General features: G+C 40.8%; 3 protein-coding genes across 3 annotated transcripts; 1 reads left to right on the top strand and 2 right to left on the bottom strand.

The window, feature by feature from the left end:
- Positions 1–35,550: 35,550 nt before the first annotated feature.
- Positions 35,551–36,246, bottom strand: LOC114289345 (uncharacterized). The gene has a single exon (XM_028233052.2). The coding sequence runs from the start codon at positions 36,244–36,246 to the stop codon at positions 35,551–35,553; it is 696 nt and encodes a 231-aa protein (XP_028088853.2).
- A 3,425-nt stretch (positions 36,247–39,671) lies between these two features.
- Positions 39,672–41,564, top strand: LOC114289349 (uncharacterized). Its single transcript, XM_028233055.2, has 2 exons — positions 39,672–40,333; positions 41,009–41,564. Exons 1-2 carry the CDS (start codon positions 39,778–39,780, stop codon positions 41,380–41,382), a joined length of 930 nt encoding a protein of 309 aa, XP_028088856.1. The 5' UTR covers positions 39,672–39,777; the 3' UTR covers positions 41,383–41,564.
- Positions 41,565–41,791: 227 nt separating this feature from the next.
- Positions 41,792–58,595, bottom strand: LOC114289348 (uncharacterized). The gene is made up of 2 exons (XM_028233054.2): positions 58,259–58,595; positions 41,792–41,865 (listed from the first exon to the last, which is right to left on the bottom strand). Exons 1-2 carry the CDS (start codon positions 58,593–58,595, stop codon positions 41,792–41,794), a joined length of 411 nt encoding a protein of 136 aa, XP_028088855.2.
- Between the last annotated feature and the right edge of the window lie 13,494 nt (positions 58,596–72,089).

Below are 72,089 nucleotides of genomic sequence, written 5' to 3'. Positions count from 1 at the left end.
TGTTATGAATGTCAAGGTTTTGGACATATTGCTCTTGAATGTCCATCGAAAAGGAATTGGAAGAAAGTCAATACAGTGACTTGGGACGATGAAAGCGGGTCAGAGCAAGAACCCGAAGAAACTGAATCCGGTGAAGATGGGGATAGTGCTTTCATGGCATTCTAGTCCACTTTCACTTAACCTCCTCTGAAGCCAGTGGAATTTTCTCGTGGTCAGAATCTGCACCGTGCTCCTACCTTTGATAGGAGTAATTACTTGTACTGGAAGATCAGAATGAGGGTGTTTCTGAGAGCTTTCGACCCTGAAGGCTGGCAAGTTATTGAAGAGGATGTTGAAAGTACTGACAATCCAAGCAATTAGAGAGTTCTGATTACTATTCGTGAAACAATTTCTGATGAAGAACGACAATAGGTTGCTCACTGTACAAAAGCCAAAGATGCATGGGACATTCTGAGTCAATTTCATGAAATAGGAGAGTCATCTTCACCACCACCTATCACATTTCCTGCCTTAGTTGCTCGACTGGATGAGGTCCAGGAGAAAGAGGAGCAAAAAGAAAATGATGAAACATCAGAAGACAATGATGAGATTGATGGTGATGATCTACAACAAGCTTACGAATAGCTTTACGATAAATCTCTGAATTTGTCCAAGATCAATGACAAACTCACTCTCAAGCTCAAAACATATGAAAGCGAGAATGTCAAGCTAAAAGGAGAAATTGCAACAGCAAAGCAAAATGTCATCAAGATCTCTAATGACAAGCAAGACCTATGTGGGAAACTTCTATCTTGTGAGACCAAAAGGAATGAACTTCTGAAAATATATGCCACATATGAAGAGAAGATTGAAAGCCTTGAGATGTCACAAGTTACATTGGAAGAGATGATTTTTCATAAAGATGAAGAACTCTGAATTGCTAAAGCCACAATTTCCATGTGGAACAAAGGTTCCAAGTCATTAGAAGACATCCTTGGGTCTCAACAAATGGGTTGTGGCAAAAGTGGGCTAGGCTATGGTAATGTTATAGCTCACAAGGGACAGGCCTCTATATCTCATAACCTAAAGACTCAAGCAAAGGGAAAGCTGAAGGTGCCCCAGGGTGATCCCTCTCTTAATCTGCTTAACGGGGGTAAGATCAACAAAAGAGAGGTAAAACCTATTTTTGTTTGTCATCATTGTGGTAGGTATGGCCACATTTGTCCTTATTACTTTGAATTGTTTAGTAAGGTGTCTCAAAAGGGTAGAAATTCTAATACTTTTTAGGTTAGGAGACAACCTTACATGTCTGGGCAGAACACCAAGATACATGAGGGTGTTCACTACACTAAGACATTTACCAAGACCGCCAGTCCTAATTTTGTTAAGACCAAAAAGATATGGGTAAAAAAAGATGACTTGACTTGTTTAGTCATTCACACTGCTCTAAAAGCATGTGACTCACACATGTGGTACCTCGATAGTGGGTGCTCTCGTCACATGTCAGGTGACAAATCCTATTTCAAAAAATAAATGTGAAATTTTAGATAAAAAGGGAAATACTGTCATGCATGGGGTTCACACATCTGATAACTGCTACGAGATTGTTACCACTAATGATCTCACTTGCCACTTAGCCATCATAAGTAACATTGATCTGTGGCATCAAAGATTAGGTCACATGAATTTCAAAGACCTAACTAAGATAGCCAACAAAGAGCTTGTGAGAGGAGTACCTAAACTGGGTAAGAATCCGAACCATGTGTGTAGACCAAGTCAACTTGGAAAGCAAACCAGTGCCCCTTATAAAAAGGTGAACATCTTTATAATCAAACGTTCTCTTGAATTGGTTCATATGGATCGAATGGGACCTACTCGCGCTGAAAGCATTGGAGGTTAAAGATACATTTTTTTAACCGTTGATGATTTTACTCGTTTTTCATGGGTAAATTTTTTAAGAGAAAAATCTAATACGTTTGATGCTTTCCAGGCCTTAGTTTTTAAAATCCAAAGTGAACAGGGTGTTTCTATTGGGCGTATCATAAGAATCTGAACTGATCGTGGTCGTGAGTTTGAAAACAGTTCATTTTTAGATTTTTGTGATATGTATGGAATTAAGCATAAATTTTCAGCACCTATTACTCAACAAAATGGAGCTGTTGTGAGGAAGAACAGAGTTGTTCAAGAGATGGCTAGGGTCATGCTCCTAAGTAAGAAAGTTCCTCCAAAGTTTTGGGCTGAAGCCCTAAATACTACTGTTTATGTCATAAATTGTGTGTATTTAAGGCCTGGCACTTTACAAACTCCGTATGAATTGTGGAAGGGATTAAAACCTAATGTAAAATACTTCAAAACTTTTAGGTATAAGTGTTACATTTTCAAAGATAGAGAGCCTTTGGGCAAATTTGACTCCCGAAGTGATGAAGGTATTTTTTTAGGGTATTCAACCACTAGTAGAGCTTTTCGTGTCTATAACCTACGAACTTCATCTTTAATGGAATCGATCAATGTGGTTATAGATGACACAGGTTCTCCAACTTCAGCGATAAATGAGGAAGAAAATGGTGAGTCTCCAATCCCGGACACTGAACCACAAAGTTAAAGAGAAGCTGAGGTCCAAACACAAGAAGTTGAGACGGCACCAACATCTCAGGTCAGTCAGAGTCCAAAGAGTGCACAGAGAGACACCACTTCTGATGCTTCTGTCACCACAAGTCCCGAGTTTAAACCATCAGCAAGGGTGAAACTAAATCATCCATCTCCACAGGTGATTGGAAGTGTCTCGGATCGAATGAAAACCCGAAGACAAATTCGAGATGAGGTATCTCATATGTGTTATGTTTCATTAATTGAACCTAAGAATACAAAAGAGGCCTTACTAGATGATAGTTGGGTCAATGTTATGTATGAAGAATTAGGTCAATTTGAGTGTAACAATGTTTGGACTCTTGTTCCCAGACCTAGAGACATGAATGTGATAGGTACCAAGTGGATCTTTAAGAATAAATCTGATGAGAATGGTATTGTGGTTAGAAATAAAGTTAGGTTGGTTGCTCAAGGCTACACACAGGTAGAGGGTGTTGACTATGATGAGACGTTTGCCCCAGTTGCACGTCTCGAATCTATTCGTATTTTGCTTGGTGTTGTATGCTTTCTTGGCTTCAAACTGTTTCAAAGGGATGCGAAAAGTGTCTTTCTGAATGGCTACTTGAAAGAAGAGGCTTATGTTGAGCAACCAAAAGGGTTTGAGGACCCTAAATGTCCAAACCATATCTACAAGTTAGACAAGGCTTTGTATGGGTTGAAACAAGCCCCTCGGGCTTGGTATGATAGACTCACTACCTTTCTTCTTGATAATGATTTTCAAAGGGGTAGTGTGGACAAGACTTTATTTGTGAAACATACTAAGTCTCATATTCTTATTGCTCAGATTTATGTTGATGATATTTTGTTTGGATCCACTGTTGATCATCTTGTTAAATACTTTTCGGATTGCATGACACATGAGTTTGAGATGAGGATGATGGAAGAGTTGTCTTATTTCTTAGGTCTTCAAATTAAACAGTCTCCTTCGGGTATGTTTGTTTCTCAGACTAAGTATGCCAAAAACCTTGTCTCAAAGTTTGATCTTGAGTCGACCAAACATACACGCACTCCCATGAGCACCAGTCTTCAGCTTTCCAAAGATTTCTCTGGTATTGATGTTGATCCTACCCTTTATAGGAGTATGATAGGGAGTCTCTTGTACCTCACAGCTAGTCGTCCTGACATTGCATTTAGTGTAGGTGTTTGTGCCCGTTACCAAGCCTGTCCTAAAGAGTCTCATCTGATTTCTATCAAACGCATCGTTAAGTATGTAAATGGGACATTGGGTTATGGGATTTGGTTCTCGACCTACACTATAGCTGAAATCACTGGTTTTTCTGATGCCGACTGGGCAGGGTGTGCTAATGATCGCAAGAGCACATCTGGGGGTTGTTTTTACCTTGGGAATAATTTGGTGGCTTGGCATAGCAAAAAGAAAAATGCCATTTCTCTTTCGATCGCCGAGGCTGGGTACATTACTGCAGGAAGTTGTTGTGCACAAATGTTGTGGATGAAGCAAATACTTCGTGATTATGGAATTGACCAGAACACTCTCACTCTTTTTTGTGATAACACAAGTGCCATTAATATTTCTAAAAATCCTGTCCAACACTCTCGCACCAAACACATTGACATTCGTCATCATTTTATTTCGAGAGTTAGTTGAAGAAGGCCTTGTTGTTCTTGAACAGTCCCACTGAGCATCAAAAAGCTGATATTTTTACAAAACCCCTTGATCTTCTTAGGTTAGAGTTCCTTAGAAAGACCTTGGGTGTAGTGCTCAGTTACTAGGGTGTTACCTGGTCTTGAGGGGGTGTGAGTGATTGCTTTTATGTGTACTTGGATGCTTTAATCTCGTTCTCATTGATTCCTGTCATCCCTGCATTTAGACTCATATGAACACCTCTCATGTTGCTTGCAAGATTTCATTCTTCTTTGTTCATAGCTCATTCAGAATGCCCATGCTCATTGACTTCATGAACTCATTATGTACACGTTCTTGAGATAAACTGTTGTAGGGGTTTCCGCACAAGTGATCAAAGTTCTCTATGGACCACTAACAGTGTATCTTTTACATTATTGGAGAAATTGACCTATACTGGCATATCATGGGTGATGTTGAGTCTCTTAACCATCTACCATCGTTTTTCACTTCCACTGTTCCTCCCTCAATTCATTGAAGTCCGGGCATTAGGAAAAGGCTACCTCAGAGGCACCAACCAAGCCATCCTTTATGATTTCATGCTTCTTTGGTTTGGTCTCCATACTCTTGAGTGTGCAAGCCACCAGTGAGTGCCCATAGAAAAGAAAAGTTTAAAAATTAAAAATTTTAAAAAAAAGGGGACTCTTTGATTGAGAGGGAGCCTCCGCATTTACTCAACAAATACCCATTGATTCCTAGTAGTTTGACTTTTCTCTGTGATGCTTAGTTACTCTTGTTAAAGGTCCAGCCATCTGATCACTACGAGGATTAGCTCTAGCTCTGTGGCCTCTCAAGGATTGCACACACACACACACTTTCATAATGTGAGCTCTTATGTTAGTTTTTGAGTTGTGCATTCTCATGTTTCTTATGCTCATTGATCAATTTTTTTTTCCAGATTTGCTCATGATTTTGTGGATCATAATGTCAAAATTTGCGAGTTTGTAGGGTTCATGGTCTATAGGTTATCTCATTTTAGAGTCACATTAATGCTACTGTGCTCGCTCTTTTTTGTTTCAAGTTTCACTTACTAGTGTGAGTGTTTTGTTTTTGCTCAGAAAGATGTTTTGTAGTGTTTTTGTTTTTTTTTTCTCTTTACTCGAGCGAGGTTTCTCTCAACCCAATATTTTTGCAAATGGACCAAGATTCTGGGAGCATGTCTTTCTGGCTCGAGCGACAAGTTCTTGGCTCGAGTGACCTCGTGTGCGTAAGTGACTTCGCTCGAGCGAGAGAGTCTTCGCTCGAGCGACCTGTTGTGGTTTAAATACTAATGATGTGTCTCTTCACTTCATTTTTTCCCCTTTGCTTTGCGATCTCTCTCTCTCTCACCTAGGGTTTTTACGCCCCCATTCCTGGTTCTTCCTTGCTCTTACCTCGATTCTGAAGGCGTCTCTCATCCTTCCATCTTGCATCGTCTTCGTTAGTAAGTTTTTTTTTTATTTTTTTATTTTATTTTTTCGTTTTCATTATGTATGTGTGTTTGCTATACTTCGTCTATGAGTGTATAGGGTTCTTCATTGTTGGTTTTGCTAATTAGATTATGGATTACTGTCTCTAGATTGATTTTTGGTTTTGTAATCTGGTATTTTTTTTGCTAGGGTTTTACTAGGGGTCTTTGTGAGGATTTTGTTCTTAGGTCTTTACTTTCTTCTTACCCTTGTTTTGCCATGCGATTTACTTGCTAATTTGTGTTATTCTCTGTTAATTGCTTTGCTTATCTGTGATGTTCTCAGTGATCTTATGTCCTTAGCTTTGCTCTTCCTATCATTCTTATACTGCTGTGATTTTGACAATTTTGATGGTTTTAACTCTATTGGACTACTTATGTTTGTTGTGATCTTTTGTTTGGTTTTGGGGGTTCTAATGGGTTTTTGGGTACCTTGTGTTGTGTCTTGGTGGGTGGTATCTATGGTTTGTCTTGTCTCTTGTTTGGTCAGTCATGGCTAAGCCTTCGAAACGTGGTAAATCCACTGTGTCTCGCCAAAATTACAATACTGAAAAATTTGAATCCAAGGAAAAATCTAATTTGTTTCGAGATTTCTATATCTCTAGGAAAGTTCACCTAGAACGGAATGTCCATCCTAGTGCTTTTGAGTCGATTCCCATCCATTCCTTGTTTGATTCTCTAAGGGGTTATCAAGTCTTGTTTTTTTCTGGGCCTCAAAATCTCTGTTTGGTTCGCGAATTTTATTATAATATGCACTCAATAAACAAGGAAATAGCTCCCTCTTTTCGTACCTGGGTCAGGAACGAAGCTTTGGTCATCAATGACGAAACTTTTAGGCTGTTTCTTGGTCTTCTGGACGTCTGAAATTGTCATTATCCTTTCACTACCCGCAGTGGTGTTGATTTTGATCGAGTAGCCACTGAGCTTTGTGGCACTCCCCGAACTTGGATTGCCAACGCGCTTATTCAACAAAATGAGCTTTTTCCTCATTTTCGTCTTCTTAACATCATTGTTTGTGCCAACATCCATGTTACTACCCATTCCTCTCATATTACCCAAGATCAAGGGTATGTGTTATATTGTATTGACCATCGCCTTCCCATTGACCTGCCCGAGATGATTATCACGAAAATGATCACTGTCATTAAGGGTCGAAAGTCCTTGGGTCTTCCATATGGTTGTTTCCTTACTAGATTTCTCACTTCCCTTGGTGTCCCCATTTTTAAGGATGACGAATTTGCCTCTCCTATTAAACCTATCACCAAGTTGACGGTGTCTCAGAGTCAAGCTGATGTTCGAGGGGGTCCGTCAGGGTTTCTGATGCAGGTGATGATCCCCTAGCCGAGGAGGCTGAGATTGATGCAGCCGCTACCGGTGCACCTGAGATGCGCCCTTGTTCATTTTATAGCCAACTACAGCAGTTCAAGCAGTCTGTCACTCAACGCCTTGATTAGCTCGATGCCAGGCTTGATACTCTTGATGGCCATCTCGATTAGTAGACTATTCTGTTGACTCATATTCTGTCTTTCTTACAGATGCCGTCACCTCCACCAGACTCATAGTTCTGTTTATTCTTGGATAGTTTTTTGGACAGTTTTTTTTTTTGTTGGTCTGTATATACTGTTTCTTTTGTCTCTCCCGAACAAAAAAGGAGAGTATTGATTTTATTGGTTTGGGGGTTTTGGGGGTATATTGCATGATGATGGTTAGGGTAGTTGGGATATATACTTTTTTGCATTGCATGATGATGGTTGGGGTAGTTGGGATATATACTTTTTGCATACTCAATGTGGTTTTTTGCAGGCTGGACATACTATTTTTGCAGATGATATAGTTTCATACTATTTTCGCATGATAATATAGATTTGGTTTGTTATGTCTTGATATGATTTTTTTGATTTTGAATAACTACTCTATCTATTCCCATGGTGTTGGTTTTCTATTTTTGCAGATATTTGGTCCAAGTTGTTTTGTTAGCTGAGTTGGTTATGTTGCGTAGGTTGATTGTTTTTGTTAGCGCGTGTGTTTTCTAGGAAACTGTTAGAGTGTTTTGTCCAGGAATTGACAAAGGGGGAGATTGTTAGGTCCCTTAGTCTTGTCAATCCCATGAACAAACATGTTTATCAAGTTGTAATTTTCCTAAGAATTTTGTCTTGATCGCTCGAGCGATGGAGACCTCGCTCGAGCGAAGATGTTCTGCTCCCAGAAGTTGTTCTGTTTGCAAAAGTTCTGAGAAGGAGGATTGTACGCTCGAGCGGCACTTAAGGAAAACATGCGTTTTTGGTTCCTAGCTCGAGCAAGAAAGTCTTCACTCGAGCGACCGTCGCAGACTCTGTTTTCTATAAATATTTGTTTAAGCTTGTTCTGGGGTTACGTTTTCTAGAAATTCTTTAAGGGTTCTAGGGTTTTCTTTTGCGGATATTTTTCAAGTTTTCCTTGATGTTTGATTGAGTTTGAACTCATGTTCTTATAAGCACACATCAAGGAGTTTGTTTGTTCTTCTTTGAGAGTATTCTTCTTCGGTGGAATCCGAAGATTCAAGTACAGAGTAATCAAAGGAGTTTGATGCTGTGTGCAGTTATTGATTCGACAATAGATGTTGTGAATTCAACATCAATCTAATCAATTCCGAGATGAAGGTTGCAGTGAAAGATATATAAAAGATTTGAAGACAAATTGGAAGGAAGCGTTTGGGTAATTTGTTTGGTATCTTTGTAATCTTTCTTTCTTCAGTAGTGGATTGATTTGTGACGTTTTGCCTGGGATTTTTTTTATCACAATATAAGGTTCTTCAATTGTGGTTTTTCCACGTAAAAATCGTTTGTGTCAATTTATTGTTTTCTGAAACAATAATCTAAATCACTTTCGTACGTGCTTGATGATTTACATTGTGAGTTTTAATTGGTTGGGAATTGGAATAATTAAAACTTGATCTAATCACGAATCACTTAAGTTTATCAAGTTACAAGCAGGGCTAGTAGTTTCTCCGAATCATGAATGCTTCCCTAGATGGATTTTTCAGATGGATTGTTGGGATAGTGGAGCTCGTCCGAATCCAAGCATTTTCCCTTTCTAATTTCACCATCACCCTTCTCATCACTTTTAGTAAAATCAAGTCCACTTTGAAGACATTCACAAACTATTCTGTCGTAGTTTTCGCCAGATAATCCCAATTTAGGTTTAATAGTACATACCAACAGGGGATGACTATACTTGTCCAATATATCCTTTTCAACTTGGATGCCATGAGGTGGTGCTCGGAAAGTTCTAGCATACACAGGAGAGATTTGAAGATCTTCCAAACGTAGAGTGTGCAAGGCTTTGAACCCAGCTACATTACCCAAAATGGAAGTAAACATGATAGTAAAATAATCTTCTCCAAAAAAAGGTCTAAAGCATGTATTACGAAAGCAATATATTGATAAGAGCAATGAGGAAGTAGTCCCTCTGTAATAATAGTAGCAGATGGGAATGCTATGGTGCAATGTTTAGGCTGGCTATGATTTTTTTTTTTTTTTTTAACAGGTGCAAGAGTGAGTCCAGTGATATCTCTTCTAGCCCAAATCTTTATTTATAGGTGAATGTGGATTGCTGGGATGGACTTACATTATTATTATTATTATTTTCTTTTTTTCTTTCTTTTTTTTTTTAATTTTTTCCTCATACAATAAAACACACTGTCATTTTCTAGGAAGCTACTTAGATAAAATATCACATGTTATACATCAATTAATTTTTTTTTTCTTACAACCAACTACAACCAAAATAAATAAATGAATTTCACAAATCATTGCAAAATAACTTTTTTCATCTCATAAAATAGTTAAAAAGTCAACTAAAATAACAAAATTCCCAAACAAGACCTTAATATATAATTAAAGTCTCGTTTAGGAACAATATATTAAGTAAAAAAAAAAAAACTAATATGTTTGAGATGATTTTTTAACTTTTTACAAAAATAAAAAATTAATAAAGAGAAAATGAAATATTTATATATATATATGATTTGTTGATTTTGTGACCTGTTTAATAACTTTGGACGGTTAGACTGAAAAATGGAGTTACCAAACCATGGAAGCCTAAAATTTTAAAGTACTATAGAGTCCCATCTTCAAGTATGATACTTGTCCGATTCACATTATCTCGGCTTTAATTCATGATAAAGTTAACCGGGCTGCTAATGTCTTCTGAAATGATACATGGCTAACGGCAGCTAATGTAAACCTAAGTCAATTTTTATTGATGAGGAAAGCCTATGGTATATATTTTTCAAAGAGTGTGTATTATATATATATATATATATATTATAATTAAAAAAATGATATAATTTTATATTTTTTGAGTTATAACTAAAATAAAAAAAATAAAATAAAATCATAACCAATCGTTGAATGAGGCATAACCAAACATATCAAAAAAAATATCATAACTAATGAAGAAAATGACATAATTAAGAGTGCATATGGTAAGAAGTGTATTGCAGAATTCTTGAAAATTATATTTAGTGCCCTTAGAATAAATACATTTAGATATTGTTTGGTTCATTAGAATGAAATGGAATGAAATGATCATTTCATTAAAATATTCATTCTCATATTTAGTTGACTAAAAAAATAATGATAAAATACATTATAAATGGAATGATTATTTACAATTTTAAGGGAACGGTCATTCTATTCCATTCCAACTCATTCTAATAAACCTAATAGAACATAAATGTCTCAATTTGATTTCACTAATTAAAATAATAAGAGTCATTACTTTCAAATTAATTTTCATTAGATATTTTATCTAGTGATAATGTAAAACAACTCATTTCATCAACTATCAAAATTGATTTTTATTAGACAAATTGACTTTTATTTACTAATGTGAAAGCCATTTCATTTTATTTCTTTCAACAACCATAGAGTACTTTTTTATTGCCCTCATTTACTATCTAACGGTTAGTTTGGGAAGTGGGTTGGCTTTTTGGTTTTCTAGCTTTTTTGGCTAGTTTAGCTTGGGCTAAAAAACATGGTTTGGGAAGGATTTTTTGACTTTTTGACTTTTTTGACTTTTTTTGTGAGAGAAGAGTGTAATGATTATGGGTTGAATGTGATATTTTGTTTGTTGTGACTAAAATAGCCTATTTTGTTTTTTGTGGCTATTTTAGCCCCAAACCAAGTTCTCACACAATGCCAACAAACATTTTGGCTGGCAAAAAAAAAAAAAAAACATTTTGGCTGGCAAAGTGGGAACAAGATTTGAGCAATACCAAGAGGAGCTTAGGTTTAGAGCATCATCAACCGTGCACTTTTTTTTCACCAAATATAAGTAAAAAATAGGTTATTTTCTCAATTTGATACTTCTTCTTCCAACGGTGAGCATCAAAGTAGAATTGAGGAAGTATTCGACCGGTTGGTCGACCGGCCGGTTGATCGGTCAGTCGACCGGTAAGGGCAATTTTTGTTTTTTCTTTTTTTTTTTTTTTTTTTTTTTTTTACCCGTTTGAACATTTTTTGAACGATTTGAACGTACCTATTTGAAAAGAAACCGGTCGACCGGTTGGTCAACCGGGAACCGGCAGGTTGACCGGTTTACCTACTCCAACGGTCACGCACAGTAATTTGGTCAAATCTGTAGCTTGTTCTCAGTTTGATGATTTTTTTGTTGAATTCTCATTTTGATACCAATTTGGTGAAACCGTTGGAGTACAAAAAAGTAACTCTTTCACCAAAATTTAAATCTGATGCCATGTTTGGTTCACCGTTAGAGATAGTCTTACTTGGTAAACATGTGAACATGCATCTATCTCACTTGGTCATTATTCAATTACTTAGGTTTACTAGGTAGGTACTAGGGATTTGGATAGTCAGCGTAATGTCAAAATTGTTGTGATTGTTGAAAGTGTGAGAAAAACAGAATGTAATCAAAAGAAGAATGTTGTTGAACTTCTCAATTTTATTCATTGACTGAAAGCAACCTTCAATAGAATATACAAAACAAACTTAGCAAATAATATGGAACTAATCTTGATCCATAACTAACAGACTTTCAAGATAATAGAATACTCCTAAAACTTAGGACACTACAACTGACTCCCAATAGAACAGGACAACATAGACTTATTCAAAGAAATAACAATAATTAAAATAAACTCTTAACACCCTCCCTTAAACTGAGTATCTTTTAGACATCAGTTTAGAGAAAAATAAGCTCCAGCTTCTGCATAACGGTGGTCTCCTCTTCCCTCAAACAACATCCTTCAACGAACAAATACCCAACATTTGCCTCAACTTCACAAACACAGGTAGCTTGAGAGGCTTGGTGAAAATATCTGCAGCTTGATCTTCACTTCTACAGAAAATTAAATCAATGATACCATCCTTACAGAGATCACACAAGAAATGATATCTCACATCTATATGCTTGCTCCTCCCATTTAAAACTGGATTTTTTGAAAGCTTGATTGCAGAAACATTATCACAATAAATCAATGTTGGACCTTGCTACTGGTAGTGGAGTGCTTCAATTAACCTTCTTAGCCAAATAGCTTGACATGAACATGACGTTGCTGCAACAAATTCAGCTTCAGTTGTTGATAGAGTCACAATTTGCTATTTTTTGGATGACCACGAAACAGCCCCTGTCCCCATCATAAATACGTGACCTGAAGTGCTTCTTCTATCATCAGGATCCCCCGCATAATCACTATCAGTGTAACCAAATAGATCAGATTGTGCTCCCTTTTTATAGAAAATACCAAAATCCTTTGTACCTTGCAAGTAACGAAATATTCTTTTTGCTGCTAAAAGATGAAACTCTGTTGGATTCTCCATATAGCGACTGATTAGGCTGACAGCATGCATTTATATCAGGCCTGGTTGAAGTCAAATACATTAGACTTCCCATAATTTGCTTATAAAGAGTGGCATTTACCTTATTTCCATCTGACTTCTTTTCTAGCTTCAAATCAGGTGCTGTTGGAGTTCCAACTGAATTGCAATTCTTCATATGAAACCTGTTCAAGACTTCTTGGACATATTTCTTCTGAGAAACAAAAATCCCAGCTGATGACTGTACTACTTTGATGCCAAGAAAGTAGTGCATCAACCCCAAATCTGTCATATCAAACTCAATCATCATAGATTGTTTAAAACTATCAAACATGGCATTTATCATTACCTGTGTAAATCAGGTCATCCACATATAAGCATACAATAAGAATTTTTCCACCTTCTCCAAGCTTTGTAAAAATTGTATGCTCATATGGACATTTATGAAAGCCTTCTCTAGCAAAATAAGCATCTATACGACTGTACCAAGCTCTGGGTGCTTGTTTCAGTCCATATAATGCCTTCTTTAACTTATAAACTTTTTGCTCATTTCCTTGCTTCACATACCCGGGAGGTTGATTCACATACACTTCTTCTTGTAATTCGCCATGTAGAAAAGCTGACTTCACGTCTAACTGTAAGATAGGCCATGAATTTTGTGCACCAATGGAAAGCACCAACCTGATAGTGTCTAATCTCGCAACTGGAGCAAACACCTCTGTGTAATCCACCCCAAACTCTTGCTTATACCCTTTTGCCACTAAACATGCTTTGTGCTTGTCCACTTCTCCCTTCTCATTTAACTTAGTTTTGTAAACCCACTTGAAATCTATTGTCTTCTTCCCTTTTGGAAGATCTATCAACTCCCATGTGTCATTCTTCTCTATGGCATTGATTTCCACATCCATGGCTTTTTGCCACTTTGTTTCTTTGATAGCATCTTGAAAATTTACAGGATCACAATCTGTAAATAGAGCAAAGTGCGTGAGTGGATCAATTGTTTGATCAAGTCCACTTACCTCGTAATCTTGCATCCATGTTGGCCTCCTTTTAGTGCGTTGAGATCGCGATCCGGTTGGAGCATCAGGATGTTCTCCTACTGAATTTGATGGGAGCATATCACCAAATATTGCTGTTTCTGGATTTTGTGGATTGGTGGGGATGGAGTCTGATTGCTGTTGCCTATGATCATCTGAAGGCTAATTACTTTCTTCATTATTTCCATCAAAGTTTTTTGGAATCTGCTGCTGCTCTGAGTCATCAACAACCCACGTCCATAACCTTTCTTCGTTAAACACTACATCCTGGCTAACAATAATCTTCTTGGTGATGGGATTATACAACTTATAGGCCTTTGAATGTTCACTAACACCAAGAAAAATACATTTTTTTGCTTTGTCATCAAGCTTCTTCCTCTTTTCATCAGGAATGTGAGCATATGCTATACATCCGAAAATTCTGAAATGATCAACGAATGGTCTGCGCCCAGCCCATGCTTCTTCGGGTGTCATGTTTCGGACAGCTAGTGTGGGACTTCTATTCAATATGTGAACTCCCCAATTGACTGCTTCAGGCCAAAAACTCTTTGGAACGCTTCTCCTTGCCAACATACTTTGTACCATGTTTAAGATTGTATGATTTTTCCTCTCGGACACACCATTTTGCTGTGGTGTATAGGCTGCTGTAAGTTGCCTTTTGATTCCATGTTCCTCCTAAAAATTTGCAAATTCTCGTGAATTGTATTCTCCACCACGATCGGTTCGAAGAATTTGAATAGCTCTCCCAACTTCTTTGTCAACCAGGGCCTTGTAACTTTTAAATGCTAAGAAAGCTTCAGATTTTTGCTGCAAAAAATATACCCATGTTTTTCGACTATAATCGTCAATGAATGTAATAAAATACCTCTTATTACCATTGGATGTCGGATTTATGGGCCGACAAATATCAGAATAGACCAGCTCCAGCGTTTTTGTAGCTCTCCATGCATTCCATTTTGGAAAGTGATCACAATGCTGCTTACTAACAACACACTCTTCACAAATTTGCTTAGGAGGATCAATTTTTGGAAGGCCTATTACCATCTCTTTCTCATATAGGGTCTTTAACCCATTAAAATTCAGATGACCATAGCGAAGATGCCATAGCCATGTTGAGTCTTTTACGTTGGCAGAGAAGCAGGACTGAGTATCATACTTGATATGTAATGGAAACATTCGATTTGCAGTCGTCTTGACATGAGCAATTGCACCTCTTTTGGGATCATTAATTAAACAGACACCATATTTGATTGTGATTGTGTAACCCTTCTCTTGAAGTTGACCCACACTAAGCAAGTTGCTTCTTAATTCTGGTACATAAAAAACACTAGAAATAATCTGAGTAGAATTATCTCTAGTTTGAATGTGAATATCACCTTTTCCCATAACCGAAATTATAAAATTGTCACCAAACTTTACAGAGGTTCGAAAAGATTCATCCAAGTTTGTAAAAATTGACTTACTTCCACACATATGATTACTGCAACCTGTGTCTAGATACCATAAATTCTACTGATTCCCTTCCATGGTATGACACGCCATTAGAAGAGTGGCTTCTTCTTCTCTCTCTACAAAATTGGACTTTTCCCCTTTTTCTTTGTGTAAATTAGTACGACATTTAGACTTATAATGTCCATACTTATGGCAGTAGTAGCACTCAATATTTGATTTGTCCCATTTTGCTTCATGATTAGTTGACTGCTGATTGTAACGCTCCCTACCTTTGCTTCTTGAATATGGAATGTGGTTGTTGTAGACGCGCCCGCGTGAAGCCTTCGTGCTACAGTTCGGACTCAATTTGTGTCACGGTTCTTAATCTGAACCAAAGAGTCCAAATCCGGCAAATCGTTTTGAGAAACAGATTTTTTTGAAAAAGAAATGCCAAACATGGACTGCTTTGCCAGATACAGAGTCGCCACCTAAATATTTTATTTTGGAAAATTTAGGAAACCCTGACTCGATGCCAAAGGCCACGTGTCCGTCATCACCAAAGTTTCCTCGGCTCGGGGGCTTGGGTACGATTGGGGAAGGTCAGCTATGAGCACCCCCTCTCACCCGATCCGAAGATTGGCCTCTACCAACCGTGATATCCGTTTTTGAAAACGTTATGTGTTCTTATTCCATTTATTAGCCTAGAATTACTATGTTATGCGCGTAGCAAACAAGTATAGACCAAATCGCCTAAATTGGAACAAAACATTGCATGTTCGTTTTGAAGATGGTTTGCTACTCGCAAGTAGGCTAAAATGCAGGTTTTGCCACTCTCGAGTGGGCTTTTAGAAAATATGGTTTTGCCACTATCTAGTGGGCTAAACCTCACAGTTTTAATGCATTATTCCAATTTAGGTAATTCAACCTCCACCCACAGGCACTTAAGCAGTTATATCACATAAGCAGCTAGCCTCATGGTAATCATGCTGTTATGGCAACACTCACACGCATGCGGTATGCTAAAGCATAAATGCTTACCTAGTACTCCGAGCCAAAACAAAAGCTAGTTAGTAATCAATGCATGATCCTAGCTCATGTTAAGATGGCTAATGCAACACATACAAGATGCAACTACAATAGGCTCGGCTATTCTAAGATGGTATGTGATGATGCTACAACTAACATGTATTCAACTTTGTGATTGAAATACAAATGCAGTTGGTATGATGCGCCGAGCCCAGTGCATGTAAGACAAATGTATGAATGGACGCATGCATAGCATAAGGTATGCTAATTTAAATATGCCCTAGTCTACCATCATAAGCGGGTAAATAAAAGGGAAGAAAGACGTGGGATTGGAAGACATACACACACTCACGCACACTTATTACACAATTGCCCTCACTCGGAGGGTCCAAATAAATATTACAGTCCGAATAAAGAATACTAAATTAATTATTACAGAATTTCTAATTAATTAACAAATTAAATGCAGAATTCAAGTGGCCACAGCCCCCGCCTCGAAATGCGTGGATGATGCATGCTTGACTCGTCTTGCCCGAAAATCAGTACCATGCCACTGTTGCCTCTGTTTACACTACCTTGCCCCTCTGAGGACTGCCAAAGTCCAAGGGCATGCTCTATGAATGTTGGGGAATGCCACCGACCAAGTAGGAACATCACCGGCCGAAGAGTGTGGTCACCGACTACCTTGTTGTCTATCGGCCATAGGTGATTAGCCGGCCGGCACTGTATTTAGCCGATCGGCTAAAACTTCCCGCAGAACCTGTAGTGGACAGCAGCAGAGGGCAGGCAGTGTATGGCATGGAATTTCAAGCAAATGTAAGCATGGTCACACTCCCTATCATGCCATGGACTCAAGTGGGGGCATCACCCTCGGCCCTCGGGCCATCAATTAGGTATGATGGCCTAAGAAGTCAAGCTTGCCATTCAATGAAAATGCATGCAACACACAAATGAATACCAAGACCCCATCATGTTAGAGTCAAGGGCCTCGGCGACCGAGGGTTGAGAGCTGTTGCATCACTTGAAGTATAAACACTTCTCACCCCTCAAGTTTGGCTTGACACCCCAAGCTAAACAATGCAATGCAAGTATACAAACATGGCTCAAGCATGCAAATGAAGCTAAGGCACAAATCATGCCAAATGTGCAACAAGTATATGAGATAGCTCAACATTAAGCAAACATGCAAGTAGGATACAATGCAAGCATGCTTCTAATGTAATGTAACATGCTCATGCAAAGGCGGGTTTAGGCCACAAAGAGGGAGACCTTAGCCCACCCCAAGAACAGTGGCCAAAGGTGCCAAGATAATGGTGCCAATCATGTAAGACAAACATGCCAATCAACGAGCCCAAGACTAAGGTACAAAAGCCAACTCAAGCATGCCTAAAGGAAGACAAACATGGACATTAGACCAACAAAAATCAGTGCCATAGCATGTGAGAATGAGCCTCAAAACCCACACACATGGCATCCCAAAGCCTCAAACACATGGCCACGCACCATGACCTATCCCGAGACATGGAAGGCCAACATTTCAAGGCATGAAAGAGCTGATAAATGTAGACATGTAAGCATGGTATAGGGACTGAAATGGCATGTTAAATGATTCCAAATCGTTAAAATAGCCTAACCAATGCATGCTAGGGACTCACACCCTTAAGGCTCACAAATCAAAATGCAAAGCAACTATATCAAACATGTCAAACATGACCAAATCAGTGGTCAACAGACCTTAAGTATGATGAAATATGGCCAAGAACTTTACAAAGTAAAACCAAAATATGAAAGCATGGTGGTCAAATGTCATGATGCATTTCTAGGTAAAAATAAGGGAATACAAAGTAAGTATATTAAGCATGTAAGAGACCACTAATTCAACCAAAAACAGAGGCTTATTATGACCTAACAACATACAAAAACCTCTGAAATGGAACCAAAAACACCTAATCATGCATGCTACCCTTATGAGCCAAGAATATGCAAAAATGAGAGACCAAGGGAGAGGGGTGCCCCTCCCTTATGCAAGACCTTAGAACCCCTTCCTCACCACTAAAAATCCATTGGATTTCAGTGGTGAGAAGGCCAACACACCAAGGTAAACAAAGCTTGCTGAAAGAGCACAAAAAGAGGCCAAAAGAGGCCTAAGAGGGGGAGGTCGACCCCAAACACCTAAACAACCTCAATGAAGAATCTTAATCATGAAAATACAAGAATTTTTTCAGTTATACACAAAGCTTAAATCAACATGAAAGACAGGTCAAAAGCCAATGCAAGATTGGGGAAACTAAAGTGAAGTAGTTACCCTTGAAGAACCCTTGATGAACAGCAAATGCAGCCCTCTTCTTTTGATCAAAATCAACCCAAAAGCTCATGAACAAACCCTCCAAGCCCCTCAAGGTCGGAGTAAGGTGTGATGGTGTGTGTGTTAGTGCAAAACTAAGGTAAAAATACACTTTTAGGCCACAAAGCACACACAAGGGAGGAGAGAGAGGGAAATATATATAGAGAGAGAGGATATATATATTAGAATATATGTATAAGCTCTGTGTCTTTTTTTGTTTTTTTCTAAACCCCAACAATGGAAGAGGAGAGGTCGTTATATAGGCAAAGGAAGTGGTTCTAAGCTTCTCACAGAAGCTAAGTAAAAAGGGGCAAAGGGGGCAAGGAGGTCAAGGCTTCTTGAGTAAGCTAGGACAGCTGGCTAAGCTTCTTGAGGAAGTTTTGACAAAGGGTCAAGCTTCCTCAAGAAGCTTTGACCAAAAGGGGCAAAAAGGGCAAAACAGCCACATGTATGCCTCGGGGCAGGTTTAGTGCATTCCAGCTGGCACAGCTGGTATGCACCATGCCTGAAAAAGGTAAAAAAGTGCTACCGGCCAGAAAAGGAGGTCATCGGCCAAACAGATGGCCAGCCGGTCAAACTAAGTGCCAACCGGCCAGTGGTATAATTCACCAATGGCCGGTAGCCTCAAAACATGGCTAGTGGCCTCAAACCAAGGCCGGTGGGTGTCAGGGGTAGCTAAAAAGCTACTTTCTACCCTCAGAAGCAAAAACACAAGTGTTTGGTGCAAAACCAAACACAGAACAGTCGAGTTGAGAGATCCTGAGGCAAGGCGCATAGCCGAGACCTCCGGGAACTCAAAACGAAACCCAAACATGAGTAATCACCGAGTGTTCGAGTGGTGACGTCCAAGTCTTGAGGACGGTCAAAAATGGGGTGTCTACTGTTGCCCCTCTTTGACAGAACTCGAAAGTCATAACAATGACGGGAGTGAATGTCAAAGCCCAGAGACGACCCATTTTTGACGAGGCCGAAGACTTAGACAAACATGATAGACAGACAAGACATGCGCCCGAAGGCAGGGGCAAAATACAAGACAATGCACAAAGCTGAACATAACTTATGATCATGCAAAGAAAGCTGTAACGAAGCATAACATGCGACAGTTTTAAGCTAGCATACACCAAACTACACTACAATGCAGAAAGGATGTAAGAGAATTATGTAATTCTCGATACGTCTCACTCGGAGAATACAATACTTGCGCGGTTTGTCTGGTTGCTCCAGCTTCAAATGAACCGTACATACAATATCATGCCTGAAAGAAAGAAAACTTAACAGGTACAGATATCGTTAGCAATATGCATAACAAGCAATCGAAAGTGCGTGACAACGCAAGTTGAGTGGGACGCATAACAATGTTGTGAAGGCACAAACACATGTAAGTAAAGAATGCGTGACAATATGCACAATGTGTATGAAGAAATTTGAACACATGTAAGCAAAGCATAACGCAACAACGCATGCAATGTGTATAAAAGGAACTTGAACACATGTAAGTAAAGCATGCAGTCTACACAGGCAATGTGTATAAAAAGGAACTTGAAATTGAGCACATGTAAGTAAAGCATGCGGTCTATGCAAGCAATGTGTATAAAAAGGAACTTGAACACATGTAAGTAAAGCATGCGGTCTACGCAAGCAATGTGTATAAAAAGGAACTTGAACACATGTAAGTAAAGCATGCGGTCTACGCAAGCAATGTGTATAAAAAGGAACTTGAAATTGAGCACATGTAAGTAACGCATGCGGTCTACGCAAGCAATGTGTATAAAAAGGAACTTGAAATTGGTAAGGACCAGTTATTCATGATGTCGAAATGCCAAGCACTGTAACATGGTATAATTGAAGTGATTCGAGGGATTCACAAGATACGAAAAGGATACGGGAAAGGACATTCCTTGTGTGTACCGAGCATCGCTCACAGAAGACACGGTTTGAGGTCAACTCGAAGGCCTACTAATGTTCCGAAAGTGTACTTTCTTGCACTGTCTCGAGTAATGAAGGCGCCAAACCACATAGTTGACCCGAACAAGGGCGCGGGAGGTGCGTTGACCACAAGGGGAGGTTACCAGTATCAATTCCGATACTTTGCTGCCCCGCTCTTCTTTTGCTTTATTTTCCTTTTTACTAGTAGTTTGAACACATTGCACTGGCTTAAGCAGGTTTTACCTTTTCAAAAATGTGCATTTTGAAAAACACATGAGGGGAATGAAACAACCATTTTAATCAAAATGATGTTACATTTGTGCTTTCCTAAGAATCGCATCGCATGGTACCACATAACAATGTGAATGAAATTGAACTCAGTTTGAAAATTTAGCATTCGCATCGTAATAATCAGGTAGTGAACTGACTTACAACTCGACAAGCAAAGCAAGGAAACTTAATAAGCTAGCCACGTGCGAGTACAGCTCGACAAGCAACGAAGACTTGAAAAGAGTGAAATACAACTCGATAAGCAAATTTACAACAACTCGATAAGCAAATGGGCGTGACGCCGCAAAATCCATCATCGGAGGGCCTTGGAAGTGGTGGCATTTCCCAAATTCTCAGCATAAACAGTTCATAGAACAAGGAGGAAGACCACTGGCCAGGGGTGGAGGCTATCGGCCATGATGACTTGTCACCGGCCAAAAGTTGTGGTCGGTCGGCACTATATTTGGCCGGCCGGCCGTGGATGAAAGAATCACCAGAATGTTGACACCTGTCCTCCACTCAATCTTATCCCCTACAAAAGGCCTCAGCTTCGTAGTTCTACTCAATTCAGCACTGATTTGCTCGAAATGGAGGGATTTCTTGCCCAGAATCTCTCGTCCTGGATTAACAACTTGGATGGCTCGGAAAAGCTGAATTTCCGAGGTTTCGGCATAAATGCACTATTCACTCTGAGTCGCTCTCCACTGCACTTTCCATTTCTTCATGCCGCAGCAAGGTTTTGGAACCCGGTGACTCATGTCTTTAGCTTTAGCGAGCAAGAGGTATGCCCTACTTTCGAAGATTTTCAAGCTTTAATGGAATCTGAGCATGACGAGGAGATCTTACCCCAGCTTAACTTTGGTCATGTTCAGAGCATAGGGCGAATGTGTGGACTCACTATGTATGACACTCGATCTCTGATTTGTGACGGAATGCTAGATATTCCGAGTTTGATTCATCAGTTTTTGGATACTGGTGACCGCGGCGACCATCATTGGCAAGGCTTCCGGCGACATGCCCTCTGTTTGTGCATTCTATCTCATTTTCTGTTTTCCTCAGGCTCCGGGGGATCTAGTGTCCAATTGATCGAGGTTGTCCTAGGCTTAAAGGAGGGCAAAAGCTGCATTGCCATGACTCTGGCAGAGACGTTGATGGGCTTAGACGCCTTTTATCATCGAGAGACGACCAGATTTGCGGGGAGTCCACTACTGCTGCAGGTAATGTTTCCCTCCCAATCTTACATATGTATTACTCACATCACTCGACCCTCAAGCTCTATTTTTTCTCACAAAATCCCTTTTCTCACTTTTCTCTCATCGTACTTCTCTCTATTCTTTATTCTCTCATTTTTCATCCCTTCCCAGGTGTGGTTGATGGATAAGTTGCAGGTTGTGGACTCTTGCCCAGCATACTCAGCTCGCGGCTACTTCTATAGGCAACGTCTAGTCAATGCCCTTGACGAGGGATGGTGGTTTGATTGGATGTGCAGCCTGTCCGCAGACCGCATTGCTTGGCGGTGCCCTTGGCTCAATCTGCCGGCAATGGGCTACAGCATGTCCCGACAGATTGGGATTCAGTTGATTGGCTTGACCCATTGCGTATTCTATTTCCCGTTCCGGTTCCAGCGCCAGTTTGATCATGACCAGATTTGCCCGCCAGAGGGGATAGAGTATCTAGCTGCCTTTCCATTTCGAGGTGCGCAACTTGTTCGGCAGGCCACAACGTGGAGGACTAGAGAACTCCTGGCCCTTACTCCTACTTTCAGTTGTACTTTGTCTAATGAGTGCATAGATTGGCTTAATGAGGCGGCACAGATCGGGCCCAGCTTGGCACCGAGGGTTTCGACCAGCTCTAGGAGGGGGCGCAGGAACACCTGACTTGGCTATGCCCCGGATTTATTGCTTTATTAGTACTTTCAAGTTTTCCTTATGAATGTAATAAACAACAACTTTAATTTGTATGCAAGAGCAGGAGGACTTTGTACTGAAATCAATGAAATTTGAAGGTTATGGTACTGAAAATTTCCCGTTTTGGTCTAGAGATGGTCTTAGTTGTAAAAAGATTAATTTGAACAAAGTCAACTTTTATCAAAACTTTTCAAAACTATTTTCGATATGGATCAGAACTGGACACGCCTGAAATCTGTCACTGAGATGCACAACCCCGGATCCCTGCAACTAGAAAGTTGCCCCTAGTCTGAAGAGTGCTGCGGCACTGCACGTCAACGGAAAGTTGCCCCTAGTCTGAATAGCACTGCACCGGAGATTCCAATGGAAGCTGATAAATAAAGATGACTGAGATGATCAAATGGACAAAGTTGATCAGGGAAAAGTTTATGGCTGAACTTCAGGATGAGGCTGCCTACGTATCCCGAAGATAGGAATCAAGCCTTACGTAGTTCAGGCTTAGGTTCACTCGAGTATTTTCACTCTCCTTTTACGCTCTAACTTTTGCCAAGGCCGCCCTTTGCGGGTTTTCAACCTTGCGAGCTCAGTTTTTATGTTTTCCAATTTTTCAATGCTCTAACTTTTGCCTAGGTCGCCCTTTCAGGTTTTCGGCCTAGCGAGCCTCTCAGGGGTAATATTTCTTCAATTTGTCCATGTTGATTGGTTGTGAAAATTCTAGGCCATCTAGGTCCATTAGAACCACAGCTTCACCTGACCAGATAGCTTTAATGATGTAGGGACCAGTCCAATTGGGTCTGAACTTGCCCCTTGGGTCGTGGATGGGATCTCGGTTGTCCTTGAGCACTCCTTCCTTTAGATTCCTGGACTTAACTTTCTTGTTGAAAGCCCGGGCAATTCTGCGCTGATAACCATGAACATGGTATAGTGCTTTCAGTCTTCTCCCATCAAAGAGCATGAGTTCCTCAAACCTGCTCTGCTGCCAATCTGCTTTGGCTATTTGACACTCAGCCAATACTCGCAATGACGGAACCTCAATTTCGATAGGTAGAACGGCCTCCATTCCATAAACCAATGAATACGGGGTCGCTCCGGTAGAAGTTCTAATTGAAGTCCTGTAGCCCCACAGAGCAAACGGCAGCTTATCTGGCCAATCCCGGTAGGTTTCCACCGTCTTTCGCAGTATGTGCTTGATATTCTTGTTGGCGGGCTCAACTGCTCCGTTGGTCTACGGCCGGTATGTGGACGACTTATGGAAAGCCACATTGTATTTCTTTAACAAATCAATTACCTCCTTCTGGAAATGGAAACCATTGTCTGAAATAATCTCGTTTGGGACCCCATAACGGCAGATGATGTTGTTTCTGATGAATTTCACAACATGTGAAGCCTTCAACACCGCATAAGATTGGGCCTCGACCCACTTCGTAAAGTAATCTATCGTGACCAGGATGAACTCGTGCCCATTCGACCCCTTCGGAGTAACAGCCCCGATCACATCGATTTCCCAAACTGAAAACGGCCATGGCGAAGTCATGTTGTACAGCTTCGACGGCGGGATATTCGTACGATTTGCGTGGATCTGACATTTGTGGCATCGCCGGACAAAACCGATACAATCCTCCTCCATGGTGGACCAGTAGTAGCCCTGTCTGAGGATCTTCCGTGCTAGCATTACTCCATTCATATGTGCACCGCATTCTCCTCCACGGATGGCCTCCATCAGGCGCTTCGATTCCTCGGCTTCAACACACAGCTTATACATTCCCAGATGACCTCTCTTATACAGCTTACCCCCACAGATGATGAACTGAATAACCATTCTTCTGATTGCCCTTTTATCCTTGGCATTTACCCCTGGTGGATATACTTCCTTCTCCAAGAAATTCCAAATGTCATAATACCAGGAGTTTTCGTCCTGAACCTCATCTATTGCAGCGATCGACTCATAGGCTGGCGCAAATTTCTGGTCAATGACGACTGGACGCATTCAGATTCCAAACGGGATTTCTATCATGGAAGATAGAGTTGCTAAAGAATCTGCGAACCTGTTGTTCTCTCTTGGAAGATGAGTAAAGTTTAGCTTCTCAAGCCTAGGAATTAACAAGTCTAAGGTCTGGTGATACATCATCATCTTTTCTTCTTTGACCTTCTAGTCTCCTTTTCCTTGAGACACAACAAGGTTTGAATCCCCGATGACGTCTAACCGTCTTGCTCCTAGTTCCAGGGTTGCTTCCAGGCCGGCAATGCATGCCTCATATTCTGCTTCGTTGTTCAAGACTTTGAACCGGAGTTTGAAGGCTAGAGGGATACGGGAATTGTCGGGTGCTATCAGCAACACTCTTATCCCATACCCGTACTGATTTGACGCTCCGTCAAAGTACATCGTCCAATATTCGTCGTCGATGTGCAAAATGGCTTCATCTGGGAATAAGTATTCAACTGCTTCACCTCCTTCCACTGGATGATCGGCTAAGAACTCTGCCATTGCTCTTCCCTTGACTGACTTGCGTGTTACATATTTTAGGTCGAATTCAGAGAGCAACAACAACCAACAAGCTAGCCTACCCGTAAGTGCCGGTTTCTCGAAAAGATATTTGATGGGATCGAGTCGTGAAACCAACATTACGGAGTGAGCTAACAGGTAGTGCCGTAGCTTCCTGGTAGCCCATACCAAAGCTAAGCAAGCCTTCTCTAACGGCGCATAGCAAGTCTCATACTCTAGCATCTTCTTGCTCAGATAGTAGATGGCTCTTTCCACCTTGTCCTCTGACTCTTGTGCGAGCATACAGCCCATTGTGGTCTCGGTCACTGAAAGGTACAATATCAACGGTCTCCCCGGCTCTGGCAGTGACAACACGGGTGGTTTCTGTAAATATTCCTTGATCTGTTCAAAAGAAGCTTGGCATCGGCCGTCCCATTGGAATTTCTTGCCTTTCTTCAGGAGACCAAAAAGTGGTTCACAAGTCAAGGTTAATTTTGAGATAAACCATCTTATGAATTGCACTTTACCTAGAAAGCCTCGCACCTCCTTTTCAGTCCTTGGTGGTGGCATTTCTAAGATGGCCTTGATCTTTGAAGGGTCGACCTCGATGCCCCTTTGTGTAATCAGAAATCCCAGCATTTTTCCCGCTGTAACACCGAACGTACACTTCTGAGGATTTAGCCGCAGCCGAAATTCTCTAATCCTTTGAAAGAACTTTTGCAAGGCGGTGTAGTGGCCCTCTCTTTCTTTGGACTTGACACTCATGTCGTCCACGTACACTTCAACCTCTTTGTGGATTATATCATGCAATATTGTAGTCGCAGCCCGTTGATATGTAGCTCCAGCATTCTTTAACCCAAACGGCATCACTCTGTAGCAGTAAGTCCCCCACGGGGTGGTGAAAGCAGTCTTCTTCCGGTCTTCAGGTGCCATCACTATCTGATTGTAACCTGAGAAGCCATCCATAAACGAAAGCAAAGCATGCCCCGCCGTAAAATCCACCAACTCATCAATATGTGGCAAGGGGAAGTCGTCCTTTGGACTAGCTCTATTCAAATCCCTAAAGTCCACGCATACTCGGATCTTGCCATCCTTCTTCGGCACCAGAACAATGTTGGCCAGCCAAAGTCGGGTATTCGGATACCAACAGGAAGCCTGCATCGATTTGCTTAGTGACCTCTTCTTTAATCTTGATGGCCCAGTCCGAACGAATCCTTCTGAGTTTCTGTTTGACAGGTCGGGCCTCGGGGTCAAGAGGGATCCGGTGCTCTACAATCTCAGGATCGATTCCAGGCATGTCTTCGTAGGACCACGTGAAAACATCCTTGAAATCTTTTAATAAAGCGACTAACCGCTCGCGTTCCTCCGAAGACAACGTGGACCCGATCTGGACCAGCCGCGGGTCCTTCTCAGTACCAATATTCACAGTAGTGATTTCATCAACTAAAGGTTTAACAAATCTTTCCTGTTCTTGATCAATTAATCGTTGCAAAACCGGAGGAATTTCTTCCTCGTCGTTTTCGTCAAAATTTTGAAAGTCCTGATTTAAGAAATATACCAAAGGCATAGAAAAGTACTCGGAAACCATATCCACATTATTCTCATTAAGTACTTCCAAACCGTCCGATTCTTCTGTTACAACAGACTCAAAGGAGAAAGAAAAAGACGACCTGGACAGGATTGTGGCATCCGGGTTATCACCTCCAGGAATACCGGACTCAGACTCAGTTGAGCTGGAACCTGATTCTGACTCACAAGACTCGGTGGAATCAGATTCCGGCTCACTACTTGACCCGGTGCTGCTTGATAAAAACCCTTCTTCGTATTGCCAAACGAGAGAGGGTGCGATGGATGCATCCAAAATAGTTGCTGGTAGGCCCGCAGTCGTTCCATTTCCGATCATGCATACTAAGAAGTTATCCCCCAAGCACTTCTGTTCGATCGGAGGATCTGAAAGTAGACATGCCAACGCTACCCCCATTTCATTTTCAGCGTCCTCAGACTGCATTTCCTTACTCTGCTCAGCCTCAGCTAACGAGTCTGTCTGCTCTCTGGCAACGTGATCCCCAGGTAACTGCAGGTCAAAGAAAATCTCAAACCCTGGCACGCACTCCCTCTCTGCGTTCAGCCACGACTCTGGGAAGCCACATAACGGAAAGTCCTCCCCCTCCCGGACGAAGCGTCCGTTTAGGGTACCCTCAATGGGCCGGTGCATTAAGTCAAAAGGCTTCCCCATCTGTTTCGCTCTGGCTCTTCCGACCATTTCCTTTCCTTTCCTTACCCAATCCTCTTTGGTGGGCAGATAACCCAAGCCAAAGGTATGTGGGTTATGTGGCACCTCAGCCAATCCCATCCCGGGGATGTGTTGAAGCTTGTTCATGAGGAATACTGATTGAGCACTGACATATACCCCCTCATTAACAGCCAAAATGTTCTGCACAACCCGGGCCTCAGCTAGAGTAAAACCGGATAAGAACACATCCTCCAGACCGTGCTCAATTTCCAAAACTGGTGTAGATACTTCCGGCGGTGGATGGATCGATGAATTCCCAAAAACAATGGCTACTCCCTTTCCATAGGGGTATTTCACCACTTGATGCAAGGTAGAAGAAACTGCCTTGACTTGATGCAGCCACGGCCGCCCCAAGAGTAGATTGAAAGTGGCAGGAACCTCTAGGATGTGAAAGTCAATTTCATGTTGTCCTGGCCCAACCTTGGTCTGGATCTTCACTGTTTCCATGACTTCTCGACTTGTATTGTCGTATGCCCGAATCACCTGGGCTGTTGGTACGAAGTCCGCAGTCTTCAAGCCAATTGCATAGGCAGTCCTTGTTGGACATACATTGATGGCGGACCCTGTGTCGACAAGCACCACGGGTATCTATTTGTTTCTGCACTCCACGGTGATGTAGAGTGGCTTGTTGTGGTTCGCACCCTCAGGTGGCAGTTCTTTGTCAGAAAAGTCAACATCGGGGTAGCTCCTCCCGGAAAAACTAAGCCTACTAGCTGTTCTGGCGTAGTTTCTATCGAAAGCTTTGCCTTGTCCATGGCTGATAGGACAGCCTGTCTGTGCATTCGTGATGCCATAAGCAGTCCCCAGATGGAGATGTCTGTTTGTATCTTTTTTAACTGCTTTAGTACAGCCTCTTCTTCGACTTGCTTCTCTTTCTGTCTCTCAGCTTCCTTATCTTTCCCAGATGCCTCCGGCTGGTCTAGGTGCGGGGGCTTGAAATACCGTCCGCTTCTCGTCATGTGGTTGACTTCTCCAAGGTACCAGGTGTCATCGGGTTGGTTGTTCCCCCAATCTTCGTCCGTATGGGCAAGACATAAGTCCTTATCTTCCCACCACATTCTATCAGCAACCGACAGACACCTGTCCGGTTCTGGTATGATTGTTCTCGTACTCGCAGTACCTTCCACCCCTATGCTCGCAGCATTCTCTATTCCTGCGCACACAGCAATTTCAGTCCCTACATGGGCCTTTGCCTTTCTGATTCTCACGGGATCTTCAAGTCTTTCTTGTTCCGACCGTATCAACACAGCTGGCTGCTCAATAATTCCTGCATTCAGAATGCTCCAATCTCGAGCGGAATTCTTAACACCGGCGCTCTCCGGTGATGTATTCTGTTCTCTGACTCTTTCGACTATCACCGACATTCGTGCCCCTACCGGACTCTATCCTGGTTGGAACTCTTCCACCACATCTTGTTGATCATCTAACCACCCAGTAGCCTCTGCTGATTCCTTATAGTCAAACCAGTTGACTGCAGCGCCCCCTGGATCTTGGTCACTGTAAAACTGGAGATTGGCAAGGTCTTCTTCCACAGCCTTTAAATCATCTGTTCCCTGCCCTAGACTATCCCCTTGGATCACACACAATTCTCCCCCTGTTGGTAATTCCACATCTGGCCCATCTTGGCCTATTGATGAAATGTATTCACCCGGACTATATGTCTTCTCAACACGACTCCCAGATTCTGCAGACTCTGACTCAACGACCTTCTCCTCCTTTGGGATCTCCTCTCTCTTGTTCTCGATAGTCACCACCGTTGGCTTAGGTCAGGTCATGGAGATGTCCATCATGCACAAGTCGGTGCAGTCGGGAAGGAGTACCTCTGGTTTAGGCAGGTAAGAGGGAGTGATATAGATGCTAGGATCGTAAGGCACGACCCCAGTTTGGATGAAGTTGATCCTTTTAGGCGGTGGAGTTTGGTTATGTGTGGGGAGAGGGTTTGTTGTAACATTGGGTTTCTCGGGAGGCAGAATCACCCCATTATCAACGAGATCTTGAATCTCATGACGTAGTCGGAAGCACAGATCGGTGTCATGACCGTGTTGTTGGTGAAATGCGCAATATTTGGCTGGGTTGTGGGTAGGGAGAAGTCTTTCTGGTAGGGGCTGCGGTTCTAAGGGCTTCAGATGCCCTTTTCTGATTAAAACCCCCAGAGCTTTGGATAGGGGCATATATAGTGGAGCGAAGGTTCTTGCGTTTTTGGGTGGGTATTTGGCCGTTTGGGTATGGCTTCCGAACGCGCCGGAGAATGGCGCAGCTGCCATGGTTCTTGGAGGGGGGTTGGTGGTGACCATGCTTACTTCGAAGGCTCTTGTAGTTGTAGTTCGGCTCGGGCCTGCATTAGTGTTGCGGTTGAAAGTTCTTCGGGGTTGCTCCCGGTCATTATCAATTGCTTTAAGGCAACCTCAATCTGCACCCCGATTTCATGTAGATCAGAAAAAGGTAGGGAAGGGGAGTACAATCATCTTTTGCATCAACTTCGGCTGAAGATTGCGCACAATCATCCGAATCTGGTCTTTGTCTGTAGGCCTTAGGGTCATCATCGAAGCCTTGGCCCTCCATCTAGTCACAAATTTTGAGAAGCTCTCCTTAGGCTTTTTCTTCGTTGTCTCGAGATCACGAGTTATAATCTCGATTTGTGTATTGTATGAGTATTGCGTAATGAAGGCCTCGGCCATCTCGTCCCAATTTCTTTTGACATTATTTTCTAATTTGGCATACCATATAGCCGCCACACCCGACAGGGTTCGGCCGAACAGAGACAGCTTCTGAAGTCTGCTAAGGCCCATTGGCCTTAAGACATCTAAAAACAATCTCAGGTGCACCATGGGGTCCCCGGACCCATCAAATCGATCAATATGCGGCATTTTGAATCTATCAGGCAGCGTCACAGCTGCGCCAGTATATCCATCTTCGATGTCAGGGATGGTCTTGACTCCCTGGGATCTTTTGAACAGCTTTTTGAGCTTGCTCAACTTCAATGCTGTGGGATCTGTTTCGAACTAAAAGGGAGAGTCCGGTAGGTTGGTGGGTGTTTTGGATAACTGGGGTTGGATTTGGGGTAGGATCGGGGGTAGAGGTGGTCCCGCGGGAATGTCCGTATCATTCTGAACATTAGCTGTCTCCCCGGGGGTGGGAATTCCTGGCGGGGGAGGAACTTGTTGCGAAACAGATGCAGCGGTTTGCTGCTGTAACCTTACAATTAACTCTGCTTGTTCATTCATAACTGTGGCCTGCTGCATGGCGAACTCTGCCTGTCGGACAGCATCCTGCTGCATCATTTTCATACTCTCTTGGAGCTGGCGCACCATCTCCTCTAAATTGGCCATACTGTTCTGATCTGATTGTATTACTGGTATATTTTCCTTTTCTGCGGGAGAAACAGAACCCTGATCCCTACTGTACTCAGGTGGGGTAGACAAAGCCCTCTGTACTGACTGCTGAACTGATATCCTCTGCCTAACTGCCCTCCGTCTAGTAACCGGGGGTAAAGAGTGGTACACTGGTTGTCCGTCTACCAGATCCTCAGATCGATAGAGCCGACGGCCTCTAATCCAGAGTGCTTGGGGAATATCTACTGGGTCAGAAGCAATTGTGCTCGACTACCTAGTAAAAAGATAAATAAAGCAAATAAATAAACGGGCAATTGGACAGTGTAACAACATAAAATAAACACAACACGCAGTTGGGTATCACAACAAATTGCCCACAAGCTGAATGTACTGTTCCTTAATCACTGATCACCGTTTCCAAATCGCTGTCCCAAAGTCTAAATCTGATACCCATAGATGACTGATTCCCAAAAACACTGATGCCCACAGGCCTGACACTCAGACTTGCGAACTGATATGTGTGTTCCCCTGCATAGATACACTCTAAAAACACATAGCAAGTAAAGAGAGCCAAAACACCCCTATGGAGGGGGTAGGGTTTCCCTGTCCTATTTTGTCGGGAGCTAGGGTTTCACTACGCACACAGCGGTTTCAAACAACCTATAATCGGGTAAGCAACCTGTCCTAGCTTGGAATGGTCACTATGGTTTCCGAATATGCACTAGGTCGAATGGTCGAAAAGGGTGCCCCGGTAAAACCGGGGTTTGTGTTCCCATACTGTCAGAGCCCACAACCGGTCAGCCTTATGGCATGCTTTGACAAAGTCAAGCCTCCGGCAAACCGTTCAGGAATGGCAGATGGCAAACACGGTGTCCTAGGCGCACCAATGCACATGCAATACAAAGAGACACATAAGTGAAATCAAAACAGGATATCACAAGTTCGAGTCAAGCTCTCTAACTCCCCAGCAGAGTCGCCAGAAACAGTAGACGCGCCCGCCTGAGGCCTTCGTGCTACAGTTCGGACTCAATTTGTGTTACGGTTCTTAATCTGAACCAAAGAGTCCAGATCCGGAAAATCGTTTTGAGAAACAGATTTTTTTGAAAAAGAAATGCCAAACATGGACTGCTTTGCCAGATACAGAGTCGCCACCTAAATATTTTATTTTGGAAAATTTAGGAAACCTTGACTCGGTGCCAAAGGCCACGTGTCCGTCATCACCAAAGTTGCCTCGGCTCGGGAGCTTGGGTACGATTGGGGAAGGTCAGCTATGAGCACCCCCTCTCGCCCAATCTGAAGATCGGGCTCTACTAACCGTGATATCCGTTTTTTAAAACGTTATGTGTTCTTATTCCATTTATTAGCCTAGAATTACTATGTTATGCGCGCAGTAAACAAGTATAGACCAAATCGCCTAAATTGGAACGAAACATTGCATGTTCGTTTTGAAGATGGTTTGCTACTCGCAAGTAGGCTAAAATGCAGGTTTTGCCACCCTCGAGTGGGCTTTTAGAAAAGATGGTTTTGCCACTATCTAGTGGGCTAAAGCTCACAGTTTTAATGCATTATTCCAATTTAGGTAATTCAACCTCCACCCACAGGCACTCAAGCAGTTATATCATATAAGCAGCTAGCCTCATGGCAATCATGCTGTTATGGCAATACTCACACGCATGCGGTATGCTAAAGCATAAATGCCTAGTACTCCGAGCCAAAACAAAAGCTAGTTAGTAATCAATGCATGATCCTAGCTCATGTTAAGATGGCTAATGCAACACATACAAGATGCAACTACAATAGGCTCGGCTATTCTAAGATGGTATGTGATGATGCTACAACTAACATGTATTCAACTTTGTGATTGAAATACAAATGCAGTTGGTATGATGCGCCGAGCCCGGTGCATGTAAGACAAATGTATGAATGCACGCATGCATAGCATAAGGTATGCTAATTTAAATATACCCTAGTCTACCATCATAAGCGGGTAAATAAAAGGGAAGAAAGACGTGGGATTGGAAGACATACACACACTCACGCACACTTATTACACAATTGCCCTCACTCGGAGGGTCCAAATAAATATTACAGCCCGAATAAATAATACTAAATTAATTATTACAGAATTTCTAATTAATTAACAAATTAAACGCAGAATTAAAGCGGCCACAGCCCCCGCCTCGAAATGCGTGGATGATGCATGCTTGACTCGTCTTGCCCGAAAATTCGTATCATGCCACTGTTGCCTCTGTTTACACTGCCTTGCCCCTCTGAGGACTGCCAAAGTCCAAGGGCATGCTCTATGAATATTGGGGAATGCCACCGACCAAGTAGGAACATCACCGGCCGAAGAGTGTGGTCACCGGCTACCTTTTTGTCTATCGGCCATAAATAAATAGCCGGCCGGCACTGTATTTAGCCGACCGGCTAAAACTTCCCGCAGAACCTGCAGTGGACAGCAGCAGAGGGCAGGCAGCGTATGGCATGGAATTTCAAGCAAATGTAAGCGTGGTCACACTCCCTATCATGCCATGGACTCAAGGGGGGGCATGACCCTCAACCCTCGGGCCATCAATTAGGTATGATGGCCTAAGAAGTCAAGCTTGCCATTCAATGAAAATGCATGCAACACACAAATGAATACCAAGACCCAATCATGTTAGAGTCAAGGGCCTCGGCGACCGAGGGTTGAGAGATGTTGCATCACTTAAAGTATGAACACTTCTCACCCCTCAAGTTTGGCTTGACACCCCAAGATAAACAATGCAATGCAAGTATACAAACATGGCTCAAGAATGCAACTGAAGCTAAGGCACAAATCATGCCAAATGTGCAACAAGTATATGAGATAGCTCAACATTAAGCAAACATGCAAGTAGGATACAATGCAAGCATGCTTCTAATGTAATGTAACATGCTCATGCAAAGGTGGGTTTAGACCACAAAGAGGGGGACCTCAGCCCACCCCAAAAATAGTGGCCAAAGGTGCCAAGATAATGGCGCCAATCATGTAAGACAAACATGCCAATCAACGAGCCCAAGACTAAGGTACAAAAACCAACTCAAGCATGCCTAAAGGAAGACAAACATGGACATTAGACCAACAAAAATCAGTGCCATAGCATGTGAGAATGAGCCTCAAAACCCACACACATGGCATCCCAAAGCCTCAAACACATGGCCACGCACCATGACCTATCCTGAGACATGGAAGGCCAACATTTCAAGGCATGAAAGAGCTGATAAATGTAGACATGTAAGCATGGTATAGGGACTGAAATGGCATGTTAAATGATTCCAAATCGTTAAAATAACCTAACCAATGCATGCTAGGGACTCACACCCTTAAGGCTCACAAATCAAAATGCAAAGCAACTATATCAAACATGTCAAACATGACCAAATCAGTGGTCAACAGACCTTAAGCATGATGAAACATGGCCAAGAACTTCACAAAGTAAAACCAAAATATGAAAGCATGGTGGTCAAATGTCATGATGCATTTCTAGGTAAAAATAGGGGAATACAAAGCAAGTATATTAAGCATGTAAGAGACCACTAATTCAACCAAAAACAGAGGCTTATTATGACCTAACAACATACAAAAACCTCTGAAATGAAACCAAAAACACCTAATCATGCATGCTACCCTTATGAGCCAAGAATATGCAAAAATGAGAGACCAAGGGAGAGGGGTGTCCCTCCCTTATGAAAGACCTTAGAACCCATTCCTCACCATTGAAAATCCATTGGATTTCAGTGGTGAGAAGGCCAACACACCAAGGTAAACAAAGCTTGCCGAAAGAGCACAAAAAGAGGCCAAAAGAGGCCTAAGAGGGGGAGGTCGACCCCAAACACCAAAACAACCTTAATGAAGAATCTTAAGCATGAAAATACAAGACTTTTTTCGGCTATACACAAAGCTTAAATCAACATGCAAGACAGGTCAAAAGCCAATGCAAGATTGGGAAAACTAAAGTGAAGTAGTTACCCTTGAAGAACCTTTGATGAACAACAAATGCAGCCCTCTTCTTTTGATCAAAATCAGCCCAAAAGCTCAAGAACAAACCCTCCAAGCCCCTCAAGGTCGGAGTAAGGTGTGATGGTGTGTGTGCTAGTGCAAAACTAAGGTAAAAATACACTTTCAGGCCACAAAACACACACAAGGGAGGAGAGAGAGGGAAATATATATAGAGAGAGAGAGAGAGGATATATATCAGAATATATGTATAAGCTCTGTGTCTTTTTTTGTTTTTTGCTAATCCCCAACAATGGAAGAGGAGAGGTCCTTATATAGGCAAAGGAAGTGGTTCTAAGCTTCTCAAAGAAGCTAAGTAAAAAGGGGCAAAGGGGGCAAGGAGGTCAAGGCTTCTTGAGGAAGCTAGGACAGCTGGCTAAGCTTCTTGAGGAAGTTTTGACAAAGGGTCAAGCTTCCTCAAGAAGCTTTGACCAAAAGGTGCAAAAAGGGCAAAACAGCCACATGTATGCCCCGAGGCAGGTTTAATGCATTCCAGCTGGCATAGCTGGTATGCACCATGCTTGAAAAAGGTAAAAAAGTGCTATCGGCCAGAAAAGGAGGTCATCGGCCAAACATATGGCTGGCCTGTCAAACTGAGTGCCGACCGGCCAATGGTATAATTCACCAATGGCCGGTAGCCTCAAAACATGGCCGGTGGCCTCAAACCAAGGCCGGTGGGTGTCAGGGGTAGCTAAAAAGCTACTTTCTACCCTCAGAAGCAAAAACACAAGTGTTTGGTGCAAAACCAAACACAGAACAGTCGAGTTGAGAGATCCTGAGGCAAGGCGCATAGCCGAGACCTCCGGGAACTCAAAACGAAACACAAACATGAGTAATCACCGAGTGTTCGAGCGGTGACGTCCAAGTCTTGAGGACGGTCAAAAATGGGGTGTCTACAGTTGTCCTCTTTGTTATTTATGGGTCTGCCATCACGACTTTCCCTTCCCCTGCCTCAACCACGGCCGGATCCTCTTGTTGCTGAAGATTCACCATCGGTTAAGACCTTCAACGCTTGCTCCTCTGTGGTACTACGGTTAAGTTTTTGCTCATGGACCTGCAATGAACTCTGCAACTCATCAACCGATAGTTCATCAATGTCCTTGGACTCCTCAATTGAACAAACTATATAATCAAATTTCATAGTCATGGAGCGAAGAATCTTTTCCACGATGATAACATCTTGCGTCTGGTCACTATGGATCCGTATCTTATTTGCAATCGCCATTGTCCTCGAAAAATAATCTGAAGCACTCTCACCAGATTTCATTTGTAGGGTCTCGAATTCTCGACGAAGTGCTTGGAGTTGGGAGCGCTTGACCTTCGATGTGCCTTGATATTTTTTCTTCATTGAGTCCCATATCTGCTTCGAAGTTTCTTTTCGGAGAATGGTCTCTAGAATTGTACGATCAATTGCCTGAAATAAGTAATTTTTCACCTTGAGATCCTTCAACCTTTGTTCATCGAGTCTCTTCTGCTGTGCTTCTGACAAAACGGCTCCAGTTTCCGGTTCCATAAAGCTGGTTGCCACGAGAGTCCAATATTCTTTGGATCGTAGAAAATTCTCCATCAACATGGTCCAGTGATCATAGTGACCATCGAAGCGAGGAATAGCTGGCTGGACATAGTTATCGATGACCTTGTCAGCCATGCATGATTGCTACTGATAGTAAGAAGGCTGCTGCTTCTAAGGACAATTTCTTGGTAGCTCTGATACCAAATGTGAGAAAAACAGAATCTAATCAAAAGAAGAATGTTGCTGAACTTCTCAATTTTATTCATTGACTGAAAGCAACCTTAAATAGAATATACAAAACAAACTTAGCAAATAATATGAAACTAATCTTGATCCATAACTAACAGACTTTCAAGATAATAGAATACTCCTAAAACTTAGGACACTACAACTGACTCCTAGAAGAACAGGATAACATAGACTTATTCAAAGAAATAATAATAATTAAAATAAACTCTTAACAGAAAGAAAGATAATTATGAAGGGTTTACTTTTCATTGGAAAAATTACATTAACCCTTTCATATCTGGTATTTTTTTATTTTAACTTTTAAAGGGTTTTTTATTTTATTTTTTATTATCACTTTAGTTTTTTATGTTTTAACTTTTGTTTTTTTAAGTTATTGTAAAACCTAACGTAGATCTGAAATTAGATAAAAAAATTATACATTAACAATTTCGTGGTGTAAAAATATTTTATTTTATAAAACTTATACTTTTGATATAAGTCTAAATTTTAATATGATAATATAATTTTTATGTCGACAATTAGCATGTCATTTTTTATTTAATTTTAAATTAAAATTAATTTTAAAATTTTAAAATATAAAGAATTAAAATGAAAATAAAAATAAAAATAAAAAATAGCCAAACTTAAAATAAATCTTTACTAGCAGCCCCAGCCCATACCATTGTGAAAGACAACTTCGGTTTTTTCGAGGTAATAAAGTCAGAGCCATTACAAAGTTGCATGTTGTCGTTGAAAGGGGAAAATAAAAAGAGAAGTGATATGTATCTAAATATTCTATTAAATATTTTATCAAATTTTTTATATGAGGTGAGACTCATATAAATTTTATGTGTATAAGTTTTATATTTATGTGAGAAATATGGTAGAATATTTAGAATTTCTAACCTAACTTAAATAAAAAATGACTTAAGTTACACTTTCAAAACAACAAACAAAAAGTTGTCATTTTGGAGAAAAAGGCATATATGTCTTTTATAATTAAAAATAAAAATGATATAATTTTAATTTTTTAAATCATGATTAAAAAAATATATATATTTTTTATTATTAAATACAACATAAGACATATATAACTGAAAAATTTATGAGTTATAACTATTTTTTTTTTGTCATAACTAAAAAAAAATTACATAACGAAAAGTACATATAGTATATTTATATACTTTTTAAAGAGGCGTATATTAGAATTTTCCCATTTTGGAAGACAATTAGTAATCTTATGACTTGGGTTTACAATGTACAAAAATAAAACATGAATGGTTTGTTCCAGACTAAACATTGTTTCAAAAAAATTAAAATAAATAAATAATGCAAATATTTTTTTATTAGCTGGTCTAATCACCTAGTTATAATTTTAAAAAAAAAATTATTATGATTTTATTTTATTTTATTTATTTATTATTTTTTTTGGGTGGGGGGAATGAATAAAACAAAAACAAACCACTTAGTGCAAAAGTCGATTACGTACTCCGTTGAAAATGTTTTAAAAATTAGATTGTGGAGCAAATTAGCAAAACGACTAGCTATCTCCAATCTTTCATTAAATCTGTTATTAAATTTAAATTTAATAAAAAAAAATGCTTAAAGTGTGAGTTTCAACCCTTTCATCAAATTGATATCAAATAGAGGAAGAGTTACTTTTTTTTTATCAAATCAATGGAGTTTTATCCTTTCATTAGACGTCTTCCTAGACAATCAATTTTGAGATGAATTTGATAAAAATTTGCCCTAGATCGGATGACTGGCTAGACGACTATCCAAATCTCATGAAACCATTGGAGTGTATCATATCATATGAAACTTTTCACCCAATTTTTATTCAAATTTAATGAAAAATTTGATGAAGTGTTGCAGATGCTCTAAAGGTTAGTAGTTTAGTTGTTGTGTCAAACGAAATCAAATCGTAATATCATAATTACTTTGTAAATATATTAAAAGTTATAAATTAATAAAACATAAGTGCTAAAATTTCAATATATTTTTATAAAACATAAAATTTTCAAAATATTGCTTCTAATAATTTTTTATTATTTGTTTTAAAAGTATATCATAAATACACAAAAATATAGTTTAATAATATTATATAACTTAAAATATAAACTTAATCAGTCCATATTAATTAAAAATAATACTACCTCATTATAAGTTGCATAAGATTGAGGCAATGTACAAAAATACAGTGGCCAAAATCAAGACCAATCCATCTTGGTGGAAGCCTGGAAGGGTAATGGAACCCAATCCCACATCCTTTGTATATATATATATATATATGTGTGTGTATATTTTATCAGGAAAAAAAGAAAATGTTCCATGAGGATATTATAGCATCTGTAGAACCTTGCTCCGTGATAACCGATTGACGGCCATATTTTATCCAATCCAAAGAAAGGAACCCACTACTGAGACACCCAATATAGTTCAACCACGTGTCATAAAAGAGACCAAGCATCAATCAGAATATAATACAAGCCTCCGAAAAGAGTTAACAAGACAAAGCCAGCATTCTGTGCCCCCAAAAATCAAACTTAACACACTCTTATGAAAATAACTACTTTCTCCATGAGGCCACCACCCCAGTGGCCCCATCCTCTGTATTATGCACTTTTAGGCCAAGTTTAGAAAGACTAAATAAGTACACTTTTTGACTTTTTTTTGTATTATATGTAGAAAAAGTAGAGAGGAGATGTTGGTTGATGTGACCCAAAAAAGATAAAAAGATGAAATAAGTGCACTTTTTTAGTTTAGCCAAACTTGGCCTTAATAAGTTATTACTTTTTAAACCATTAGTCAATAATCTCTCAACCGATGTAATTTTATTACAAAATTATATAAATTTACGTAAATAATCTCATAAAAATATATAAGTTAAATAAAAATTCATAAAAAATTGACTTTTATGAATAGATTTATATTGAACTTATATAAATTCATAAAAATTTCCGTAATATTATAATAGGGTTGTATATGGTGTGCATTGCACAATAGAGAATTTTGCATATTAAATTTACTTGTAAGCCCGGTTTGGAATTTTTTAGCCTAACATTTTGACTATTTTAGTATGGCCAAAAAAAAGTTTAAATTTGGGATAAATTTTTGATTTTTTGTTTATTTTTATTTTTTGTAATTGATTTGATAGTTGTGGAAGAAAAAGTAAAATAATTATGATTTGAATATGACATTTTATTTTATTAATTTAATTAATATATTTGTTATTATTATTATTTTTTTGTTAACTAATTTCTCCTCAATCCATGTGCCAAACATGGTCTACTTCCTAGAAGATGCCAAAACGTACACTATAAATAGAGATCGATCTAGAGATAAAAGAGATATCGCCGGAGCCACTGTCGCATCTGTAATCAAAATCATTCCCAGCCCTGAAACATTGCTCCATACCATCTATATCTTTGGGCAACGATGACTGGAGGTTTTGAACTTAGAAAGAGAAAATCGAGCAATAGCATTCCCGGGAATCCATTTAAAATAGTGAATGTTTCTCCTTCGTCCCCCGTAAACACTGATTCCACCGAATTGAGAATCAGTGATGATCCGAAGAAACTACTAGACCTGCTCGCAGCTTTCGTTGGATTGTTCACAAATCACAGCAAGGAAGATGCCTCGTCTGGCTCGGCTGGCCAGGACCAGGACCCTCCCAACAAAATACTTGCTAACGTGGCCCTTTCGTTGGGTTTATCTGCTGCTGCTGCAGCAAATGGTGATGCCACTCCCCCTGTCAATGGTTCCATTGAACGTAGTGGAGCGCTGCGAAAAGACAAAGAGGAGGAGGAAGAAGAAGAAGATGGGTATCGGCAAAGGTCGAAAAAACAGAGAATCATACTCGACTCGGATGCTGAGTCTATTCCAGACTCTTCACAATGCACACCTCCTCCGACCAAGTCTGAAGGTTCCACCGCTTATTCACCAGATTCAGCCGCATCTGTGGCCAATAGATCTAGGATAACTAGATCTTCAGGTACCTACTCTTTCTGTCTCTGTTTGTGTTTGTGTTTGTGTTTGTGTTTCTTCAACAATGCCATTGTTTAGGATAAATTACAAAGACCATTCCTCATGCTTGAAAAAAAAATATATACACCAATTTCAAGTTTATCATAATTAGAAGATGCACTACAATTTTATCATTTTTATTCTAATAATTTTAAATTTATCTAATATACATTATCATTATTGACTATTTTTATTTTATTTTACATTAAAAATAAAATTTTATAATTCTCGGTTAGATTCAATGATTTGATTCATGATTCCACATAGGATTTTATTTTTAACAACCTCGAGATTAATCGGGCAAAACCCTAGACACCCTTTGTGAGCCCAAAAAGTAAAATTTTACATTGAATGTAGAATTTTATAATTCTTGGTTTGATTCAATGATTCGATTCACAATCCCACGTAGGATTTCATTTTTAATAACCTAGAGATTAATCGGGGCAAAACCTTGGACACCCTTTGTGAGCCCAGAAAATAAAAAATAAAAATTGAAGGTTAAATTTGAGAAGTCCCATTTAATTAATTCTTATTCTCTTTTTTCACTAATAAATAACCTTCTTGAATATTGTCTGCATATGCTTAGTTCTTTTCATGTAATAGATATATAGACATGGCATAAAATTTGCATCCTTATATGCAGATGGAAAGTTTCGTCGGCAACTTCCCATGGGCAATCCAAATAGTTGTGAAAACAACCTTGCCATTGTCCCTCAATCTATCGAGCATCCTGCTGTCAAAGAAGCATTTGACTCAGTCAGGGAGACTCTGCAACCGATTCTTTTGCAGAAGGTGACAAGAATTAGAAAAGACGAACTGACCGTTGAGTTTGGACTTGAAACAGCTGCTTCAATTAATCTGTTGAACCTTGTCAATGCTTCAATACATGGTCTGGAAGAAATCAGCGAAAGGGCTCGCTTAGGAGTAACGTTGTTGGAGGAAGGACAGAAAAAGGTGAATAAAGGGAAGCATATTTTGTTCTCTGCAATTAGTGAAATTCCAAAGCGGATCAAGTGAAATTGAGACCTTCAATTGGAAATTGGTTTGGCTTTTGGGGGTGTGCTTGCGGTTGGTGCCTTGCCAACTGAGTTTTATCCATGTTTGTTTTTTTTTTTTCTTGTCTTTGGGGCCCTGTTGGCCAACAGTGCTTTTTGTAGCATCTCTTCATATTCAATAAAGGGTATTTCCATTATTGGTAATTTAATTTGTAATTTTTATCAATTTAAATCACACTTTCAATTGTCTTTCAATATAACCCTTAACATTTTGGACCGGACCTTAACATTTTAGATGGAAAAAGTTACATGGTTTTTATGTGTAAATTTTATCAATTTCTGCATAAGAAAAAAACTAAATAAATTACACTGATGATTCTTGTATACACAAGATTGCACCCTAGAGTTCTGCATTCATTCCAACTTTCTTTTTAAGCAAAGAGACATGAAATATCCAATGAAGGCATGAGTTTCTCTACATTAGCGAGACATGAATATTCAGGTCCTTTAAACCAATATAATTACAACATATGAGAAGATAAAATTTTGTGGTAAACAAATGTTCTTACTAAAATTATTGAATCACATTTATTGCTCAAAAACTCAACAAATATTTTAATGAAATTAAATTGCAGATCCAAAAATTCATGTTTCAGTTAAGTGACCAAAAATTTGTGAATTGAAACACTTGCTGGATACCCAAATTTGTGCTAATGGCTGATATGATATGATATTACTTGACACAACTAAACTCCACTTTGATTTGTTGGAGAAATCACAACAAGCAAGAGAAATTTTAAAAGAAAATACCTTTTGGAAAATGATCCCTGTTTGGTATAATTTTCAGAAATTGTTTTTTGATTTTTTTAATTTTAAATAGAACCTAGTTTGACAAAAATAACTATCAAAAAGATATTTTTGAATTTTAAGAAATTATTTCTATACTCTAAAAAGAAAAAAACTATATGAAAATGAGTTTTTTTTTTTCATTTTTTCACTAAATTAACTTTTAATTTTTTAGATTTTTTTTTTTTTTTTTTTTTTTTTGAAAAACTGATTCTGAAAATCAAACCAAACTATTCTTAAATTTTTTTTTTATAGAAGGATAAAGAATTTATGACAAAAAATGATGTGACAATGATATTTTTTTAAATATAAGTCATATTGATAAATGTTTTTAACTTTAAAATGATAAAATCAAAACTCAAGTCATATCATTTTATATTATTTTTTTGTATAATTATTTTTTTTATAAAAAAAACCAATAACGTCTAAAAATTTATTTCTTCACAAACACATGCATTATCTCCATCTTTAAAAAAATGAAAAATTTAATAAAATATCCATCTCCAACTTTGTGTAGTAGGAGAGGTCCAAAATATATTTTTTTATTAGCTAAGGTCTCTCGATGAAATTTCTCTGTGATCATATATACCAAAGAAATTTTGAAATCTGTGATCATATCGGAGAAATTTTGAAATTTTTCTGTGAAAATTGAAAATTTTCTGTGTTGGGGGAAAATTTTTTCTAAGTCGAGTAACATTTCTCTAATGTGATTATATCAGAGAAATTTCCCTGCAAAAATTGAAATTTCATTGTGTCGGGTCCAAAATTTCTCTGAGTCGGGCGAAATTTTTTTGAATCGAATTTTCTCTGTAAAAATGTTGAGGGATCTTAAATATTATAAAAATATTATATGTCATTTATTTTATAAAATCTTAATATCAGAAATCTTAAAAAAATTCGTCTAAAATATATATATACACACACATTAGAGATTTGCTATCATTTAAATATTTTATTAAAATTTTTCATTCTTTATGCCAGTGTACATGTGACACGAGAGATTTCACTATTTCTTAAATGTCAACCTCACCTACGTTGTTATTTAAGGGTGGTTTGGGATGATCTAAATAAATGTATTTTTTGACTTTTTATGAAATATGAGTTGGTATGAGTTGAGTTTGAAATGATGTATTAGAGAAGTGATGTGACTTAAATAAAATGATGTGACTTAAATAGGATAGTGATTTTTTGATTTTTTATCCTTTTTAGATCATGCCAAACAACGCGTTAGTCTTCATTTGGCATTGGCTTTTTTGATTGGCTTTTTTGTATTAGGACTTTTTTAGCCTCCTTTGGTTTGATTTTTTTGACTTTTGTTAAAGAAAAAGTATAATGATTACGATTTGAATGTGATATTTTGCCTTATTGACTTATGTAGCCAATTTTATCTTTTTTATATTTTTTTAGCCAAAAATCAAATGTCAAACGAAGCTTTACTGTGTAAATACTCATCTATACTATATATTAAGCAAAATGGGGTTTTTAACTTCAAGTCTTGTGGGAGCTCCAATCTCCCAATCTAAATTTCCTGGTTTTTATATTTATAAAAAAAAAAATTAGCATTTATTAACTTCTCCCAACTCCCAAGTCTTACCATCATAATAACACTTTAATGTATTAAGAACAACCATAAATTTTTTTTTTTTTGAAATCCAATACATATGAATTCCTTGAAAAATCTCAACACATGAGATTTTTATCCCTCATAATAACACTTAAAAAAAAAAATCTTAGCATTTATTAACTTCTACCAAGTCTTACCATCATAATAACACTTTAATGCATTAAGAACAAGTATAAAAAAAACAAAAATGCTAGAGGCCCCAAAAATTCTACCAAAAATTTTACCAAATGCCTCATATGGGTGTGCGACCCACATAGGACCCACAATGTGTGGGTCGCACACCCATGTGAGACATTTGGTAAAACTTTTGGTAGAATATTTGGGGTCTCTAGCATTACTCTAAAAAAAATTCTTTGAAATCCAACACATGAATTCCTTGAAAAGTTCCAACACATATGATTATTATCCCTCATAATAACATTTTAATGCATTAAGAACAAGCATAAAAAAAAATTCTTGAAAAGTCTAACACATATGATTATTATCAAAATATTAAACTTTAATATAATATAATAATAAAAAAAGACATTTAATTCCTTGAAAAGTCCAACATATATGATTATTGTCAAAATATTAAACTTTAATATAATATAAAAAAGTAAAAAAAGAAGATATTTAAAAATCACAATTCACATATATAGATAATTGTAAACACAATCCGTACATAACACGGGTGATATGCTAGTAGAAAATAAAATAAAAGTACAAATTAAGTGTTATAAAAAAAACCTGTTCTCTATGCATTATTAGGAGGAATATTTTACTAGTAATTAATGTCCACTACATTTCATATTAATTCGACACTGAGAGGGTGATTTATGATCTGGAGTTGGGCCGAGGTAAAGGCCGAGCAGGTTGAGAGCCCAACGGTGTATGGGGCCGAGACGATCGACTATCCGCCCAGAGATGGGCTGCCAGAACTTGGGCCGGACAGAACTTGGGCTGAGTGTGTGCCGCCCCAGACCGTAAAGAAGCTGCTCGGCAAGGCAGTGCTCGGCTGGACCGAGCTGCTCGAGCAGGGGATGGCCGAAGCCAGACAAGCTGAGTGACCGGCGCCCGGAAAGGCGTGGTCAGCCGAGGTAACTGTTTGACCTGCAGAAAGGCCGACCACAGGAGGTGCCTCGGGCTAGGCTTTGCCGAGATGCCGCCTAGCCCGGTCCTCCTTGGTCTTAGCTAGTGAAGTGCTTGGGTATGAAGCACGGCACGACACAGCGACGGATAGAGCAGTTCGGTTGCCGAGCTCCAGCTATGATGGCAGGCAGTTGAGATTAGGTGATGTTCAGCAAGGTTTATGCTGGCAGATGGGATAGCGGAGCCACGTGTCAGGAGACGACTGGGAGTAGATATGGGGCACAGAGGGTATATAAGCATGTCTGCGCCCCCCATACGCGACAGATGAACACTTTGTAAGGAATTTCTTACGCTTAAACTCCTCTCTCCCTCTTTCTCTCTATCCTAAGGTGTGTGCTAACTCGATCGTCGGAGGGTTTTTTCGGCCACACACCGCCGGGTAGCTCACCATTATTTGCGCACAGGTGATCGGACATAAACGGAGCTTGGAAGAAAGGAGTACGGGCTTGCCAGAATATTTGCTCCCCGTACAATTGGCGCCGTCTGTGGGAACCTTGACAGACAAAACCTTGTCTTCCAGGTTCATCTGATCGTCGTCCATGGCAAACAACGATGAGTTTCCGTTGTCTGCCCTAGATGGAGCTACCCCGGAGTTCACCTGAAGGAGAGAAGGCCCTCTCGCCATCCATCCAATGGCGGACTTGGGGACGCCCACCGGAGGACAGTCAGGAGACGCGCGGGATAAGCGCGGAAGAAGTCATGGACATTCACGGAGTCCAGACGGTCACCGGCGGAGGAGAGACTCACACGCCAGGCGACTGGAGAGTAAGTTGAGGGACCAAGATGCTGTCATCCAGCAAATGGCGGCAGAGATGGAGGACCTGAAGCGGCATGTCAAAGGGAAGGGTGTAGATGGAGTGGGAGACCACAGTGAGCGCACCCCATCCCGTCGTTCAGGTGGCCAGAGTCAGCGATGTACTCAGTCCATATCTATTACCAGAAGCTACCAGGTTGGTGATTCCGACGCGCATGCGGAAAAGTCTAGCGCGCAAGACAGTACCTACAAACCCTCACGTCCGGCAACGACGTCGAGGTATTCTTACTCCGCTCAGTCAGAGGATTTACGGGTGGTCTTAAAGGAGCGGGCTCGCCGACGCGAAGCTCAGAGAATACCTGCTTTCCAGCGGCTTTCATACGGGGTTCACGCCAGCGAGGAGGTCGGAATGCCTCCACCCCGCCAAGTAGTGCCACTCTTTGAAGATATGGACTTGGCTAGGCTGAGCGCCACCCCTTTTTCCCTGGATATAGAAACAACACCTCTTCCGGCAGGCTTCCACCAGCCTAAGTTCACACTTTACGATGGAAAAACCGATCCATACATGCATGTGAGCCACTTCCGACAGGTTATGGCCGGACATAGGCGCAATGACGGACTTATGTGCATAATCTTCCCGTCAAGTTTAGGCGAGCTGGGCTTAAAGTGGTTCGAGAGGTTGCCGGAAGGGAGCATACAACGGTGGCATCAGTTGGCCGAGGCGTTTGTTACACGCTTCAAAACCAACACAAAGACACCAAAGGAAGTCGATCATTTGCTAAGTGTCAAGATGGAACCGAGCGACACACTGAAGGTATACAACTCAAGGTACTGGGAAACCTTCAACGAGATCTTGGACTGCCCGGTCAACCTTACAATCACGCAATACAAGCGTGGTCTCCCGGTCAGACATAGACTGCGGGACTCGCTTACCATGCACCAGCCGACCTCCATGGGCCAGCTCATGCAGCGCATCAATGAGCACATCCGAGTAGAGGATGACGCGTCAGTTTCTACTGTGAAGGCCACTCCGGTAGCAACAGACAAGAAGATAGCAGGCAAAGTGCACGCAGTTGGGCAAGAGTCCAGCCGCTCAAGTGACCGAGCAGAGGAATCGGACCGTGGCTCGAATCGTAAAAACCGGGGTAGAGGAAGTCGGAATGACCGAGATGACTACCCCCAAGACGATGTAGCGGACACAAACCGAAGGCTGAAGGCAAGAACTGGCATAACCACGGTCTTCAAGATTCCAATATATCGCATACTTAGTGAAATCCGAGACGAGGAGTATGTCCGGTTTCCTGCTAAGTTAGGCGATGGACAAAAGGGCTACAATCCGCGGTATCGTTGTACGTTCCACCGGGAGAGAGGCCACCGAACTGAGGACTGTTTGCCTTTGAGGCAACGCTTAGAAGAGCTGGTCGCAGCCGGGCACCTGGACCTTTACATTGACGGCGGTGTGAAGCCGAATCAGGCTCCGGTCGATCCCAGGGGACAGGATGACCGAGATGCACCACCACAGGGAGTTATTAATGTCATCCACGACATCGTAGAACCGGAGCGTGTTTGCGAACTCCAGGGCATGATAAAGAAGGCAGAGCATATGAGGGAAGTTTTGTCGGTACAGCCTGCCATAAAAAGGGGGAAGACTAAAGAAAAGGATGTGATTAGTTTCACCTCAAGGGATTTAGAGCTTATCCAGACGCCGCACAACGATGCCCTAGTAGTAACACTACGCGTCAAAGAATTTGATGCTAGACGGATCTTGATCGATCAGGGAAGCTCGGTCGAGATCATGTATTATGATGCGTTCAAACAGCTCAAACTCCGTGAGACAGACCTGGCTCCGGCTACTTCGCCACTGGTTGGATTCAACTCGCAACCGGAGTGGCCCTTGGGAAAGATTATCCTGCCGGTCAAAGCTGGATCCGTGGTCAAGCAAGTGGAGTTTTGGGTGCTACAAGTGCCTTCGACGTACAACCTTATCCTTGGAAGGGGATGGCTTCACGCTATGCAAGCCGTAGCGTCGACCTACCACCAGGTGATGAGATTCCCCTCGGCTATGGGGGCAATCGAGGAGATTTGGGGTGATCAGTTCATGTCCAAACAGTGCTTCGTGGCGGTCAACGGGAGCCGGGCTGCCAAAGGATTCGTTCAAATGATTGAGGGCCCAGAGGACCAGGGTGTCTTGGATGATGTGGGCACCAAGGCCGAAGACAAGGCAGTTGAGGAATTGGTTGAGGTGCAAATTGATACAGAACAGCCGGACAAGTTCTTCTTGCTCGGCTCAAGTCTCACGGCCATAGAAAGGACCGAGATGGTTGAGTTTTTAATGGCCAACATCGAAGTCTTCGCGTGGTCGCCCTACGACATGCTTGGCCTCGATCCAAGTTTCATCTGCCACCACCTCAACGTCTACCCTGGAGCAAAGCCAGTCATCCAGCGAACAAGGAGATCGGCACTGCATCATGCCGAGGTAGTTGCAGAGGAGGTTAAGAACCTGCTTGAGGCATGAGCAATTCAGGAAGTGCACTACCCTCGGTGGATTTCCAACACCGTAGTGGTGCCCAAGAAGAATGGAAGGTGGCGAGTTTGTGTCGACTATAAGACAGTCAACCAAGCTTGTCCCAAAGACAGCTTCCTTTTGCCACGCATTGACCAGCTAGTGGACTTGACGGCTGGACACAACAGGCTCAGTTTCTTGGATGCCTACCGCGGCTACCATCAGATTGCCATGCACGGGTCTGACCGAGAGATCACCTCTTTCACAACTCCAAGGGGACTCTTCCACTACCGAGTTATGCCTTTTGGTTTGAAGAACGCCGGGGCAACCTTTCAGAGGATGGTGACCAAAATGTTTGCTCCTTTGCTTGGCCGGACAATGGAGGCTTACATCGATGATATGGCGGTAAAAAGCCGACATGAAGCAAACCATTTGTCTGACTTAGCCGAGATGTTTGCCATTCTGAAGAAGTACAAGCTGCGCTTGAATGCGTCAAAGTGTGCCTTTGGCGTGGGATCTGGAAAATTTTTGGGATTCTTAGTCACAAACCGAGGCATCAAAGCAGACCCTACTCAGATCAGAGCCGTGCAAGAATTGAAATAGCCCAGCTCGGCCAAGGACGTACAGTATCTGGCCGGGATGGCCGCCGCGCTTAATCGGTTTATAAGTCGGTCATCAGATCGCTGCAGCCCTTTCTTTCAAGCATTGAAGTCAAAGTTCTCGTGGGACGCAGAGTGTGACTGAGCTTTGGCCGAGCTCAAGGAATACCTGTCTACTCCGCCACTGTTGGTTACACCAAAGCCGGGAGAGGAACTTTACCTTTACCTTGCCGTCTCCCAGCACGCGGTCAGTGCGGTGCTAGTCCGCGCTGAAGGAATCAAGCACTTCCCAATTTTTTATGTCAGCAAGACCTTGCTGTCGGTTGAGACGAGATATTTGCCGCTGGAAAAACTTGCGTTGGCATTGATGATGGCTTCGAGGAAGTTGGGGCATTATTTTCACGCCCATACCATCGTCGTACTGACCGAGTTTCCCCTCAAGGCCTTGTTTGAACGGGCGGACTTTTCAGGCCGAATTCTTAAGTGGGCGGTCGAGTTGGGACAATTTGATGTCAAGTTCCAGCCGCGCACTGCTATCAAAGCCCAGACCTTGGCAGATTTTGTCGCCGAGTTCTCACCTGGCACTCATCCGGTATGCCCGGTCGATATTACCGAGGCAGATGATGAGATGCACGCAAGGCCAACCAAGGTACAACCAGTTAGAGGAGGTAACGACGCAGAGTTTGCGCGCATCATTGAAGCACCCTCAGTCTGCACGGTTATACCACCCGGTGATGCGATGACGGAGTTGAGTATCACCGACCCATCCACTCTGTCCGCTCCCGCATCACCAAGGGGGGAAGCAATTGAACCACACAGCTCAGGACCTGCGGCCGGCGTAACACCGCAACCTGATGATTCGCCTACGGACTTGAGCATTACAGACCAACTTGCTGAATCCGGTGCCGAATCATCAAGGGGGGAAAGAATGGACCCACACAGCCCAGAACCTGCGGCAAGCTTAACACCGCAACCTGATGATTCGCCCACGGACTTGAGCATTATAGAACAACTTGCTGAGTCCAGTGCCGAATCACCAAGGGGGACTGAATTGGAACCGGTCAACACAGAACTTGAAACCGCACAGCCGAGTAGTGGTGATCCCACTGCCCTTCGCAACTCTCAGGACCCATCAGACTGCTGGAAGCTTTTTATGGGGGAAATGTGGAAGCTTTTTGTTGATGGAGCGTCCAACCATCATGGTGCCGGCCTAGGTATCGTTCTTATCTCCCCGGATGGCCTAACCATTGAACATTCTATCACGCTTGGCTTCCCAGCATCTAACAACGAGGCTGAGTACGAGGCACTTCTCGCCGGGCTCAAAAGCGCAATCCAAATGAAGGCTGCTGAGCTCCTGGTGTACGGTGATTCCCAGCTTGTGGTTAACCAAGTCTCTGAGATTTACGAAGCAAAGGATGACAGGATAGCGAAGTACCAAGCTTTGGTCAGGGAACACATCAAGCAGTTTGAGGCAATCAGAGTCCAACAGATTGGCCGTGAAGAAAACAGCCGAGCTGATGAGCTGGCCGGCCTCGCTTCCATGGTAGATAGTACGTCCCCAAACCCCCTGTTAATTGACTTTCTTCCACGGCCAAGCATTGAAAATGCCGGGCAGACGGATGTACTCTGCGCCGCGCTAGGTCCTTCTTGGATGGACCCCTTGATCTTATTCCTCAGAGACCGGACTCTACCAACTGACAAGAAAGAAGCCCACAAAATCCGGGTGAAGTCAGAGCGGTTTTGGCTCTCTCCATCTGGTGCGCTGTATAAAAAGTCCTTCACTGGTCCTTATCTCAAATGCGTGCACCCGAATAATGTGGAGGCCTTCTTGTATGAAATTCACGAAGGCATTTGTGGCAGCCACATAGGGGGCAGATCCTTGGCCTACCGAGCTATTTCGCAGGGATACTGGTGGCCGTGCATGCAGGCCGACGCACAAAAGTACGTCCGCAAGTGCGAAAAATGCCAGAAATTCGCCCATCAGATCCATCAACCTGCTAGGGAACTTCTTCCCCTCACCAGTCCTTGGCCTTTCGCCATGTGGGGGCTAGATATAGTGGGACCACTGCCAACAGCACCGGGCAACCGGAAATTCTTCATCGCGGCCACAGATTACTTCACGAAATGGGTTGAAGCTGAGCCCTTGGCAACCATCAAAGAGAAAGACGTGAAGCGGTTTGTCTGGCAGAACGTGGTCACGCAGTTTGGCGTCCCCAAGATCTTGATCTCTGACAACGGCACCCAGTTTGATGGTCACCTATTCAGAGGATTTTGCGAAGATTTAAAGATAGAATTCTACAACTCCACCCCGGCTTACCCGCAGTCCAATGGTCAAGTCGAGGCATCAAACAAGACTATACTGGATGGGTTGAAGAAACGGCTGGAAAAGGCCAAGGGAAAATGGGCTGAGGAATTACCCAGCGTCCTTTGGGCATACCGAACAACCCCGCGACGTTCTACCGGGGAAACTCCATATGCTTTGGCTTATGGCATGGAGGCGGTCATACCCCTGGAAGTTGGCATGCCCACCCTAAGAAGCGAGAGTTTCGAGCCCAAACTGAATGCCGAAGCTATTGCCTTGGAATTGGACCTCGTGGAAGAGCGTCGGGAAAAGGCCCTCATCCATGTGGCCGCCTACCAACAAGTGCTCTCCAAGAAATACAACAAGACGGTGCACCCCAGACCATTCAAGGTTGGTGATTGGGTTTTGAGGAAGATTATGGGCAACACCCTGGTGCCAGGAGAAGGCAAACTAGGGGCAAATTGGGAAGGACCCTACAAGATCACCGGTCTGGCGGGCAAGGGGGCTTACCACTTGGAGGATTTAGAGGGAAGAGCAATACCCCGGCCATGGAATGCGGCCAACTTGAAACTGTATTATTTTTAAAGCTTTTGCTTTCTTTTCTTGTGCAAAGAAATTTTTTGGCTTGCACTACAGCATGCAATTCTTTCTGTCAATTTATAGAAGTAATTTTGCTTGAGCACTTGGACTGTTGTTTTAATGTTAAGGACCGGGATGATTTATTCCGGTTGGAAGAGTTGGTGTTTTGTCCAACTTCGGATTCCCAACCGAGATGATTTACTCCAGTTGGAAGAGTTGGTGTTTTGACCAACTTTGGATTCCCAACCGAGATGATCTATTCCGGTTGGAAGAGTTGGTATTTTGTCCAACTTCGGATTCCCAACCGAGATGATTTACTCCAGTTGGAAGAGTTGGTGTTTTGTCCAACTTTGGATGCCCAACCGAGATGATCTACTCCGGTTGGAAGAGTTAATGTTTTGTCCAACTTCGGATTCCCAACCAAGATGATTTACTCCGGTTGGAAGAGCTGGTGTTTTTTCCAACTTCAGATTCCCAACTGAGATGATCTAATTCGGTTGGAAGTGTTGATGATTTGTTCAAACTTTGTTATTACCAACCGAGATGGTCATTTCGGTTTATGAATTTGTTGTTTTGTTCTGCTTAAGTACTTCAACCGAGTTATGAATTCCGGTCGACGAGGTGTTTTGTTCAAACAATGATTTATACCGAGATGCTTTGCTGAAAATGAAATTGATGGCAACCGCGCAAACACTTGGCAAAATTTGGCTTTTTCATTGATAAGAAAATCAATACAAAAGGTGGGGACATAGCCTGGTTACATCAAAAGCGTTGAAAGAAAAAATACAAAAAAGAAAAGAAAACTAAACTAAGGGGGAGAGATTGGTAAACTCGTCCTCGCCAGCATCAAGGTTGATGGTTGGACTTGCGTCTTGGGCACCGGGCTCATCATTGCCGGGCTGCTCTTGCACCTCGGCCTCCTCTGCCTCAGAATCTGTCTCACCGTCTCCCTCTTCAAGTCCTTCCTCGGCCTCAGCTTGCAAAGCGCTGAAGACGTCGTTTGCATAAGGCACGAGGTAGACCGGTAGCGAAGCTGGAGGAGGGTTGGCAAATACGTCGGTGTCAGAGCCCTGGCCGAGGTGTTCGTAGGCGGACTTCCAGCCAGCCTTGAAGTGGATGTCTTGTGTTGCAAAGACTTGCTTCTTGTAGCTCTGCTCGGCCTCGTTAAAACTGGCGTTGTTGGCAGCCTGGCAAGCTTTCTTCTTCGACTTTTTCAGGGTGTCCACCTCGGTCTGGAGCTCATCCTATTTTTTCTCGGCCGCATCCAGCTGACCGAGCAATCTGTTATTATCGGCGTTGGCCATCTCAAGGGAAGACTTAGCCCGGCCGAGCTCGGCTTGAAGGCTCTCGACCTGGCTGGCTGTGTTGTTGGCCTTTTGCCGAAGTCTGTGGATGCGCTCCAAAACCAGGTGTTGTTTTTGAATGGCCTGCAAAAAGCAAAGTTGATTAGAAAAGGAACCGGGCAAACACTTGTGAAATTTTCAGAGTAACATCAACTTACCCTGGCCATAGACTTCACTGACGATTTGACCAACCGAGTGTCAGGGACGTGGTCGCTGCCGACCACGTCGCTCGGTAGTAGCAGAGCTTTGGACAGATCAAAGGCGAGCAGATGCTCTTTGTCAGCCTTGATCGAAGCCGTTGCCGGGATGTCTTGACCCCGGTGCTTCAACTGTGGACGCCAGGCCGGCACTGGGGCGGGGGCGTCAGATGGATGCTCGGTAGTCAGCTCGACGACTAGCTCGGCGGATGGGTCTGCCCGAGCTCTTTTACCGGCACATCGTGCAGAGGGTTCTCGGCTGGATTGCTCGGTCACTTGAGGGGCAAGGGCGACCATAGCGCCACTGGATTGACCGGCGGCTGGCGAGCGAGTGACAACGCGCGGCAGCTCGGCGGATGTGGCGGTGAGCAGGTTCTTGATTCTGCTGCGCTTGGCCATTTCTTGTTCCTCGGTCAGGCGAATGAGGGGAACGTCTGGCAGAGTAGGATCCAGTGGAGGTGTTGGAGCTCGGAGGAAGTCAGTAACTTTACTCCGGCGGGGAGCGGAGTATCTGTATGTGGAACTGTAGCCGAGCAATTGGTTACAATCTCGGTCGCGGTAGCGAAGCGCGGTCCTGATTGCCTCTACGTTGGGGAAATTATAGTTGGCTTGCAAGGCTTGGATGGCTGCAAAAGAAACAAGGAAGAGAATGATTAAGGTACAGAAACATCAAGAAAGTGTATTAACCGAGATAATTTGCGCGGCTTACATGTGCTCCCAAAATTTTTGCTAATCATCCAGCCCGGTACCTCGGCTGTCTCGTAATTACCAGACACCCAGAAGAAATCATCGTCGTGAAGATCCTTGTCTGGTGTGCCGGTCACGATTTTCTCTCTACCCGGTCTAATCTTGAGATAATAGGCGAGACCGTCGCCGGTGTGGCCTAAGGTGTATTGGCGCAGGATCTCGGCTAAACCTAGGCTAATGCCTAACCGGTTGTTTAGCTCGTGCACGCCGTTTATTATCCGGTAAGTGTTGGTAGACACTTGGGTGGGTGCTAGCCCGGTTCGGCGTAGGAACTCGGTGATGAGTGGGTTCAGAGGGAAGCGGAGTCCTCCTTCGATGACCGATAGCACGGTGAAGGGGCATTGTTCTGTTCTACCCCAAGGTGTGGTCTCTTCTTCTGCGAGCTCCAGGTGGACATCGGCCAGGACGCCGTACTCCTCCCTGAAAGCAGCTAACGCGGCTGGAGTATCCACTAGGAAGCGAAATTTCCCCATTTGTGGCCGGCTTAGTATCCCGGCTGAGGGGTTTGGCACTGTGTAATTGGTTGCTGCTCGGTCCTGAGAGCCTCAGGAATGACAGTGGTCCCCTTGGACTCTGCAGGAAAAGGATGGCAAGTGTAAGTGTGAGCGCGGTCGCGCAAAAGGAGCTGGACTTTAGCTCGGTCATTAAGAGTGCCAAACCACCTCGGTTATCTATTCTAACTAAGGAGCCCGGTCGCCCAAGCAGACCAGATGTTAGCCCGGTTGAGCGACCAAGTCCTTTTGTTATCTCGGTTTTTGCTGGGATTGAGTCAAACATGTTATTTGCTCGGTCAGATTGGTTTTTTGGATCAAAAGAAGACCAGGAGCCCGGTTCGCCCCAGTTCTTCAGTGTTCTTCAGGAAGATGAAGAACACCAAGAACAATGGGAGGTTTGGGACGGTTTCTATGGCCTATGCCCTAAGAGCTACGTTTTTGTACCTTAATGTGTGTAATATGAAAGAAAATAGCAACTCAAGAGGGATCGAGGGTCTTACCTGTGAAGGGCAGGAGCTGTTCTTCTAATCACGAAGAATGACAGTCGAGGCTGAGAGGAAATGGCTTGAGCTCTGAAGCGTCAGATGGAAAAGAAGCAGTAGGAAGAAATTGTATAAGGGGGGTCTTGTATATGTAGGAACGAGAGGCCGCCCAAATTCAAATTCTGGCAAAAACGGCGGGTTGGCTGCTCGATGACCAATGGCAGCCCGCCACGTGTCCCCATTTATGGCGACGTCAGGACTGAAGCGACGGGTTGAAGAGTCGAAGAGCCAACCGAGCTACTTTCGAAGTGAAGGATGTCAGCCGAGGAGTATAACCGGGCAAGTTTGCAAACAGTTATGTTAACTAGCCCGGTCGAGGTTTGGCATCTTGAAGACCGGAGAAATGTTATCTCGGTCGAAGTGAGTAATCCCAGCCACGCTTTCGCGGGCGGAATTAAGGGGCAATTGAGAGGGTGATTTATGATCTGGAGTTGGGCCGAGGTAAAGGCCGGGCAGGTTGAGAGCCCAACGGTGCATGGGGCCGAGACGATCGACTATCCGCCCAGAGATGGGCTGCCAGAACTTGGGCCGGGCAGAACTTGGACCGAGTGTGTGTCGCCCCAGACCGTAAAGAAGCTTCTCGGCAAGGCAGTGCTCGGCCGGACCGAGCTGCTCGATCAGGGGATGGCCGAAGCCAGACAAGCTGAGTGACCGGCGCCCGGAAAGGCGTGATCAGCCGAGGTAACTATTTGACCGGCAGAAAGGCTGACCACAGGAGGTGCCTCGGGCTAGGCTTTGCCGAGATGCCGCCTAGCCCGGTCCTCCTTGGTCTTAGCTAGTGAAGTGCTTGGGTATGAAGCACGGCATGGCACAGCGACGGATAGAGCAGTTCGGTTGCCGAGCTCCAGCTGTGATGGCAGGTAGTTGAGATTAGGTGATGTTCAGCAAGGTTTATGCTGGCAGATGGGATAGCGGAGCCACGTGTCAGGAGACGACTGGGAGTAGATATGGGGCACAGAGGGTATATAAGCATGTCTGCGCCCCCCATACGCGACAGATGAACACTTTGTAAGGAATTTCTTACGCTTAAACTCCTTTCTCCCTCTTTCTCTCTATCCTAAGGTGTGTGCTAACTTGATCGTCGGAGGGTTTTTCCGGCCACACACCGCCGGGTAGCTCACCATTATTTGCGCGCAGGTGATCGGACATAAACGGAGCTTGGAAGAAAAGAGTATGGGCTTGCCGGAATATTTGCTCCCCGTACAGACACGAACCCTTTCATCTCTCTCACACAATTATTCATCCAAAAATTTTTGAATGGGTAAGTCTGAATTGACAGACTTTTTCATATATTCACTCTTATTAAATTATTGATAACTTCCAACACAACTTACCAAGACCAAGATGTAAAATTCAATGTATAAAGAGAGAAATACAGAGAGAATAAATGTATCTATTGATATTATTATTGATTGTGATTATATATGCTTACAATGATTCCTATATATAGGAGAGGATGTGAGAAGAGAATAGGTGAGTGTGTAGTACGTGTGTAGTAGATGGAGTAGGTGAGGAGTAGGTGGAAAGTAGGTGAAGTTTACAGTTTAACAGCCCCCCTCAAACTCAAGGAGGATAGGAACTAACCAACTTGAGTTTGAAGAGAGTAACAAAACGTGAAAATAAACTGACAAATAAAATAAAATAGGATAGGAAACACTGTATGGTCGTGTCAGACCGTTGGTGAAGACACTGTATGGTCGTGTCGAACCGTTGTAGAAGCTAACCGGAATCAATGTCGGGACAGTTTACGGGGTCATGCCGGACCGTTGTAAAAGCTAACCGGAATCAATTTCGGGACAGTTTATGGGGTCATGCCGGACCATTGTAAAAACTAACCGGAATCAATGTCGGGACAGTTTATGGGGTCATGCCGGACCGTTGTAGATGACACTGTATGAGTGTGTATATAGGCTGCCCAAAAGATATACATGGATATATATATTGAGCCCTCAAAAGTCGCGCCCTCAAAAGGCGTGCCCACTGTATCAAAAGTCGTGCCCGACAGAAATCATCGAGCGGCGAGCCATCAAAAGTCGCACCAGACACGCAGCGATGCACGTGATCGAAAGAGCGCGTGTCGTCCTCGTCGTCATGGTCTTTATAAACCAAAGCGAAGCCTGAGGCTTGGAAGCATAACAAACCAGTTGAAACCTCTTCGTTCTCTGTAACATCTGAAACATCTGTAACATCTGAAACACTCAGCAACCCATAACATGGCCTCGTCTTCCCGTGGTCTGCTTACTCTCTTTCCAGATCTCAACGAGTCCACAAAAGAGATAACTGGTGCGGTTGCCCTTGAACCTCAACCAAGCGCCCCTGAGTTTGTGCCATTGACCTTTCCTATACGGTCTGTGGAGCAAATAATGGCAGCGCAATCAGATATTGAGGCCAATCAGTATACATTGAAGTCATGCGTGGAGACCATGACTGCGGTCACAAACTTGTCGCACTGGCTTCAGAGTAGGACAAATGAGGTGCAACAGTTAAACGCCCAACTGGCTCTGCTCCAGCGTATGTATAAGGATGCGCGAGCAGAAATATGTGTACTAAAGGCAGAAAACAAGGAGCTGAAGCGGAAGGCCACCATTATGTTCCGATTCGGAGGTCCGCCATATGCTGCGGTGGAGGAGCAAGGGGGAGTGAACGGGCTCGGCGGCACGGGAAACACAGAGGCAGCATCGTCAAGGGACGCCCAGGACGGAGGCAAGAAGAAAAGACCGGCGGAAGAGGTGAAGAAGTGAGGTCGGTAGGTGGCTGTCTGTAGAAAAGATTTCAAATCTTTTGTTGTTGTGATGGTGGTCTTTGTTGTTTTTTTGTTTGTTTGTTTGTTTGTTTGTTTGTTTTTTTTTTTTTTTTTTTTTTTTTGCAAATCGTATGGCAAGAATGACACAATAGGAAGCATAAATAATAATGAAAAAAAAGATTAAAACTAAGGTGAAAGAAAAATAAATAAAGAAAGAAATAATATTAATATATTTGAAAGCAAAACGAGAGAGTGAGGGAAAAAGGATTCACGTGGGTTTCTTGGCCCACGGTTTTGTTAAAATCTGCCATGGTGTTTGGTATTTTTTTTTTTGTTTAATAATAATAATAATAATATATTAATGGGGAAAGCATGTGTGCTGGTGGGTTGGAAAGTGAAAAAAAATGAGAGAGAGAGAGAATGGGGTACATGATGATGATGTTGGGTCCATGGAGAGAGAGAGAGAGAGATTGTGGCTCCACTTCCTGGTTTACGTTTCCTCCTTGAGTTTGATCTGGCCATTTCAATATGAAGAACAGATCCAGTCTGCGTGTAGAATTTTACACCATTCAAGGAATGCAGAGCTGCCATTGCTGATTGATGATTAACAAAGGTGGCAAAAGCAACAACCTGGCTGCCGCGACCAGTGTACTTGAGCTGGCAAGAATCGAAGCCGGAACGGCGGCGAAAGAGGTTGTGGATCTCGCGGGCTTTGACATTGTCGGGGAGGCCCGAAACGAAGAGGGTGTTGATGCCGTTGCGATCGTTGTTGAACCCGTACTCCGGTGCTTGGTGGAGGTAGTATGGATCGTACGGCTGTTGGTGAGCCATCGCTCCACGCTCGCCGGTGGATGCGACTTCGCTGATGGACGGCTGTGATTGAGAGATACCTAGTGAGACACTCTTGTCCTGTCTTGTCCGTGAGGGCCGAGGGGGAAATGGTTCGGCTCCTTTGGGCCTTACTCGGATCTGAGTTCGCCGGTGGAGTCTGTGATGAGCTCCACCGAGACAAAGAGTGATGAGGACGATTACATAGCTGGGTTGACTCGGAAAATGGGTCACTCGACGCTCCTCGATGATTTCTGGAAACCCGACTTTGGTTTTGGGTACGAGACCCAGAAGTCGTCTTGGGCTATGTTTGAGTCGCCTCAATCGACACTATGCATGGGTGGGTTTGGTTGCAACAAGTCCAGGTATCGCCTGAGTAGGTGAGTTGTGAGTCTGTCCTCCTTTATTATGCTGTCCGTTCTTATTATCCGTTCCCAAATCTTTGCCAACAATTTTGCATCAATAAAAGGAGAACTCAATGATAATAAGAACGGACAACATAATAAGTTTGCATGACGGCGAACATGAGAAGCACGACTGCAGCAAGGAATGATATTATACTCCATGGATTCGGAAAAAGTCACGTCGCAAGATTAACATGTCGCAAGATTAACATATTCACGGTGATGATTTGGGAAATTGGTTAAAAGTTGATCTTTTAGTGTTTTTTTTTTTTTTTTTTTTTTACTTTTTATCTTTTTATGTATAAAAAATATAAGAGGTGATGTGATATAAAATAAATTAAAAGTTAAAACTAGCTTTTAGCCAGCTACCTAAATTGCCCCTAAGTCTGCGCCAGTGCAACCATGATCTGCTGTAGTCGTTAACCTCTTTACACAACCTCGAAAAATAGAAGTATTTAAAACACCTTCATAACACATGCATTTGAAGAAATTCGTAACATCTTCACTCAAATCGTTTCTTATGATCCTATTTTTCTGAAGAAGCTCAACGTCTTGCAAGGAACGAAGAAGACTTCTCATGAGGAAGGCATATGATGCAATGTGACCCGAGCTGCCAAAGCTACGTTGCTCAAAAGTAATCAGACTACGGAAGATTGATTCTGTAGCTTCCTGTATGCATATGGTGGCATTTTAACTACTCCGCTAGTGAAATTTATGTCTAGTAAATTTTCTTTTGTGGTGTCACTTTGGATGAATTCCTGCCTTCAAAAATTTGTAAGACAATTTTCACTGTATTCGAAGAATTAAAAAAAGAAGAGAAACTGTTTGATTACAAAAATCAAAATAGTATATAAAATAAAATAAAAACAATGGATTCTTATTTGGTTACAAAAACAAAATCAGAATTTGATAAAAATAAATAAAACATAAAGTAAATTAATTACTGTTGGACAATCTTTATTGTATTTGAAAAATAAATTATGTTGTGTACTTAACAACAAACAGAATATATAAGAAATAAATGAAATGAGAGAATTTGTTTGATTACAAAAAATCAAACCAGAAAAATAAAATAAAATAAAATAAAGATTTTTATTTTGTTACAAAAACAAAATCAAAATAAAAAATCTGATTTAAATAAATAACTAAAACAGAAAATAAATAACCAACTTACTTGATTAATTTCTTGAATAATATTCTGATCAAGTCCAGTGTTAGACACTGTGTCCTTACGACAGATTCGTCATCTCCACAGTGCTTTCAAAATGTGAACGTCTATCTTCCAGTATGAAATGATCAATAGCAAACAATAGCAGCACTACAAATTGTTTGCCCAACGAACTCACTAAGTGTTTACACTCTTTCTCACAGAAACTATATGCAGCAAAATGCAGAGAATTTTAGTAGAGGAGAAGTACGAAAATTGTTATATAAAACCAAATGAGGGACTGCCTATTTATATAGGTGAAGTGGTGGCTTGGTGGCTGCTAGTTTTGAATTAAACAGGTACCATACCTGTTTAATTTAAATTAAATAGATACAAAATCTGTAGGCACTGTTTGGTTTGAATTTCAAACAATTCAATAACATGTTTTGGGTGGATTTGAATTCGAACATATTCGGTTGGACAGATCCAAAACTGTATAAAATTTCTGAAGAGGTGCAATAATTTTGAATTCAAAATTTTGAAATTAATCTGGACAGAAATTTGGAATGAATTCTTGGACAGATTTTATTTTCAAAAATAAAATTTAAATTCAAATGTTTTTGGCCCAAAAAGATTAGTATTGGGTCAGACAAGCCCAACCCAACCTTACACCACCCACCCGCGCCCAAGCCAAGACCGCCCAATCGACCGAACGGCGGTGGCGGTGCGCGTGTGGTGATTTTTGGGTCCAATGGGTCTAGCCCATTTTGCCCATAACCTCCCTCTCTACAAAACTTGGGTACCCCTTGGGGCACACCCCAAGTTCCAATCCCATGCCTTATAAACCCACTCAAAACTTCCCACCAAATCAATATGGGACAAGCCATTTTTCAAACCTTTAACGACTTTCCACCAAAACTCCATTTCCATAGAGCACACTTTGGCTTCAATTTTCCATTCACTCGATAATGGTTTTGAGCAACCAAATATACCACGTGAATCACAACGCGGCAAAGAACGCGTTACCACTTAGACCCGCCAATTTTGGCGTACGGGTCCCACCTAAATAATAGATTAAAGTTAGGAAAAAATTCTATTTTTACCCATAATTTTCCAAACCATTTCTAACAATCCCCCACATGAATGGAATTTGGTAACAACGGAAATGCAACAATATGCAGAATTTGTCGAAAGAGTATAAATCAAAAATATCTTGCATCAGGATAGGTAGCTTTCAGCCTTGAACCTTCCCTAGTGATAACCTATCGGACTTACTAGCTAACCAATGGACACGATGCCTTGAATTGTTCAGCCGTTTATGTAAGCCAAGACAATAGATTTCACACAAAATATCTTTTAACACATCGTGGTTCTCACTGTTGTGTTCATTTTGGCCTTGAACGCACCTGGTTTTCATGAGTGTTTCTAGAGAATTTAGCCTCTTCATTCTTATAGAACCGACCCCAGTTCAACACTCATATAGGTAATTCTTATTGCGAGTATCTCCTTATACTCGTCTTGATTTTATGCCTTATTCAAGATATAAGTAATCATTAAAAGAAAAGCTTATCCTTATACCCCTGCAAACAACAAATGTTGCAGATATCACTCTCACCATAGGAGTGGGTAAGGAATTTTAATCTCTTGGTGATTTCTGGCGAGCCACACATAACTTAGTTGTCCCTTTGAACTTAGTTCTTGGGATCTCCAGTCATATAAGTAGGATTACCATTATGATGACTCTTATGTAATTGGCTTTAATCCCCTTCGATGAACTATACACTTGCTCTTTTATCAAACCTTTTATTAACGGATCCGCAATATTCTCTTTAGATTTTATATAATCTATTGAGATTATTCCATTTGAGAGAAATTACCTTACGGTATTATGTCGACGACGAATGTGTCGTGACTTACCATTATACATATAATTATGTGCCCTGCCTATTGTAGATTGATTATCACAATAAATATAAATAGCTGGCACAGGTTTAGGCCACATTGGAATGTCTTCTAAGAAGTGACGAAGACATTCTACTTCTTCTCCTGCTTTGTCTACAGCAATGAACTTGGATTCCATTATGGATCGTGCGATGCATGTTTGTTTCGAGGATTTCCAAGAAATAGCATCGCCTCCTAGAGTAAAGACATATCTACTAGTGGATTTTGAATCTTTAGTATTCGATATCCAATTGGCATCACAATAACCTTCGAGTACTGCTGGATATCGAGTAAAGTTCAAACAATGATCACGGATAAATCTTAGATATCTAAGAACCCGAATGATCACTTTCCAATGGTCTTCTCCAGGGTTACTAGTGTACCTACTCAATTTACTGACTGCATAAGCCATATCAGGACGAGTACAATTCATTAGGTACATTAGGCTTCCAATGATTTGGGAGTATTTTAACTGAGACACCACATCACCTTTATTTTTCGATAAATAAAGACTGATGTTTACAGGTGTTCTACCTAAATTCATATCATCCTTGATAAATTTACCAAGAATTTTCTCAATATAGTGTGATTGAGATAATGCATATCCGTCAAATGTTTTAGTAATTTTTATTCCTAATATGACATCTGCAACCCCCATATCTTTCATATCAAATCTTTTGTTATGCATTTGCTTAGTTGATTTGATCATGTTTTGACTACTTCCAATGATAAACATGTCATCCACATAAAGACAAACTATGACATATCCTTGGTCAGTGTTTTTAACATAGACACATTTGTCACATTCGTTTATCCTAAACCCATTAGTAAGTATTGCACGATCAAATTTTTCATGCCACTGCTTAGGTGCTTGTTTTAAACCATAAAGTGATTTTACAAGCCGACAAACTTTATTTTCTTGCCCCGACACTACAAACCCCTCGAGTTGCTCCATATAGATCTCTTCGTTTAGATCACCGTTTAAGAAAGTTGTATTGACATCTATTTGATGTATTCTAAATTAAACAATGCTGCTATAGTAATAAGCATGCGAATGGATGTTATTCTTGTCACAGGGGAATATGTCTCAAAATAGTCTAGACCTTCCTTTTGTCTGTAACCTTTTACTACAAGTCTTGTTTTATACTTGTCTATTAAACCATCTGCTTTCATTTTTCTCTTGAATATCTACTTATATCCAAGAGGTTTAGAACCAGGTGGAAGATCTACCAATTCCCAAGTATGATTTTGCATAATGGATTCAATTTCATTATTAACAGCCTCTTTCCACAAAGGTGCTTCAAGACCTGTCATTGCTTCCTTAAAGCTTTGAGGTTCATTTTCTAACAGGCATGTCAGAAAATCTAGACCAAAGGATTTTGATGTTCTCGTTCTCTTACTTCGTCTTGGTTCATCATCAATTAAATCACGTTGGTCGAGACCATTACTAGTCTCTTATGTTTGATTGTCATTAGTCTCTTGACTTTGTGTACAATCATAAATTCTTTTCTGTGAACTTAATTCCTGTCCTTTCTTGTAAGGAAAGACATGTTAAAAAAACACAGCATTCCTTGACTCTATAATAGTGTTCACATTTATATCAGGTATTTCTGATTTATAAGTCAGAAACCGATATGCACTACTATTTTGAGTATAACCAATAAACACACAATCTACTATTTTTGGTCCAATCTTAGTCTTTTTAGGAACAGGAACTTCAACTTTTGCCAAACACCACCACACTTTTAAGTATTTGTAGGAAGGCGGTCGACATTTCCACAATTCATAAGGAGTGCTGTTGGTTTTCTTGTGGGGTATTCTGTTAAGAACATAATTAGCAGACAATATTGCTTCCCCTACAAGTTCTGCGGTAAATCTAAACTTAATAACATGGCATTCATCATTTCTTTAAGAGTTCTATTCTTTCTTTCAGCAATTCCATTTTGCTGTGGAGAATAGGGTGCTGTAGTTTGGTAAATAATGCCATGTTGTGCACAAAATTCATTTAATGGTGCATCATATTCACCACCCCTATCACTTCTAACCATTTTTATGGTTTTACCAAGTTGATTTTCAACTTCTGTTTTGTAGAATTTAAACATTTCTAAGGCTTCATCTTTACTTCTAAGTAAATAAACATAACAATATCTTATGCAATCATCAATAAATGTTATGAAATACTTTTTGCCTTCTCTAGTTTGAACAAATTTAAGATCATAAACATCTGTATGAATTAATTCTAGAGGTTCGGTTTTCCTTTCAACCGATTTAAATGGAGCCTTAGTTAATTTCGCTTCTACACAAATTTCACATTTATGATTAGGATCAATTTCAAACTTTGGTAGATAATTCAAACCAATTAATCTACGCAAAGTATCAAAATTCACATGTCCTAATCTACCATGCCATAAATTTGACTCAAGAATATAAGCAAAATATGTGTTATTCTTATTCATAGCAACTATTGATACAACTGTCATTACATTTAATTTGAAGAGACCATCATTCATGTATCCCTTACCAACATACATACCACTCTTTGATAATACAAATTTATCAGACTCAAATACAAGCCTAAAACCATTTTTACTTAACAAAGAGTCAGAAACCAAATTCTTCCAGATATCAGGTACATGCAGTACATTGTTGGGGGTTAGTTCTTTCCCTGATGTCATCTTCAAAATCACATTTCCTTGTCCAGCCACAGTAGAAGTAGAAGAATTTCCCATGAAAAGTTGTTCACCATTTGCAGCCTCTTTGTAGGTAGTGAACATCTTCTTAGCCGCACAAATATGACGAGTTGCCCTAGTGTCAACCCACCATTTCTTGGGATTTCCAACCAAATTAGCCTCAGACACCACATCAGAGAGGTTAATGTCATTTACCCCATCAGAGGTGTAATCTAGTTCAGTTACATTGGCCTGATTGGTACTCTTCTTGTTTGTACTTCCGCGATCCTTCTTAGGGCGGTGGCAGTAAGAAGCTTGATGTCCAGTCTTGCTGCAGTTATAGCATTTTCCTTTGAACTTCTTGTTGCCATTGTTGTCACCTTATTTAGGACCATCTCCAGTAAACTTCCTCTTTTTATTATGTGGTTTGTGAACTTGTTCAACCACAATAGCCTTGGACTCAATGGAATTTTTCCCATTCCACTTTTCAGCCTTTCGGTTATCTTCCTCAATTCTCAATCTTACAATCAACTCATCTATAATCATCTCCTTGCGTTTATGTTTTAAATAATTTTTGAAATCTTTCCAAGTCGGTGGTAACTTTTCCACCAGGGCAGTGATTTGGAAAGACTCGCTAAGAGACATACCTTCTAAATGAATATCATGCAAAATCATTTGAAAATTTTGAACTTGAGAAATTACCGTTTGGGAGTCTACCATAACAAAGTCCAGAAATTTACCGACAACAAATTTCTTCGTGCCAGCATCCTTTGTCTTGTATTTCTTCTCCCAAGAATCCCACAATTCTTTTGCTGACTTCAGAGGGCAGTAAACATTATACAGCATGTTGTCAGGGCCATTGAGGATGTAGTTTTTGCATAGGAAATCTGAATGTTTCCAAGCACCTATGGCGGCAACAACTTGCTGATCACTTTCACCCTCTTTAAGTGCTAAAGCCTCTTCATGGAGAAACCGGGCAAAATTTAGAGTTGTAAGATAGAAAAGCATCTTCTGCTGCCATCTCTTAAACTCAGTACTGTTAAATTTTTTCGATTTTTCTTCATGAGTTATTGGTATTTGAACATGGTTCTGGATAGGGACTGGTGGCGGTGTAACAATTGGAGTACCACTTCCAGTTGCAGTTTCAGTTGCAGTAGCCATAATATCTGATTACAAAAATCAGAAAAACAAACCACAAATTAATTTTCTAGTTACTAAAACCAGAGAATAAATTATAACACAAAATAATTTTATTTTCCTTGTTACTAAAATCAAAAAAATAAAATACTACAATAATTTTCTATAACACCACCAAATAATGTTCTGTAATTGTTAATGACACTAATATATTACTACTAGTTGTCAAAGAAAATAGACAATATATTATTACTATCTGTCAAATAGTTTATAAATACTATTTGTATTTTTCAACTAGAATATCACTTTGTGAAAACACAGAAAATTAAATACAATAAAGATACAAAAAATGAATTTGTCTTAAGATTGTTAGACAATCTTTACTGTATTTGAAAAATAAATTATGTTGTGTACTTAAAAACAAACAGAATATATAAGAAATAAAGGAAATGGGAGAATTTGTTTGATTACAACAAAATCAAACCAGGAAAATACAATAAAATAAATTAAAAAAAAGATTTTTATTTTGTTATAAAAACAAAATCAAAAATCTGATTCAAATAAATAACTAAAACAAAAAATAAATAACCAACTTACGTGATTAATTTCTTGAATAATATTCTGATCAAGTCTAGTGTTAGACATTGTGTCCTTAAGATAGATTCGTCCTCTCTACGGTGCTTTCAGAATGTGGACGTCTATCTCCCAGGATGAAACGATCAACAGTAAATAATAGCAGCATTACAAATTGTTTGCCCAACGGACTCACTAAGTGTTTACACTCTTTCTCACAGAAATTATATGCAGCAAAATGTAGAGAATTTTAGCAGAGGGGAAGTACAAAAATTGTTATATAAAACCAAATGAGAGACTGCCTATTTATATAGGTAAAATGGTGGCTTGGTGGCTACTAGTTTTGAATTAAACAGGTACCATACCTGTTCAATTTAAATTAAACAGATACAAAATTTGTAGGCACTGTTTGGTTTGAATTTCAAACAATTCAACAACATGTTTTGGGTGGATTTGAATTCGAACAGATTCAGTTAGACAGATCTGAAACTGTATAAAATTTCTGAAGAGGTGCAATAATTTTGAATTCAAAATTTTGAAATTAATCTGGACATAAATTCGGAATGAATTCTTGGACAGATTTTATTTCAAAAAATGAAATTTAAATTCAAATGTTTTTGGCCTAAAAAGATTGGTATTGGGCCGGATAAGCCCAACCCAACTTGACACCACGCACTTGCCCGCCCGACCGCCCGGACGGACAGCGGCGGCGGCAGCGCGCGTGTGGTGATTTTTGGTTCCAATAGGTCTAGCCCATTTTGCCCATAATCTCCATCTCTACAAAACTTGGGTACCCCTTGGGGCACACCCCAAGTTCCAATCCCATACCTTATAAACCCACTCAAAACTTCCTACCAAATCAATGTGGGACAAGCCATTTTTCAAACCTTTAAGGATTTTCCACAAAAACTCTATTTCCATGGCGCATACTTTGGCTTCAATTTCCCATTCACTCGACAATGGTTTTGAGGAATCAAATATACCGCGTGAATCACAACGCGGCAAAGAACGCGTTACCACTTAGACTCGCTAATTTTGGCGTACAGGTCCTACCTAAATAATAGACCAAAGTTCGGAAAATTTTTTGTTTTTACCCAGAATTTTCCAAACCATTTCTAACAATTACTAACCTTATTAATTTGTCAAACAAAATTTTTGATCAAGTCTAGTGTTTAATACTGTGTCCTTATAATAGATTCGTCCTCTCCACGGTGCTTTCAGATTGTGGACGTCTATCTCTCAGGATAAAATGATTAACATCGAATAGTAGGAGTACTACAAATTATTCACACAGCGAACACACTTTGTGTTTACACTCTTTCTCACAGGAAAATAATGCAACAAAATGCAGAGAGAGCAAAGGAAAAATTTAGGATGAAAATTCAAGTGAAAAATTCAAATGAGGGACTGCCTATTTATAAATAGAATGATGGTTGTTTGGTTTGAATCCAATAGGTAGCAGATCTGTTTGAACAACTACAAGACCTGTTTGGTTTTTAATCAAACCTGTTTGGTACTGTTTCAACAGATACAAACCTGCTCGGTTTGAATTTTGAACAGATAACTGAATCTGTTCAGTTTATATTGGATAGTTATGGACCTATTTGAGTGTAGCAATAATTTGGACACCATTTCAGAATTGTTTTCAAAATTTAAATTCAAAAAAGGTAAGAATTTAATTTTAGAAAAATAAAATCCAAAATGTTTTTGGCTAAAAAAGATAAGCATTGGGCTGAACAAGCCTAACCCAACCACACACCGCGTACCCACGCCCTAGCCCAGCCGGCCTACCCGACAGACCAGACGGACTGTGGCGGCGGTGCGCGCGCGTGTGTTTATTTTGGATCCAATGGGTCTAACCCACTTTGCCCATGACCTCACAATTCCATAAAACTTGGGTACCCTTTGGGGCCCTTCCCAAGTTCCAAACATAAGCCTTATAAACCCACAATAGTTTGCTTACCAAAACAATGTGGGACAAGCCTTTAATTCAAACCTTTAAGGAATCTCCACCAAAAACTCTATTTCCATGGAGCTCACTTTGGCTTCAATTTCTTATTCACCCGATAATGGTTTTGAGCCACCAAATATACTACGTGAATCATAACGCGACATAGAGCGCGTTACCACTTAGACCTGCCAACTTTGGTGCATGTGTCACGCCCCAAACTCGCCCCTAAAAGTTCAGGCATGACCTATGCAGATACGGACACATAACCTGATATACATAATATATGGGGCCCGAACGGAAGCATTTAATATTACAAAGTAACATGATTCTTGCATAATCTAAAGTTTATTTCATGATATCCATGAGCTTGAGCGCCACTCATAAACAAAATTAGAGAACTCAATTTCTAATTCCTCAAATTAGCTCAAGTAAATGCATAGATAAACCTTAACCCCAAATGGGTTTAAATCTTCCAAGATCTCTACGATTTTACCAAATTGATACTTTAAACACAAGATTTCAAGATAGATTTTCATACCTAACTCAATCTTTGTCTATCTCTTAGCTCTCTTCAATTCCTCCAAGTCCCATGGGTGATCTTTTTTCTTTTCCTTCAATTCTCTTCCATCATCTTCAAAGCCTCCATGGATGTTGGGAAAGTTGTCTCTCTTCCCTCTCTCCCTTTCACGGTTTCCTCTCTCTCTCTTTAGATATATTTTTTTTTTTTTTTTACTACAAAAGGATGAGTTCACCACTTATATAACTCATACACACCTATATATTTAATTATATAAGCTTTATCACAAATAAGGAGGGCCAAACATGCCCTTATGAATCGCGAAAAATTAAATTTCAATTAAACTTTCCAGATGACTCTAAAAATTATGATGATCATAAATATGTCCCCTATTCTGGTTTCTGAAGCCTCTAAGGCCTTCAATTTGCAGTACCAAGTTAACCACCCAAACGTACATTAACAAATCAGACAAATTAGATTTCCAATTAAGTTTCCCAAATAGTTCTAAAAATTTCCATTAACACATCCAAGTCCTCAATTGTGATTTCTGAATCTGTAAAGGTCGGTAATTTCAATTTTACAGCCATGGCTCAACAGATAATTCCTCAATTTGAACGCATATCAATAAATCAAAATGCATTAACCCATAAGGCCGTAAAGGTAATCTCTAATACGGATTTTGGGGTCGTTACATCCTCCACACCTTAAAAAGTTTGGTCCTCCAAACTTGATTCACCCTGCCACAAGTCCAGTTTCGTCTTGGGTATACAACACTTCTCAATTATTTAACAATTCACAATCCTATATAGTCAATTTCAATGGAGTTTGCTCCAAGAGTCACAAGTAATTCATCTTTATTAGCTAATTGGTAACCCAATTAATAAAAATACTCAATATCATCAAAACATCATCTCATTATTCATGAATCTTGTACATTTCAATTTACAGAAATGAATTCATTTGAGTATTCGATTGCATGCGACTCATAAGCTATCAAACATAATTCAAATTCTTTAGGTTCACAACAACCCTCGTTATCATAATTCCTCAAAGGTTAAGGAAGCGTTCATTACTCAATCGGGTTCCCGATGGTACAAACATGCTACAACAATTTGGCCTGGAATAAATAAATGAGTTCTACATTAACGACTTTATAACCCTTGCTCACTGATAAATTAAATATTCAAAACCATGGTTTCAGTACTTTGAAGTATCCTCAAGCGCTTTACTTCCATAACAGATATGATAAGTGAGGTCTAAATTTTGAATATTCAAAGTCAGGCTCAAATCCTCAACTTCAATGAAGGCTAAAATAATTAGAATTAACTTATCACTTCAAATCAGATTCCTAACCATAACCATAACCATAACCATAATCAGAATTAACTTATCACTTCTTCTTGTGACAACACAAATTAATTTGGCCTCTTTTTAATCGTTACAATATCCCACTATTTAGATGGTTTTTTCTTTTCCTACTATCAAACACGAGATCAACCACATGGTTTCGCATTCACAACTTATAATTACCTTGGGTCAGCAATAGCCAGTAATCACGTCCATCCAGATTCCATAATGTTTAGGAATTCAATAATATAGCAATAAAATGATTTGACCATTAATATCAGAGTTCGTATTCTTAGCAAGGTTAGTTCAATATGACAGTAAGTCAATTCGTAATCATATCATGAGTGGGGTACATATCGGTACCATCAATATAGAATATCTCCATGTCCTTTCTTTTGAACAAAGTTTACCTCATCATACATAACAGTTCATATTATAGCTTCCAATACAAAATAGAGGACCAAAGTAGCAATTTGTAATATCGAACATTTGCATATTTACATAAAAATATTTCACAAAAATGGTTTCTCAATCATAAGTCATTGATATACAGAAAGAGGATTTTAACTGCCTCTTCTTTACAAGTCTCATGTAGGCGGATACATAATGTGGGTAAAGTTCTTCATGTCGTTCAATCATTCTTTCTACAAAATCCTGACTACGGATTACAAATTTCACATAACAAAACAGATTATATTGAATTAACCTTTTACACAATTCAAAGGGGGAGTACTGATACATAACCTTCTCTTACAGCCGGTTACACTTAATATAATTCAACTATCATGTAAAACACAACTTATCAAAATACCTAACACAATAGTTTTTCAAAATCATGGGTCCAAACATTACTACAAGACATAACTATATCATAAAAGTTAGAGTATCACATATATCATTTTCTTTGGTCTTAAACATATTCCATACTTAGTATTTAAAAAATTCAACTATCAGTTCAAAAAAAAAAAAAAAAAAAAAACCACTGATAACATACATTTTACTTAATTATTTGCATTAAAAAAAAAAGTTGCCTTACCAAGCATTTTTCCTTTTCATTCTGTCTAACCAGACGGAGGTAGAATCCTCCTGATCCTTTATCCTTATTCTTGTCATGTTCTGCTCAACAATTAATTCCAATATACACAAGAAATGTACAATAGACATGGATCATAATCGTTAGCGTTAACAGATTACATTTAACGTTGCCATCATTTCCTTTCATATGCAATAAGGATGTCATGCATGATACCTAAGTCTTTTCTAGACATCCTAAAGCCCAATGGATTCGTGTGTGAGATAGCAACTCGTGCTCTGATACAACTTGTCACGCCCCAAACTCACCCCTAAAAGTTCGGGCATGACCTATACAGATACGGACACATAACCTGATATACATAATATATGGGGCCCGAATGGAAGCATTTAATATTACAAAGTAACATAGAATAACATCCATTGAGCTAAAACTAGCATGCCGGGATCACATACGTGAGAGCCATTTATCTATATACATACCCATACATATAAATGAGCGTATATCCGAACATTGGTAAAGAAATGGGGTATATACATACATTTTAACCTTAAGTAAATAATTAAAGTGCAAGCCAAAATCTTAACAAAACTTCACATAAATGCATGGGCTTAGTCTAGGAGTCTGGGCATACTGAGGTTGACAATTGGAGGGTTAGCATCAAGGGTCAAGACGGACTCCCAAAGTAATTACCTACAGAACAGACATAACACAAAGTGAGCGAAGCTCAATGAATAATAGTACATAAATGATTCAATTCTCAACTTGAAGTATAATA

The sequence above is a fragment of the Camellia sinensis genome, chromosome 10 (genome assembly GCF_055761805.1).
Source record: "Camellia sinensis isolate YWXY chromosome 10, ASM5576180v1, whole genome shotgun sequence".
Classification (NCBI taxonomy): Eukaryota; Viridiplantae; Streptophyta; class Magnoliopsida; order Ericales; family Theaceae; genus Camellia; species Camellia sinensis.
This window is presented reverse-complemented; position numbering and strand designations above follow the sequence as displayed.

Excerpts from the sequence above, each read along its gene's own strand:
- LOC114289345 (XM_028233052.2), bottom strand. The coding sequence starts at position 36,246 with ATGGCTGACAAGGTCATCGATAACTATGTCCAGCCAGCTATTCCTCGC.
- LOC114289348 (XM_028233054.2), bottom strand. The coding sequence starts at position 58,595 with ATGGCTCACCAACAGCCGTACGATCCATACTACCTCCACCAAGCACCG. Across the intron at positions 41,866-58,258 it reads ATCAAACTCAAGGAGGAAAC|GACCTGAATATTCATGTCTC; the intron begins GTAAACCAGGAA and ends ATTGGTTTAAAG.
- LOC114289349 (XM_028233055.2), top strand. The coding sequence starts at position 39,778 with ATGACTGGAGGTTTTGAACTTAGAAAGAGAAAATCGAGCAATAGCATT. Across the intron at positions 40,334-41,008 it reads TAGGATAACTAGATCTTCAG|ATGGAAAGTTTCGTCGGCAA; the intron begins GTACCTACTCTT and ends CCTTATATGCAG.